Source organism: Diabrotica undecimpunctata, chromosome 1, assembly GCF_040954645.1.
Source record: "Diabrotica undecimpunctata isolate CICGRU chromosome 1, icDiaUnde3, whole genome shotgun sequence".
NCBI lineage: Eukaryota > Metazoa > Arthropoda > Insecta > Coleoptera > Chrysomelidae > Diabrotica > Diabrotica undecimpunctata.
Window position 1 is genome coordinate 143,178,474 of NC_092803.1, and position 60,948 is coordinate 143,239,421.

The following is a 60,948-nucleotide window of genomic DNA, read 5'->3' on the forward strand; positions in this document are numbered from 1 at the left end:
GCATTATAATAACGAAGAATTTTTTCCATGTTTCTTAGTTCGTATCTTTCAAGTTAAAACCCAAATAATATTTCGTTTTTTTACGTCACCAAGTCGACAATAAATCATTTTATTGTTTGTTTATGTCACAGGCGCAAATTCTTCGATATTTTTTCTTTGATCGTTAAACCGCCTGATATTGAGTTTTCAAATTAATTCAATTCAGGTTTGTGTTTGTTTATACCCAGCGTTTATACCCAATACTATTTATATCAGATCACTATTTAATATTTAGAAGAAATATTTAGTTTAACACTACATAAGATTTTTCAAAATAAGTCAAAAACGTCCTACAAACTCTCCTAAAATGCAACCGATGAATTATAATATAACCTAAGAAAACTTAGCACAAAACTAATCACCCTTTACCGCCAAGCGGTTATTAATTTCTAATGTTATAATAAACAGTTACTTTTTTTTATAGTAGATGACGAAATATGCAGTGTCTCGCGTATTACATAAAATACGGTGGGCATTAATGGGTTAATTAGAAACAGTTTCAGAATGATTTAAAAATAAGTAAAAATAACTAAAAACTTTTTAATTTTTAGTCAATCTTTAAAGCAATTATAAATGCATTTCTGGCAGAACCTTCGGAAGAAAAATTACAAGATTTTTCCAAAACACGCGATTACACTTTTGCTGTGGAAAGATTACCACAAGGTAAATAATTAAATATTTTATTACAGGAAGTCTGCTCATCATTATCTCCCTTTTATTATTTTGCTAGACCGAGGCTCTAATTACTTTATTTCTAATTTCTTTATGTTTATGTATTGCATCTTCACACCCTTTCAAAGATACGTCCGGCAAGGTTTCAATTCGGAAGGTTCCATATTGGCTCCAATAATCTATATAAATAATCTATACAAGTTACATATCTTACCAAAAAATATGCTTTAAATATGCATTTCTTTTAGAAAATATGCATTAAGTATGCATCTTTTTTTAGAAAATATGCGTACTGTCAATGGGACCACATATTTAATAATGGTATAATAATTAATGTTTATTTTAATAATTAGAAAACAATATAAATAAATTTAAAAACTAAGAAGATAATTGTAATGTAATAATTAATTGTACTGAAAGTAGTAAAAAAGTAAAATAATATTCCATAGAATTATGAAATCAATAAATGACCAAATGTTTTTCAAAATTTTCCAATAAAAACTCCTTCTTCTACCTCAATAAGTTTCTGAAATCCATTACTTTTTTTAATTATTGTTTCAAATTTTTGAAAAATATCGTAGCTGATCCAATTTCTTTTATAAAGGCTATGCTTTTTACCAAGGACAACTTTAATGATTGTAATTGAGTTATAGTTTTTCAAAGCAAAGTAAAATTTGATTTAATGAATAAAAGTTGCTGCCGAAGAACGTTGTTTTTAACAATTTGTTTAGCATCTAGCAGAGATTGGGCACTTGCATCTGCTAAAGCGTCAATTATATTTTTTAGATCTACGAAATAGAAAAAGCGACTTATAACCATGTTCTCCATGGTGTTAGAAAAAGTTCTGGTGAAAGTGAAATAATTGGAAGCATTTTTTTATAAAGTTGAATTATTTTTTATACTTGATATCAGAAAGTTTACAAAAGGAAATTTTTTATAATTTTTTACGCAATTCTGTCTATCCCATGTGCTAAACAAAAAAAACGTGTATTGGTTAAGTTAGTATAAAATATTTTTAAATTTAGTCCTGCCTTGACCATATATGGTATAGCACCGGATAAAAAAAGCAATATTTTATGGCTAGGAACAGCTGTAGGAAGAAAAATTTTGATATTTCTTCTTGTACAAAACGTGATATTGTTGCAGAGTTGGTTTTTTCTAATTACTTGCATGGAATTAAATAGGATTTTGGTAAGATCTGATCGCTTAAAACACCAATCATTAAATGAGCGATATATCTTCCTGACGAATGAGTGGTTTCGTCAACGTACACGTAGAAGTAATTGTCACTATTATTAGTTTTTATGTTACTGACACAGATTGTCTGCTTAGATCTGCACAGATCTTATATTTTGTTGGCGTAGGGGTGTTGGTTGATTATTTACTGAACTAGTGGACTCTGCAAAGCAGCAAATGTTTTTCTTCTAATAGACAATTCTTTATTTAATTCAGTTTCATGTTTCACTTTAATAATTTTATTATAATGAATCCTGTTTATTAATTTATAGGTACTTTTGCTTTTCCAATCGACATTCACGATGAAGTAATTGAAAATTTCAGAGTATTAAAGGAAGATTTGTATTTCGAACAGTTGGTTGTTATTGCAAGAAAAAGTTCTGTGATACTGCCTGTTCTTAATAATTATCTCTTAAGATTTTGTGAATTGGGGCTTATTGATCATTGGCAAAATGAGGTCAGTATTATATGAACAAATAAAAGTATCTAACGGTGCAGAGAGCGTCAGCTCTACATTTGTTTTAGAATTTTTATATTATTCTTTGTTTTAGGCAGTACTTTTATTTGGAAATCCGCATATGTCAAGAGCAATACTAAGTAATGCCAGAACCGCTACAGTAGGTAAACTTAAGTGGACTCATGTTGAAGGAGCATTTGGCGTTTTGATATTTGGACAATTAATAGGATTCCTAGTGTTTATATTTGAAATATTAGAAGCTCGTTATAAAAGACAAAAAGATATAGATACAGTTTCTTAGAAGCTGGTATAACAAAACATAAACGAAATAAGAAACATCACCATTTAACTTGCTATTATTTATTATTTGAATTTTTTGTTACACTATTTATTATAAGTACTCATATTTAAATACACAATTTTAGAAAGGCTTCTGTAATACACACAAAAATAAAGTTTAGCATTGATTTTTTTTTTAATTATCAGTCAGTAAATATAAATTAACAAGCAAGCTTGTTCAATTGAAACCCATCTTTGTTCCAGAAAGAATTATTGGCAAATATATGTACAAATAATTATCAATACAATTGCTTCATTATCCTATGTATACCCTGCATGAAGAATTCTTGTTACTGTTCCTTGAAATATTTTACGGAATTTTGTTATTCTTCGTTCGAATGAAAACGATTAGGTACCTTTTAACGCCTTTTTCAATTGCCCAAAGATGTGAAAAGCGGAAAGCGATAAATTGGAACTTTAGGGTGGTTGTTCTATTATCCTTCTCCATTGCTTTTGTTGCACATTTTCTTCTGCTATTTTGGCAACATGAGACCGACCACTGTCGCGCAGAAGAATGACATCACGTAAGAGCTTCCCTAAGTAAGTTAACTTCAAGCATCAGCAAGAAGCGCTACTACCTGACTTGACAATGGCAAGTGCGACCTTGCCGAAACGTCGTCAAAATAATGATTTTTATTAAAACCAAAAAACCCGAAAAACCACAGAAAGCACATATAGCTCCCGCGGAAATATCAAGTGTAACAGTAATATATGCATATATTCAACAATATAAAGTATTCAACTAGTGAATTCAGAGGTTTAATCAGTCAGTCATTCAGGTTGGCAAATAAAAAAAGAAGTCAACTACTTCATAAGTTTATCAAAGATGTTTCGCTTTATACTTCTAAAGCTTCATCAGTTCTCTAAAATATAAAAGATGACATAGAGTTTATAAGAAATACAGATGTTTATAGTTCATAACTTACAACTCAATATGTAGTATATTATCGATGTTATTATATATCTACTGTACACTTTACTCATTATTTAAAACTAACTTAACAAAAAAAAAACAAAAACAAAACAAAAAACACACAAACTCTGCAGAAAATAATGTTCATATTCGTAGATACGAAGATTTAAAAAATTTGTTTAAAAATTTATAGCTATTTCGGCAAGTAAAACGTGTTATATGTATCATACCACTTAACAGATTTTACTAATATCACTAATAGCAAGTACACCAAATCTTCGTGGAATTTAAACAAGCTTACGATTCTGTTAGCAGAGAAGCATTGTGGGAGACCATGATAGAAATGGGAGTACCTGGAAAGCTGGTACGATTAGCACAGGTGAGCACAGAGAACGCTTCCGCACGGATCAGAATTGGCAGCACCACGTCGGAGGAATTCCTCATTGACACAGGGCTTAGACAAGGAGATTCTCTCGCCCCCCTGCTATTTAATTTTACACTGGAATATGCGGTAAGGAAAGCTCAACCACAACTGACAAACGGATTTGCCGCCCAAGGATCAAAAATACTATTGCGTTTGCGGATGACGTGGACACAATTGCACAATCCACCAGAGATGCAAAAGAAGTTTTCACCCTATTCGAAAACGGAGCCAAGAAAGTTGGTCTGAAGGTCAACGAGGACAAGACCAAGTACATGGTGGTTACGAAGAACCCAAGACCAAGGGTTAGACAAAATGTAACAATCAATGAACACAACTTTGAAGTCGTCAAAGAATTCAAGTACCTGGGAGCGATCATAACATATGAAAATAAATATAAAAAGGGCGTGGCAGCCAGGATCATTACAGGAAATAGGACATATTACTTATTAATGACCGTACTTAAATTAAAAATATTCTCAATACCAGCAAAAATAAGAGTGTACAAGACAATAATTTGTCCCACAATAACGTATGGAAGCGAGACATTGACTCTGAACCAGCGGGAAACGACAAAATTACTGGTACTGGAAAGAAAGATACTGCGGACTATCTATGGGCCTTGCAGAAACGAGACAACAGGAGAATGGAGAAGAAGACACAATGATGAACTCCAGACAGTATATGGAGATGAAAACATAGTACGCTACATTAAAGCAAACCGAATAAGATTGGCGGGCCACGTACTAAGATCGAGTGACGAAAGACTCCTGAACGTCACATTCTGGAAAAGGCCCGATGGCAGGTCAGTTGGTCGCCAAAGAAAGAGATGGAAGAACGCAGTAACCAGTGATCTACGCAAAATGGGAAAACAGCAATGGGAAATAGCTACTCAGAACCGACAACAATGGAGGGAAATAGTAAACGGGGCTAAGACTCACATAGAGTTGTAGAGCCAAATGATGATGGTGATAATATTAGCAAATAAAACGTGGTATCCGCCATCACTTAACAGATTTTTCATGCAGTGTTAGAATTTTAACCTAAAAATTTACTTGTTCTAAATCGGCACTTTCGATGATCCGACCTTCTTCGTTACTATAGTTTGGATCCGAATCTAAGCCCTCAAAGGGCTCTCCTGCTGAAGAAACATCACTATTTTTCGACATTTTTAAACATAAAACAAAATAAAACAGGCAACTTGTTAAGTACAGTTATAGTGTGCTCACTGCAGTTCACAGGTTTTACATGCAAAAAACATAATATTTGACAGTTAACAGATTTTAGCGATGTGAGGTAGTGACATCTATGAGTCAAATACCCAATTTTGAAAATTGAAATCTGTAATATACTAGTTACTGAACAACTAAACTTTTTCATGCACAAACATTTAAATCTTTGTAATGGTACTTTGGTAATGTTACTTAACATGTTTTACGACCGGACCCTTATATATATATATATATATATATATATATATATATATATATATATATATATATATATATAATGACTGCAACACCAAAATAAAACTTTATTTTACATAACGTGTCAGTCAATAATACCTAACTACTTGTGACTTGTTTGGAAAAAATATATAACTGTTTTGGATGGGTTGGAGTCAATAAAAGGGCTATTGGTTAACTATTTTTTTATATCTCGAGCTTTCAATTGTGTTTACAATTATTATCAAGAGCTGCTAAAAAAGACAAAATATCTTAAAAGTTTGAACTAGAAAGAAAAAACAGTTTTTGTTAACTTACCAAATAAAAATTAGTTCAGTAAATAAAAATTGTCCTAATCTAATAAATGATTCTCTGAAATTTTTAGTATAATTTTAAAAACATTTTTTAATACAAAAAAAACTGAATTTATAAATAAATTAAAATAGCAACCAATTACAAATAAGCCTCAATGTCATAAATGCCAACTTAAAATTTTTATTTTTGACAATTATATTGCAAAAAATCAAATTTTGTTTAAAAATTCTTTTTTTTTTGTTTAGTAACAAAAAGGAAGAAGATCTATTCACCATTGACAGATGAATGTAAATGTCTGAAATGTCTGAAACAATGTAACAGATATATGGAAAATTAAATCAAAATGTGACATTTTACAAGTTTTATATATAAATTATAAAGAAAGAATATAATTATAAATTTTGCTTGGATTTTGAATTTCTGATCTTTTGTTTAAATTATTATCACTTTTGCTAATACAAACCATTTCCAAAAAAGTCCTTTTGAATTTATTACTTTCACTACATAAAATTTTAATGTTATCAAAATCCAAAATATGGTCTTTATCGATTACATGCTCTGCCAAAGCACAAGATGGTTTTTTAATTCTGCAATCACTTTTGTGAGAAATAATGCGATTTGAAAGATTTCTTCCGGTCTTACCAACATATTCAGCCTCACACTGAGTAAACTAATGCTGTATACTAAATTCGTTTTTTTAAATTTGTCTATAGGATATTTATTTTTGGAATATAAAGATGAAATAGTTTTGATGTTCTTTGTTGCTATTTTTATATTGTCAATAACCTCTAGTGTTTGTGTGAATTTAGATGTTAATGATGGTATAAAAGGTAATGAATGATAATAGATGTTCTGATTGTTAGATACAATGTTTTGAGATTTAGCAAAAAATGGTGTTAAGTTATTTATATTACCAAAATTAGAAAAAAGCATCCTATGTAGCATATCTGGAGGATAAGAGTTTTCAATTAAAATATTTTTTAACAATTGAGATCTTGTAGATAATCTGGATGAGAAAGTTTTAAAACACGTTCCTTCAATCCTGTTATAAATCTATTATAATAGATTTACATATATATATATATATATATATATATATATATATATATATATATATATATATATATATATATATATATATATACATTATAATATTCAATTATTAAAGGTAATATTATTTTTATGTGAGAAATCAGTGTTTGCATGGTAAGTATCAATAAATTGTATTAATCCCAGTTCATATGTTATAAGACAAGCAGCAACCTAAAACAAATAAGTATATTTATTATTTTTCATACCGTTTTTTAAACTTATAATATATATTGCAGTATAACAAATGAACGTAGTTCAATAGATATTAATGTATCTAGAGGAAGGAAGTATATATTGTTCAGGTAATATAAAAAGAAATATACTTAATAATTACTGGAGAGCAATAATGTATTTTTTTGAGCAAAGTATTTTCATCAATTAAATAATGCTTTAAGGACGATTGTCACCTTTTTGGTATATTACAATCAAAAATTCTGTATTAGTCCACTCTTTCTCTCTTAAAAATTGTAATTGCAGCTGTTTATCTATGATACTTTTAGTGGAATATATTTGTTGAAAAATTTTCCCTTTTCCTGGTTTGATAAAATACACATTTGATTATGTTCGTAGAGCTGTCAAAAAAATAAGAAGATCCATATATTCGCCGACCACCATTACGGTATCGAATGCTGGTGAAATACTTATTGCAGCATTGATCATTGCCGTATCCACATCTTCCGTGGCTTGTGAGACTAAGAAATTCTCAGCATAAATTTTTTTTCAACATTCTAACGAGGCGGGTCTTGTTAACATCGTCAGAAATCTATCTTGTGAGACAGTTGGAATAATTGTCTTGTCAAAAAGTATATCTAATGAAACAGCCAGGATCGCTTCGCCTATTGGGTACTACGGTTTGCTACATCTTCATGATATTAATTGGATGCGATTGGATTTATATTTCAATCGAATGTACGTAATAGAACGACATAAATTGTGTCGACAAAATTTATTTCTCCAGAATGCCCTATACATAGAAGATTTAACGCATTTACGCACGCCTTCGTCATTGAAAAGCTATAATGGAAATGGAGCAAGTTCGTACATAAGAAAGGTTTTAAGTTTCTCTTCAGCTTGTTTTGTAATGCATATTCTTTGGAAAATTAATAATGGATTAATAGGATCAATGTTATTTGTGGTGTAGATGAAGAATACTTTGTGGCACTGGTACGCCAAAGCTATTGATTTCAGAGAATAAATTGTAAACACATAAATTGTAGAAAATTTTCGATAGTTTAATTTTGTATATAAATGTTTTTCTCGCAAAATGCATCGGAAATGGTTGTTATTGCAGAAAAATTGTTATTATCCGCTATTTTTCCAATATGGCTGTCATGTATCAAAAGTTAAAATTCGAAAAGAGCATACCGAAATCTATAAAATTACCAATTTTTAAAACTACCGGAAAACTTTGCACGAAACCTCTTAATTGATAAAATTACTGAGCTAAATACATTCTTTGGCAAAAAAACTTAGTTAAAGTATCATTGACTCACTTCTGTCTTTACACATGATAAGTGGATGTGATACTACATGCAGATTAGATTTTTCAGTTAGAAATACAAGAGCATCTCTCAAAAAATCTTAAACTTTTCTGAAAAGTTCTTTAAATATTTAATTATAATATAAAATCTATAAAAAAGGAGAATAAAAAATTTTTAATACAAAGCTTTAATTAAAAAAATATATCCACGACTAACGATTTTTTAAAAAAATCGTCATTTTATTCATAATCAAAACAAAGAGTTCGTATATATCTCATTTTTTGCGGAAGTATCCATAGTATAATTGTGTCAAAATTATAAATCGAAATACTTAACTAATGACATAATATTAAGAGTCAAAAATATATAATTTTATTAAAATTATGAAATCAAAATTTTTGCTTTTTTCTTGTTTACGTACAGCTGGTTCCTAAAAAAACTGATACGACTCTAAAGCGTATTTTGTAGAAAATTGAGCATTGTATTTTAAAGGATAAATACTTATTAGTTACATACTGTCACTGTCACTGTCACTGTCAAATCTTAAAATTTGTCAGATAACTTATTATGTTTAACCTCAAAAATGGCTCCACATGCTAGTAAAGAATTAAAAGCAAGAATTGTAACGAAATTGAATAGAAAATGGTTGTTCACTATCTGTTGTAGCCATTTTAACGCAAGCAAAAGTTTTTAATATTAATAAAAGATGGAGAGAACAAGAAACTAACTCTCGACAGAAAGCAAGGTTCTGGAAGACCAAAAATATCTACCGCTTATGAAGATCGTACGCTTTTGGAGAAATTAACATTATGTTAAAGTTTTTCGGGAAGAAAGACAACAATTTGGCGCAGAATTAAAGCATCGCGTATTAGGTACCGAGCTGCAGCAAAAAAACAAGCTCTTAAACCGCAACGGAAGCAATCAAGACATATTTGCTTGAAACCATCAGCTACAAAATCAAGATTTTTGGGACAGAATATAAGATGTATAGACCAGATAATAATAGATTTAATCCTCTATATGTTGATAGATATCGAGCAGCTGGTCATTTTAGCGACAATGTTTGGGAATGGATTTCATCTAGAGGAATGGGAATGGCATGGCGTATTGATGGCAGGTTTGTTGGGCAGACTTATCTGAATATTCTAGAAAACATCTTGTTTCCCAGTGTAGAACAGTTGAATCTAAAAATTAATTTTATCCTCCAACAAGATAATTGTCCTGTTCACACTTTAAATATAATAACCAGTGGCTCCAGAATAACACAGTCAAAACCTAACCATGGCAGAGCTACAGTCCAGATTTAAACCCAATCGAAAATGTGTGGAGGGTTATTGTAAAACGGTTGTATGGGCGTAATTTTTTACCTCAAAATTCTGAAGAGCTGTGGCATGGTAAACAACAGGTTTGGGAAGAGCTCTCTGAAGAAGACAATTTCATAGTTCCTTTCACGCAGATGGACCGAAGACTACAAGCTGTTATCAATGCTGGATGTATTACAAAATATTAATTTTATTTTTACATACCTAAAATTAGTATAGTTTTGGTCTTCCAGACCCTCACTTTGTTTCGAGAGTTTCTTGTTCCCTCCATTTTTTATTAATAGAAAAACTGTGGTTCTGCTCATGTTAAAATGTTTTGCTGCCTCTGATAGTGGACAGTTATCTTTTAATTTGGTTACAATTCTTGCTTTAATATATTGTTGAGTTAAGTCGTTTGTTTTATTCCTTAATATTAACAAAAATAATAACAACAACCCTATTTTACATAATAATATAAAAATTTAGACCTTAATAATTATTACAATTTATGAATTAAAATATGTTATCAAGTGTTTGGTGTTTGTTTATTTATTTTATTATTTGTCTGTCATAATAAATATAATATAATGTCAAACCAATCAAATACACTGCTCAAAATGATCAAATCTTACTAAGAGTCGTATTTTACTCGTTTTTTAGGAACCAGTTGTACTTACATGTTTTCCACGTCAATCAAAAATATTTATTTAGAAACGTGCAGACTTTAATAACGAACAGTTTTTACCAAATTTGCGCGATTGCTAGGGAGTTATGATTTTTAACGTAATAGACAAGGCGAAAAGCTTGGGTTCACTCGGAAAAACATTTCCGTGAGATTTTAATTTTATCACTTTTACGAGATAAACCAAAATAAGGTTCAAGTGGTCTTTAGGCAAAAGTTGTTCAAATTGTAATAAACAATTTTTTTGAAATAATTTTTTGGACCCGGATAAGTTTTTGGTAGGTTTGTTTGGATCGTTATGAACAGAAAAGACCTATTGTACGTTTTTTCTCTAGAGTTAATCGTTTTCAATTAATAAATAATTTAAAACTGATAAAAAAAAACGCAAAATGACAATTTTCAGGACTTAAAAATACAAGTAAAAAATATTATTTTTGAAATCATCAAGTGCTGTATTCAAGGTCAAGCCTTCTTCTATCAGCTCCCGATAAAAATTGGAGGCCTATTATATTTTAAAACATTAGGTTTTAATTGTTGGTGAAGCTCGTATGGTGGAGCGGCGCTCATTTGTGCAATGAGAATTCAAACCAACAAAAATTTGTGCCATAGATCTCTTCTGATACACGCCGCTGCCCGAGCGCCCGTCCTGTCATAAGCACTTCATTAACTATTAAAAAACAATATTTTAAAATTAAATAAACCCAAAATACTCATGGGGAAAATGATAGACCAAGGTTTCAACTTGAATTGAAGTCTTGTGCAAATTCAAAAATAATAGTTTTTACTTGTGTTTGAGCCTTGAAAAAGCGCTTTTTAGTTTTAAATGGTTCATAACTCGAAAATGATCAAGTTTTTACAACAAACCTGTTTTGTTTAGAATGATCCAAGAAATAAAAAAAATGTCTGGGCCAAAAACATTTTGTGTTACAATTTGTTTAAAAAAAAATGGTTTAAAAAAAATACCTCATGAAAACGATTACGTAAAAAATTTTTATGAGAATATTTTTTAGGAATGAACTCGAGATTTTCGTCTTGTCTATAAGGCCCTTTTTGGAGGTTTGCCGCTTACCTAACAGAGCTTTTTTTATGAGGTATTACAAAAACAATTAATGGCAATCAATAACTTACTGTTACCAGTAATCTTCTTGTCAAACTAAAAAAATTTCTTGCTGATATTGCAGGCGTTTTAAAATATATTTGTAATACTAACTGATCCATCTAAAATATAAAAGAATATATAATAAATTAATTTTTCTGAATCCTAAAAATCATAAGATTTCCTACTTGGCGAAACTAAATTCTAATCTTTATTACTGTGCTTTCTAAAACTTACAAAGCAGACAGATTATTAAATTAGTCGACAAGGGAATCAATAATTTACATTCCACATTCCGTTCATCATGGTAAACATTCGTAGTGAATTTAGGTTCTGGTATTCGATACAGCGTAAATAACTTAAACATCAAGACGGTATTAGAGTTTATTTCGATGCAGAGCATCTGCAAGCCGCTTATATGTATTTTAACCTCTTTAGGTCTCATCAGAGCGACATATGCAGTTGCTCTAAAGTGAAAAGCTTACAAACGTATTTCAAATAGAGCCAGCAGACCCTGATAAAGAAGTGGAAGAACTAATTAACGCCTGTCAAATGTCCCTCCCAATTAAAAGTTTAACTCCTATAGAAGTCAAGAAAGAAATAAATAAACTCAACTCACGAAAGGCCCTAGATTATGATTTAATCTCGGCACAAGTACTAAAACAACTACCTCCCAAGACCATTAATTTGCTAACAGTTACATTTAACCGCATGCTAAGCTGATCATACTTTCTAAAAATATAAAAATTTGCTGGAATCATTATGATCCTCAAGCCAGAAAAACAACCTAATGAAGTTACATCTAATCGACACATTAGCCTGCTTCTAACCGTAAGCAAAGTTTTTAAAAGATTGCAACATCATCTGAACATACTCAGTGATTGGTATAAAAAATGGAGAACAAAAGTAAACAAAACAACTAAAATACATTTACCAAACGCCACAACATATGACCACCTGCAAGAAAGGAAAATGTAAGAATACCAACAGTAATAGATGCTAGATGCCTTGGCCTCCATCTTCACAAACGTCTTACTTGGAAGAAACATATCTAGATCAAAAGAAGACAGCTTGACTTAAAATTCCGGCAAATGTATTGGCTCCTGAAACGTAAATTAAAACTTAACATCCAAAACAAAATTTTTCTATGAGGCTATGCAAAGCCAACGTCGCTGAATTTCATCCAAAGATTTCAGTCTAAAGTGATAAGATTGATAGTGGATGGACCATGGTACGTAAGTAATCAAACACGACTTAAAGATTCCTTTCATCAGGGAAGAAATGCATCGAGCTACGGAGTCACAAAATGAACGTAAAATTCACCATGGAAATGATCTAGTAGGGGAATTATTCAACAATGGTCTAGCCAGAAGAAGACTAGATAAAACTTGGCCCCAAGACCTACTTCAAAACTAAACCAAAATAGAATAAGGTGAGACATTCTTGGATGTCTCTTCTTCACGCCCAAAACCATAACACATTTACTTAATACTCTGTAATAATGTAGATTGTAAATAAATATAATTATAAAAAAAATTCTGTAGTAAAAATAATTAAAACTACTTAAATAGTTCAAATATTTTAACTCCTCTTACCTCTGTGTTCCAATAAGGACTTTGATTTATAACATGAATTAATTTTCTAGATTCTTCGTAGACTGAAGATCCGTGTATAGTTACAAATACTAATCTTAATGTAATAACCAACAACGATAATACATATAATATCCTCTCAAAATTATTATTGAGTTTTCTATAAAAATGATTAAATATGAGATGAAAGTGTATTTATATGAAAAGAATATAATTTATAGTGTTAAAAGCATTATTATAAAGTATGAAAGTATAAAATGTTCACAAAGCACTTAACGTGTTAAATATTTTTCATTTTTAACGATATTACTTTATTAGATAATATAATGTAAAATAACTTACTCCAAGCCACTAAACAGTTTTAGCAGCATATAAGAAAAGTTAAAGAAGTAGCTTGACAAGATTAAATTCGGAAATATTTTAACATCGATATCTTCCACTATGTTTGCCAATGCACTGTAATCTTTCTTGAGAGTAGCATACACATTAATTGTTTTCTAAAACAGAATAATTATTTTTTTAATAATTTTTTTACACAAGCATTTTGTAAAACAACAAATTGTAGCTAAATTACATATAAAGAACACACAAAGAAATTATATATAATAATACATAAAGAAATTATTATTAATAAATGCTAATTTGATTTAAATATTAATATATTTTATAGGGCTATTCTTTAAAGTAAGGGTGTTAAATTTATTGGTACACAATATTATACAGGAATACAGAATACAGCAAAATAAATAGGCTCTACTATTCGACAAAATGATAATAACCCAAACCGATAATATTTTGTATATGAGTTAGTCTAGAAATGTTTAGAATAAGGCACGGCAAATAAACAGGTATAGATAATATAACTGTTAAGTTTAAAGAGGCAGATAGCTACGTATCGAAAGGGTTGTTGTATTCGGATGTCAGCGTCTCGTGGACGTGGACTTGAGGATGCCCTCAAGAAGGAGTTTTGTCCCTTCTGTTGTAGTTCCTGGTGGTTGACGGCCTTCTTCAACGACTGTCCAAACGAGGTATATAGGCGCAAGCCTACGACGATGACGTAGTAATATTGGTTGAGAGGCTTTTCCCGGAAACGGTACACGAGGTTGCTCGGGTGAGCCTCGGGCTAGTTGAGGAATGGTGACAAGAGCAGTCACTCGGGGTTAATCCTGAGAAGACTACTGTGGTTCCGTTCACTCGAAGAAGATTCATCGAACCTACCAGAAAGCTTCCTTTTTATGGTAAAGATTTATCGGTTTCTAAGTCAGTGATCTTCCTAGGAGTGAACCTGGATTTTACACTTTCTTAGAAGGAACATCTAGACGCTAAGTTGAAGAAGACCGCTACAGCTTTCTGGGCGTGCAGAAGAGCTTTCGGATCCAAATAGAGTCTGCAGTCAAAAATTCTACATTTGATGTATCAATCTATAATAAAGCGTCTACTGGCATGCGTTGGCACCTCAGGAGCCATAAGAACGACACCCACAAGGCTTTTAATGCTCTACTGGATTAACCTTCTCTATATCTTATTTTAGAGCAAGAAGTCATGATGGCAGCCTATCGTATTAACTGCTCTGGATAACGGTTGGAAATGAATGAGCGGTTGGACGATTGTGACATTTGGAGGCACGCCCGAGACTGTCGTATCATACGGGAGAGTATGGCCCCCTTATTTGAGTTTTTAATTTCCTGATCGGGATGAATGGATGGAACAAGAGCCCGCACTGATACATCAAAAGAGGCTCACCTGGTTCACGGATGGATTCATAATGGATGAGTGGGCAGGTGCTGGACTACATAATAGCGGAATCGGATTTGAATCTGATCAGGTGCTCGGCTCACATGCATTAGTCTTTTAGGTCGAGATATTTGCGATCCTGGTATGTGCTCAGGAGATAATAGATAGGGCTAGCTCAGATAGGACCGTCTTTATCTGCTCTAACAGTGAAGCAGCGTTAAGGGCTTTGTAAGCGCGCAAAGTCAGTTCTAAGCTGGTTCTTGAGTGCAAAAGAGCACTTTCTGATATTGCGATAACCAATAGGGTTAACCTAGTATGGGTACTGAGGGACACAGGAGTGAAAGGAAATAAATGGGTTGACGCCCTAACAAGACAGGGATCCAAATCCGTGATTGGACTGCCCTTCAGTACTGGTCGGAGTCGTCTCAAAGAGCTTTTTCTGCGGGGGTTCTAGGACTCCTGGGCCAGTTGTGTAGGTATGAGACAGGCTAGACTTCACATGGTAATGCTATCCAAAAGTCTTATAGCCCAACTTCTCCTTCTAGACCGTAGAAGATAATATCTGGTGGTCAGTATGTTTACCGGCTACTGTAGACTCAGGCGGCACCATCTGCTTGGATTGGCGGATAGCCCACGGTGCCATATGTGTAATAAGAAGAAGTAAACCTTCTCTTATGTCCTTTGGAAGTGCCCAGCACTGGTCTATCAGAGGTGGCAGATCCTGTATTCGGCCTTTATGCAACCGAGCTAAATGAGGGAGTTACCCTTAAAGATACTGTGGCTTTCTGTGAGGTCACAAGGTTACTCAAGGATTAGACGCTCGGAAAGGCAGGAAGAGCTCAGATTTGGAGCTCCTGCTGATTATAGCAGATATGGGAGCCTGGAGCAGCCTGAGCACCAGAAACGTCGAAACTAGATCCTATGGACGTAGTACGTATGATGGGGGTTACATAATGGATCCCTCTACCATAACCATCACCATAAAATTAGTTCTGGGATACTAACATTTATTCCTCAATTCTTCCCATGTAAATTTAAATATATAATTACCGTAAATAACAAAACTATTTATGGTACGACTGTAATACTTACGAAATTATTATATTTTAAAACAGATTTAATGATTTCTGCCTTATTGCTGTTTTCTAGTGTTGTGTAAATTTGACGAAATTTCGATGCTAATATTAAACTAATACTAATAATAAAAACGTCGCCCAGAACGATGATAAACCACCCCATTTGTATGAGGATCTAAAATATTAATGTTATATTAATAATATAATAATATAGTTATTAATCACAAAAATATTTCAAAATAGTTTTTGGTGCAATGGAAAATTTTTGATAGGCCAAGTTTCTAGTGCCACCCTTAACTACTCATCTTTTATTCTAGCAACAGAATCATCCAACTACTATATCGATCCAGCAACACTGAAAACGATGTTAGTCGCAGTGCTGATGGATGGATCGAAGAGACGATAAAACAAATCATCAAGAATTAGGAAATGCCTGAGACACATCTAATAGAAAAAAAATTATGAACACAAAGGGTAGAATTACATTAGGCAAAACGTACAGAAAACATCCTATCGTTAGGTACGGTATAGAATTTCAGGCTGAAACAACAATAAAAATAAAAACAAAGGAGAACGTCCGAAATCAAAATATTAAGACAATCAAGAAAGTAAACATTTTTTAATAGCTTTGGATTGCTTAATCCATTCAGCCTCAACAAATTAAGGGTACCCTGCACCGTTTGCTACAATATTAAACATAGGAATGTTAAAAAAATAGATTACATATGTAAATATTAATTCTTAGGTGTCAAATAAGAAGCCAAAGTATTAACTACAATTATAATTTGGAGAAACTTTTTGAAAATATTTTAAAATTAATTGCTAGATACCTTTAATGGGAATTAACAACGATTGTCGTTGAAAATACGTTGTTTTGAGTTTACAATTTCGAGTTAGGAAATCGTTCCCAAAATTAAAATTTTGAACACTTGTTATAAGTAGGTATAATGCATGTATGTGGAATTAACAAGAAAATTATGTGCTTCACTTTCTTAACTTCTTGTTAAAAAAACAAACATGTGTTAAATTGAGAAGTATTTTCTTAACGATATTACGGATAGATCATGGTCGATCTGGACACCTTGTAGCAAATAAAGCACATGTTCTAGTAAGTATATCCCTCCCTAGTGATTGGAATATTAGAATACTTTGCACAATACACAAAAAAGGAGATATTTTTGAATGATCTAACTACAGAGGAATTACGCTGCTAAATGCAGCGTATAAAATATTTTCCACAGTACTATATCACCGTATGGCACCATATGCAGAACGGATAGTTAGGAAAATACCAGGTTGATTTCAGAGGTGGAAAATCGACAATTTATCAGATTACAAGCCTGAAACAAATTTATAAAAAAACACTGGAATATGGCATTGATACTCATCACATATTTATAACCACAAAGTAGTGTACGGTAATACTAGTAACCATATATCGTAAAACATATTAAGAAAGGATGTCTGAGCTGGATACGGCATGTAATGCGGAGGTTTTGTAAAATTTTGTAGATAACTAAATTATTGTCATGGATAATGCATGACACCATAGTCACCGAAGTGAACAAATCCCTACTTCAACCAGCCGAAAGGCTGAAATGTAAAAATGGATCCAGGAGAAAAATAGTTCGTACTAAAAGAATACAATTAGGGTTGAGTTGATGTATTTAATGAAACAACATCGCCCTAATCATATCGATTAGCTAGTTGATGGAATGGTCCATGCTCGTGGTATTTCTGTTTTCAGATTTCTGTAATAATGTAATTTTTAAAAGTGAAGATGTAAAGCATCTGTTAAATACTGCTATTGATGAGGTTACACCATTGGCATGACAGAGTGCTATTTCCCTGATGAATCTAATTTGCAAGCGAATATTCTACAAATATTAACAAATAGAGCCTACAATAATATGAGAATAAGCCACAATTAAAGGTTAAAGTACGTTTATTGACGTTTCAATTTCCACTTCGGAAATCGTTTTCAAAATACAAACATTAGTAAATTAGACAAATTTAATCTAATAATTTAATTTTATCTGACTCATTTATATTGACAATTCAGACATACATTATACATTTTAAAGTAGACGACTTTAAAAAGATTTTACCGATATTGTTGAGTTGCGTTCCTGGGACGACTACTTGTAAGATAGTTCATTCGATTACATGAAATCAACCTTAACTTGAGAATATCCGTCAGAAAAAATCATAGCATGTAATTCGTCTAAAAAGACAAACACGCGCCATGATGACAGTAAAAATCTCCTGTTAGTGATTCCATAGTAAATTATGACGAAAAAACCAGGAAAAAAACCTCATAATACTATCCCGACATGGTAAGTATATGGTCGTGTATTTAGTTTACTTTCAATAAACACCAAATTCTGATTTTATATGTTTGTTATTTAAAAACCCATGTCGTCAAAATATCAAGAAATAAGTCACCAATCGGCGGAAGAATTATCGGAGTGACAACCTTCCATAGACGTAATAATTCGCCAATGAACCAGCAGAATTGCTTATAAATAGGAAGAAGAAGAAGAAAAAATATCAAGATTATTCCATATTGTAAATTATTGTACTTACCCATCCTATAGAGATAAAGATAAGGATATACAATTTCTCATTGTATAAAGTTTGTCCTAATGAAAGTATAAGATTGACTTGTTCAGTCCATACATTAACTAAAAAAAATATTTAACTAATAAGGTTATTCAATGAAAAATTACATCAAATATGCAAAATAATATTGAATTTAATGTAAATCTTTGGAATTTTGCATATTCATACAAAATATTGCACAAAAAGCATGAACGTAAATTTATTCTTAACGTAAGAACAGCTTTACATTAAACAAAAAAAAAAAGGAAAATTAAACCTGGAAAAAAATTTCTAGCTTCGTTAGTTTGTTTCCAATTTAGTTCCAAGTATATATTTTCAAATACAGTGCCTTTAAAATTAAATGACAACTTATATTTTTGGAAAAATCGCTAATTCAATATTTAAAGTGAACAAACTATATAGAGAAATCTATAAAGAAATAATAAGTTATTATGCTTGTTAGTATTAGATAATAAAGAAGCTAAAATTAGAGATAATTATTTATAGGTATGTGTTAACGAAATCACTGATTTGTTAAGAATGTATATTGCTCATATATTGATTAGTGCATTTAGCAATCAGATCTTAGCAAAATTTTATTTAATTTCATGTAAGTCGAAAAAACCAAAGTTTTAAAAAGATCACGTTTTCACAAGAAGAATTGCGAAGATTTTTCTTCATGCAGCTGTTTCTAGTGACAAATTGTTGCTACTTTGATCTGATAATTTTAGAATATTTAATCCCAATTTATTGCGTATTACAACTGGTACAACCTTGTAACATATCATAATCTTGCCCTCACATATTTCTTGATCGAATACTACTCTGTATATATTTCTTTTTCGACAAATATAATTCAGCCCTCTACTATATTTACTCTATTACAAAAAAGTCGAGTTTTCGTTAAATGTCTTTTTAACTTTTATTATCTCATAAACTGGACCCTTTTATATATATTCGTCTGAAAATATCAAGGACAGAACACGTCACAAAGAGGTTCTGGGAAGGCTGAACAAAGAAATGGAAATTTTAAATACAATAAAAACAAGAAAATTAGAATATATCGGACATATTACACGTGGAGAGAAATACACCTTGCTTCAACTGATTATGCAGGGAAAGATCCAAGGAAAGAGAAGCATAGGGAGGCGTTGAATGTCATGGCTACGTAACCTGAGAGAGTGGTACGGATGTACATCAAATGAACTTTTCAGAGCAACCGTCTCAAAAGTCCGAATAGCTATGATGATTGCCGACCTCCGCCGCGGAGATGGCACTTGAAGAAGAAGATATAATATTCGAAAAAAGTTTATTTATAGAGATTATTAAATAGATATCAGAGCCGTCAATCCGACGCGACATTATCGGTATAAAAAATCAATTTGAATCGGTCCCTTTACCCACCTGCATATGATGTAGACCAGTGACCCTTTTGTATATATTATTTACCCAATACCCGAGGTGCTAATCTTATGTATCAGTAAACGAGGTAAGACCTCCTTTTGTCGCCATGAAAAACAATTTGAACCACATGCCTCCCTATTAAGTTATACAGGGTGGTCCTTAAGTAATTGTACAAACAGAAACCGTAGATTCTGCACTTTAAAATATTACGATTTAAGCCTACTTGCTTTAATAAAATGTTGATATTAAAAAAGATACAGGGTGTTAAAGTGGAAATTTAAAATTATATTTTTCGCTATAACTTTTACGTTTGTAAATATTTTTGCACAAAAATTTACATTTGGATGCTCTTGCGTAGGATAAATTATAATTTTATACCTACTTTAATGTAACTAATAGAGGGCGCCACATATGCCACATGGTTGGCATAAATTTGCGCTTAACTTTTTTGCTCTTTAAGTTAGCTCTATTTGTGTTAAAGAATATTAAAGATACATTATTTTTATAAAGAAAAGCTATACTCGTTAGTAACCTGAAAATTTAACCGTTTTTGAGATAAATGCATTTTTTAAGTCAGTTGCACAATAATTCTTAGTTTGAAATTTGTGCGGTAAAGCACTGAATACCTGTAGATAAGCATAATTCATAGTTTATTCTTATTAAAACAACTCAAAGATGATAATGTAACATCACAAAATGCTTTGTTATATGTGCTAAATATCTTATTGAAGAAAATATATTTCATCTTCTTTAGGAGCCGTGTCCGTATTCAGACGTTGGCCGTCATCATGTTTACAATTTCCCTTTGCTATCGCTTCTTAAGTTTCTATAATGGCGTTTGATTACTTTTTCTCTATTGTAAAATGCTAAAAACCCAAAATATGTGGTTTATGCAAGATGATACACAACCACATTCTAGAGAGAAGGCAGTTAGAACTAACTTAAATACAACTTTTTTGAACGTTGGATTGGTCGTGGTAGTCATATTCCTTGGCAAGGTGGTGAGATATTGATATAATTATTTAATTCATAAAAAATCCGAAAAGAATACTTATTGTTTATTAGGTGAACTGTTTACCCATTTTTATTAGGACAAATAGAAACTAGAGCACAGGTATTGAATAACACATATTATGTGTCCTGTTTCATAATCCTCTTGCTACAAATCTAACCTGAAAGACTCAGCATTTTTACAAAAACATCATCGTTGTCCTAATAACCGATATTGTTATAAATATAATAAATACACAGGCAATTTAGTTCAGCATAATGTTAGTTCGTTAGTAAATCATAATAGTCCATTTGTTCGAGATGTAATTATAGTTACTAGTAAGCTGTAACGTAATCATATGAATAAGTAATGTCATCGATATATTCATCCATTATACATTATAGCCACTACGTAGCCCCGAATTTAATCCGCTTAATTTTGGAGTATGGGGCGCATTAAATCAACGTGTCTATAAGAATCCCATAAACATTTGCAACGAACTATGGGAAGAAATAAATACTGCAGCAGTTTCTTTAGAATCAATGGTGCTATTTAATATGAGACGATCTTTTATGGAATATATTGCATATATTGATAATTAAAGAAAATTTAAACATATTTATATAACACTTACTTTGACAAAAAGTTGTGTTATTGAGTTTAACTATTTCTTAATTTGATTTTTAAACAAAATGTTTTAATTATGACTTTAATTTAACATAAAACGTAAAATGTTTGATGTCAAATCCTATTATTCTGTTATTTTGTCAAATCCTATTATTAATTATCCTGCTGATATATTTATTTTATTTAATATTTCGTTAACTATTAACTTTAGTTAAAGGTATTTTATACCAAAATTCAGAAGTATTAATGTTTTTGTCTATTTTTTCTTCGTTGCCTGGAGTAATTGCCTTAGATCAGAATTATGCAGCTGATTTTTAAAATGCAATTATCTAGAAAACTGTTGAGTTTTGAAGTTATTAACAAGTATACCTTTTTTTTTGTCAAAATAATGTATCTTTAATATTTTTATTCCCAAATACAGGTATCTTAAAGAGCAAAAAAGTTAAGTGCAAATTTATACCACACATGTGGCATAAGTGGCGCCCTCTATCAATTACATCAAAGTGTACATCAAATTATAATTTCTCATGTTTAAAAGTACCCAGCTGTAAATTTTTATACATAAATGTTTACAAACGTGAAAGTTATAGCAAAAAATAAAATTTTAATTTTGCACTTTAACATTTTGTATCTTTCTTAATATCAATATTTTATTAAAGCAATTTGGCTTAAATCGTAATATTTTAAAGTGTAGAATCTACTGTTTCTTTTTGTACAATTACTTAAGGACCACCCTGTATATGCGTTCAATAAAATATTTTAAATAACATATCAGATATAGAAAAGTATTAAATATTTTTAGTACTTACAATTTTGCGACAAACTAAACAATAAACTTTGTCAATAGCTCTTTTGTAAGGTTAAATTCGAGTAGCGACAATGGTTATTTTTGGCATTTTAAAATTAAAATTGTTAACAAATTAAACAATCTCGACTGACGATACTTAACTTTTTACTTTCACTTTTGAGTACAAAATGATTTCCAGAATGACAATTTTATTCATACCCCACGCAATAAACTTTTAAAACACCCTTTTACTACGGGATTAACAATACAACAATACAATGAATATTAGGTAGAATCTGTAGGTATTATCGGTAATATTGAAGAATGAAATATCATATATTATATTATATATAATATATAGCCATACCATTATCCACTGTTAGATAAATATGATTTAAAATCCGGAATTCAAAATAAATTGACGTTTATGCATTTTATGCAATTCTTTGTATAAGTATGCAAAATCCCCAAATACATATTTGCATAAAATATGCAAAACATGCAATGTAGTGCATTTTGCATATTATTTGTCTAAGTATAATGATGAGGCTCGTCTCAGCATTTTACAATAGAAAAAAAGTAATACAACGCCAGTATAGAAACTTTACTTAAATTACTTAATTTTCTAATAATTTAGTAACTATTTAATATACAGTGAACGGCTAAATTATGGAATATTATCATTATTTCGAGAATCGTTGGGTTTTGAGGGAAATCCCGAAACAGGTCGATTTTTGTTATAAAATACCCATACCCATGGTATAACGTACATGGAGTAGGGATGGTGTCACCGGTGTAGGTGTAGTGACGCAATCGTTAATTTTTTTAAATAGAAATCGGTATAATGCGACACCTGGCTCCCTTTGAAGGAGAGTTTAATTCTCTATTTAACGACGTTACATTTTTACCTAAAATATTTTTTAAGGGTACAAAAACAATTTTTATTTAATATAATAATTTAAATTCAACTAAATTACAACTAATGATTTAATTCATAATGTACTTTAAAGTAGTAACCAAATTATGCATAATAATTATTTTAAATTAAATATTCGAAATGTCATCCATCCGTTTCTTGACAATATGCGAATCTACGGACACATACATCAAGTACATTGCGGATGACTTCTGGAGTAATTAGACTCATTTCATGCCTAATTCTATCTTTCATGTCGTATAAGTTTTGGGGTATATTGACATAAACTTTTAATTTTATGTAACCCCACAGGAAAAAGTTTAGAGGTGTTAGATCTGGCGACCTTGCTGGCCACTCTATAAAACCTCGTCTTCCGATCCACCTCCTGGGAAAGCAATAATTTAAAAATTGACGTACTTCACGTGCGTAATGCGAAGGAGCTCCATCTTGTTGAAACCAGATATTTTCACTGGGTAAATTTAGATTAATGGCATTTAAATACATGCTAGCAGAAACAGGTATAAGCAGATTTCTCAAAAATGGTAAATAACGTTCTCCTGTTAGATTTTCTTCAAAGAAAAAAGGGCCAATGATTATGTCATTAATGATCCCTGCCTGATCCCTGCATTTACTTTCTGAGGATATTGCGTGTGTGACTCAGTCGTCTAATGTGGGTTTTCTTGACTCCAATATCTGCAATTTTGACGATTCACGGTACCATGTATAAAATATGTGGCTTCATCGGAAAAAGGATTTGATTGATAAAATGTGGATTGCGGATACATAAATCCTGCATGATTTCAGAAAATTAAAGCCAGCGATCGGGATCGTCGTCGTTTAATTCCTGATGTAGTTGAATTTTGTAGGGATGGTATTTTTCTTTTTTTTAAATACGTAATACCGATCGTTGGGAAACTCCAGCATATTCACCCATTTCTGTTGAACTACTGTACGGATTGTCATGTACATTTAATAAAATATCAAGTTTCACATTGTCTTCAATTTTAGGACGCGTAGCGTTTGGAATATGTTTAACGTGCCCAGTTTTTCCAAATTCTCGGACTATTTTACTTACTGTTGATTGGCTGATAGGTCTGTCTGGATATTTTGCGTTGAATAAATTGCACACCTCGTTCTGTGTTCTTTTTTTATCTCCGCATCCGCTAAGAATTAATATTTCTATGCGTTGTGTTTCATTTAGATGAGCCATAATTTAGTATTCAAAAGTAAAAATTACAATTGACAACTCGACGGTTCTCGAAATAATGATAATATTCCATAATTTAGCCGTTCACTGTATATTATTGAAATAAAAATGGTAATTGGTGTACTAGTGTTTTTGTGGATATTTTTCAATTTTTTTTTGAATATTTGCTGAAATTTAATCTTAATTACAATAGAGCGCAATGCTTTTAGCAGCGTTGGTAAATGTGAAAACTGTGTGTTATCAATACTCAATTGTTTTCGATTTCTCAAAATTATTAATGTTTTTTTAGAACGTGTTTGTATTAAGTTTTCTGTTAAAGCGTGTACGACTTCTACCAAACATTCTCAAATAAAATACACTTACAATAAAACTTACCTAAAGTAATAATTAATAGAAAATACTTAATAACATACAGATCTTTTTTAAAGTATGTTTGACACCCATACTTTTTAAAAAAATATGACTCAAAATTACACAGTTTTGTAACACACGGCTTCCAAACTTTTGCAATTTGTACAAATATAATTAGATTCAATACGATCTGCAGATAAAACAGAGCACCTACGAAATATAACAATAAATATAAAGCACATCAAATAATGAAACTGTATTTTATAAAATGACAAAAACATAGTTTGGCACAAGGAAATTGGTTAATGTGGTTAAGGATCAGTAATATTCATTGTAGTTTTAAGTTGTAAAACTTATCAAGAAGTATAAACGTGCACCGCATATTTTTTTGTAACGATGCATTGACTTTGAGGTTTATAGACCGCGATCTATAGATATCTATAGTGAAGCGTGTTAATAGTAATAGATATACACTTACTCCAGCCGTTTTTTTATTTACTATTTTGTTCAGCAAGGAGGCTCCCTGTTCCTTTTCCCTGTGTCCCCTTATTTTAGTCCCAAAAACGGATTTTTTTAAAGAGAGAAATTCCGTTTCAGAAAGCGCGTAGAAGACCCTCATCGCTCCTAGTACATTACTCCCAGACGGGCATTTTCTCCTTCCCCACAGTCTGACTCACACAGTCTACCTCACACTGTCTGACTCACTTTTCTATCTTCAACTTCCAGCATCATTTTCTCTTGCCTTTGCCGTTGGTCCTTGCTTTCTTCCTCTTCTTTTTTTCTTGATCACTGCACGGAAACTGTTGTGTACACTAGTCCAACCTGCGTTATTTTCAATCATTCTCCTAATCATTTCCCTCACCGTAACAAAGTTCACACATGTCTCTTTCCATTCTGTTTCTTTCTACTATCCATCTGTTGCACTCTAACATCGTATGTGTCACAGTGTCTGAGTGTCTGCAGTATAGGCATTCATCTGTGTCAGCCTTTCCGAAACTAGAAAGGTAGGCTCTAAAACACACGTGTCCTGTGAGCACCTACGTTAGGAAATAATCTAGTCGCCTGTGGTCACAGTCCACCCAATCTCTTCAGGCTATGAATGCTAATCGGGATCAGCATCTTTGTCCACTGTACCACATTCTCCGTGTTGATCCATTATTCTTGCCATCTTTCAATTGACATTTCCTTTTCCTCTCTTCTCTCGGCTTTGGTAAGGTTTAGGTCTCTTCTCTCATACAGCTCTTTTCTTTTCACTGCCAGAACATGCAACGGAACAACACATCCATCGATGGTCCACAAGGCTGCCTTGTAGAGGACGATCGACTGCACCGTGTAAAGCACCCCTCCTTTCAGATTTGCGTCTTTCATTGTTGTGCATCACCCTCACCAACGCAGCCACAGCCTCCCATTTTTCATTCCTGTGCAACGTAACTCCCAGGTACTTTAGGGGTTTCTTGGGTGTTAGAAATGTCTCCGCATATTGTAGTTCCACACTTTGCCTGTTCCTTTTCCCCTTAAGAATGATGGCTTCGATTTTCTCTGCCTGCGTTCCGAACCCGGTATTTGAGATTTAAGATCCTTGGGGGACCCCTGGCCGTCACGTCGACGATCGTACCTTTGCCTCTATTACCTCGTTCCACTGCAGCGTATTGAATGCATTCCTAACACCGAACAACAGCCCAGCGGTGTTCATCTCCTCTGTTGCGCAGTGCTTCTAGTATTGCCTAAAATAAAAGTAAACTAAATTGCCTCGGAGATAAACCACCTGACCTCACAATCATGTCGTCTACTATCGACCTAAAAAGTGGATATGGTAAGTAGGAATTAGTCAGCTGAGCAAGTGAGCAAAATTTACAGCCCTGTATTTTGATCTGTACAATGCTCCCGCTACATTTAAGAGGCTAATGGAAATAGTGTTATAAGGATTAATATTGCAAACATGTTTAGTTTATTTACACAATCTAGTTGTGTTTAAATATTCATCGAGAAGGTAAATACTTGGGTCACATCGTATCCAGTAATTTGTGACTGCTAATCCTAAGTACATCGAGCAATTCGATAAAGGCCAGGATCAAATGATATAATTACAAAATTAAAAGTTTCCTCTATTCATGTACATATTACCGAATATTTGTAGAAGGATTAGCTAATATCGCTAAGCCCTTAACAAAATTGACAAAGGCAAAGGATTATAGAATAATTAGCAACAAAAAACGTTAGAGCTTCTCTAATAACTCCTATCAGTGACCCGAGTCAAAAGCGAAAATGTTTTGGTTGTTTCGGTAATGGTTAAAAGTTGTGGGCTAGATTTTTACTTGTCATGGAGAAGGTATTTGATAACGTTTCACAGTGGGACTATTGTTTCTAATAAATATCTTGAAGACTGTATATTGGTAAACCAAAAGTTGTTCACATAAATCTCTTGAACCATATGCCGCCTTAAACGATACTGACGAAACAAGAGCTCTTTAACAGTATTAAAATGTAGATAATTTCCGACCTAGTTTCAACGAGTTCATGTCAAATTATACAGACACAAAAAATACTAGATGCGACGTACCATCTAGGCACAAAAAGGACTTTTTATTATTAAGAAAGATATTTAATAGTTGGGTCGACCATGACCTTCATATATCCGACAAAATATTTTCAGTATCTAACAAAAAATTTGATTGGTTAGATGAGTCGAAACATCAGCAGCCCAAAATTCATGGTGCATGTATACCATCGCACATATATACAGTTAACAACATATATCTTCCCAAAAAGCGAGCTAGGAACATATTATGGCGCAAGTTAATGGATTTAAGATAAGTTGTGTGCAGTTATAACCACAAGGGTCATAACTATACATAACTTATTTGGGTTAGAACACATATTTGTCAAGATCATCGAGAAGCATGATTAAAGTGATTTTTTGGGTGCCTGACGTAAAAATTAACGAGTGCTGTTTTAGTCCGAAAGGATTATGCCCTTACAAAAGAGTGGATAGTTAATTCTTCTTAAAATACTTATGCAGAGCTCCTGCATAAGCACCTGTTATTTTATCCATCAAGAACGGATTTCGAAAATTTTAAATCGGGGTGGTTTGAGCTTAAAAAGGACAGTGTAACGTAAGAGTGACCAACAGTTAGACTAAGGGCGCTATACATCGGGAACCATCTGAAATAGTGAGTCATGATCGCAACGCTCGCGTAAGAAGTCTCGAGGCATTCTTTAAGTCTCTTTAATATTTTGTATGCGTATATATTTAGCGCGCTTTCAGTATTATAATTAGGCTGTAAATATACTTTCACAGTAAAATAGAAAGGTACAAAAGCTGTAAATAAATAGTGTGTATAAAAGAAAACGATAAATTTTTAATTACTGTAACCATATTTATATTTCACATTGAGTAGGTCCTCCTCCTCAATCCTTGAGTCCTTGTCAGGACAAGTGACACTCTAAATATTATTAGCTTGCTGTCTCCATATGCTACGATTCTGTGTTAGATGGATGGCTTCATGTAGGGATTTTCCCATCAGAGTCTTAATTTAGTCTTTTACTTTTTTTGATAGCCTGTCTTTTAGATTAAGCTCTTTCAGAATTGAAAGGTTGGTTCTGTGTTCCGTCTAGGACACGCGTTAGAATTCTTCTGTATACCCACATTTTAAAGGCTTCTATCTTACTTGTATAGATGTTTTTAAGAGTCCATGTTTGAGCTGCGGATGTAGTAATGGGAAAAATAAGGGCATTGGCCAACCTGAGCTTAGTATTCCTTGTTATTGTTCCGTCTTCATATTTTCATTAATTTAGCTGTTTTGGTTAGGGCCATTGCTAATCTACGCTTGATTTCTAAGAAACTATCGCCATTACTGGTAGTCAGAGAGCCCAAATAAACAAATCTGTCTACAACTTCGAAATTAGATACTTGCTGTATTTGCGCTAGAATATTATAAATGAAATCAGGTATATAGAATGCATGATGATTTCTGATCATATGATAGCCACATATAGGCCTAAAGTACCTTTCCAAGTGGGCATCAGCCCACGGGAGGAAAAGGGTAAAGGAAATACTCGACCAAGACTGCAGGGTTATATTTGGTACTTGGTACACAGCTGGATCTAAAACTGCAGAAGGGTCGGGCGCAGGAATATTAGATAATTATGAAAATTTTAACATTTCTATTGCACTAAGGGAATATACCTCTTTAATTAAAGTAGAGATTTTGAAATATTATAGTGTGCAAGATAACATGAGGCCTATTAAACCAAAGTGGGTCGATATCTGTACAGATAGCCAAGCAGAATGGAAGCACTCGCAAATCCTAATATGGACTTTAGACAGTGTGGGAATATCAAGAGGAACTCGACAGATTGTCGAAACACTAAATGTCATATTGGTATAGATTTCAGGACACCGGGGAATGTATGGCATTGTAACAGCTGAAGCACTTGTCAAAAGAGAATCAGCTACAAAATACTTCGGTCCAGGACCAGCCGTGAGAATGCCAAAGAGCATCGTCCACGACCGGAAAAAAGCCTGGATCTGAAGGCGACATAACTCTTATTGAAAAAATATATCCAGTCAAACACATCTCAAAATATATACTTGACGTACATGTACTAATAGGGCTGAAATACTGCAGAAAACAAGCAGGAATCAGCTCAGAGTTATAACAGGCTTTCTTACTGGACATGTGCCAGACAAGGAATACTTGAATACAATGGGACTGTTTTAATGAGGCTGAAGGTGCCTACTCTGTAGCAAAGAACCTAAAATAATCAACCATATCTTGCATGCCTGCAAGGTATTAGATTGCAGGTGGCAAACACTATTTAGAGACAACAAAGTACACTGGACCGGTATAAGCTGGTGCAGGGTTCGAAAATTCTGGAATGGGTATTATCAAGTAATGGAAGATGTACAACAAGCCAACTGACTGCAGTACTACCAATTTATAACACACGGTTTCCATGAACAAAAATGGGGGTAGATTATTATTTGCCCTGTCAACGATCATTATTTTTCTTTTTTATGGTATTGATCTGAAGTCCTAATTCTTTGCTTATCCGGTAGGTATTTTCGATTCTTTAGCATGCTGTAAAAAAATGGATTATAGTAAAAAAATATTGGCATACCTGTTAGTTCTATTATATTTTTGCTTTTGATTGTAAATCGTACAGAATAAACAAATGCAATACTTCCACTAATTCCTAAAATAACTGTATACAAAAACTTCCAGGAAATAAAATAAAATTTTAATTTTTTTACTTCAGAATTTCTTATATTTAGCAAAGGAAAGAGACCTACAAACTGACATAAAGTAAGGAGATTCTTAAGAACAATATGAGTATTGTTATTATAGATAACAGTAGTTTTAGCTTTTTTATTTTTAATACGAGTATTGTGATCTAAGTTAGCTTGACGGTACATTTTAATCTGAGTTATTCAGATATATTATAAATCTAAAAGAAAAGACAAAATAAATTACTTTGACTAAAACGATAAAATGTTTTTATTTACTTTACATTTTTCGTTGTTGACCATCTGATTAAGAACAATGTTGTTCCCTATAGTCCATTAAGAAAGCATTAATATTTGGTAAATATTTTATTAGCTCTGTCTATATTAAGGTTAGGACAAAACTTTATGTTTGGCGACTATTGCAAAGTAAATTCTTCAGTTATATGAACGCATTTCTTGATATTTCTATTCTAGATCTAATTTCTTTTGTTTAATCTCCATCTTCCGTTAGTCATGTCCCTTACTATTTATATTTTATTACTCTCTTTGTTATTGTGTTGTCGAATAACAGATTATCTACATCTCTGGATTGTTTTAAAAATACCATAATTTTTTTTTTCAAGTTCATTATTTCTGGTCCATAATATTCGCACATGTTAAAGTATGCGTTGTAACTCTTATGGTGTGCAAAAATTTAAGTACATTACATCAAATATTATTCATGTAATTTTCTTTGAATACAAACCTTTCTACAGCTTAGATAAAGCTACCTGAAATATGACTCCGTATAGAAATATTCACTGTAGGTGTTAAATAAAATTGGCGAGAGTATGCATCCTTATAAAACTTATCTACGTTTGGTTATTGAATTTTGCAATCCTTCTTTCCCTCTTTTAATAAAGTTGTCAAACACTTTTTATTCTATTTTCTGTTACTTCTCTAACAAAATACTTTCATGCTGAACTCTGTTAGAAGCTTTTTTTGAAGTATATGAAGCATGCACATAAATCTTTGTTCATATCTAGACCTAAGACATACTTTAAAAATCATTATAAATTAAAATATATAGTATCTTTTATTTCTATAAAGAGTCTAGAGACAAAGAACCAAATTATACAGATGTCATGATGAAGCACCATTACCATAGTCACTTTGTTTAGTCAAATATTTAGCTTGACAATATACTTCATTACTTGGAACGACATCATCTGGTATATATTTATATCTCATATATTTTTTTTGGACCCATTTTTCTTCTCCTATCAGTTTCCTCCTAGTGAGGTTTTAGCATTTGATAAAGTGAGAGATGTGGTGTTATCAAATAATGTAGAAAAATATAACACTATAAAGGAGAGAAAAATAAGCTACTTTGGTCACATACTAAGAGATGAAAAATATAAGTTGATGCAATTGGTTATAAAAGGGAAATTGGAAGGAAAAAGAAGACCGGGGAGACGACGCACGTCCTGGTTGAAAAATTTAAAGCAGTGGAGTGGAAAAACAATAACAAACAAAAACTGCTGCAGACTGAGTAAAATGGGCCGTGATGTCATGGTTTAAGCCGTGTGCCCTTCCTATGTCTTCGCTTCATTTTGCATTTTTATTTTTCGGTTAATAAACATAAAGTTAATAATAAATAATACAAATATTTATACTAGTCACTACCACGAAGTTCTCTTTTATGTGTTTAATTATTGATCAGGTAGGCAAACATATTTTTAACAGAGTTTTTAAAAGTGCCTTTTAAAATATTCCACAGAATATGATTACTATGTGTTGAAAATTCCATACATTCGACCTTGTCTATTTTGAATCACCAAAACACGTTATACGAGGTGAAATCAAATATGAATAATACTTTTAACAAGTTTCATAATATATGTAGGTATATTCGAAATAGTAGGGCCTGCGTAGCGCAAGCGGTAGGATTCTTGCCTCGCATGCCGGTGGTCCGTAGTTCGAATCCTACAACCGGCAAGAATAACTAGACATTTTTAAAAAAATGTCTATAGGCCCCGGGTCGACTCAGCCTGAATAAAATGAGTACCTTGTGTAAAACCAGGGGTAATAATAGGCGGTTGAAGCGTAGCACTGGCCATGTTACCTTCCTTGTATACCGTAGGCCTTAGATATAGCAGACTACCCTGCTATACTCCCAAAGCCGCGAAGCGGTATAAAACGGGAGACTATTATAATATATTATATTCGAAATAAAAAAAAGATTAGCTGATGCCATTGTGAAACTGTGCCTGGTAGTCCGCAATTTAAAATCAAAATCTGCAATCAAAAAAATTATTAATTATATTATACCTAGGTAGAAACTTTTGTCGAAAGCATCGTCAGCATCTAATTCTTTGTTATATTTTGTTTCTCAATATTTTGTTCACTGGGTACAACACTTAAGACCACACTAAACAAATTAATACTGTTCAGAATAAACAAAAAATGTAATATATCAGGACTTTTTAAACAACTAAAACTCTGAAGAATTACACATTCGCAAGCGTAAATACTTCAAAGAGGTCGAAGCGTGACGTCACGGGCGATCACCTGGCGCTTGTTACTTTGGCGAACGTATAATGTATAATGTGTTATCGGAATCCAGCACTCGATTGGGCATGGTCATCTTTATGAACTATGCTTAAAGACGGCCATGGCACAGAATAAATAAGCCATGGGTTGGGTTAAAACGGTTAAAACTTCTTGAGATAAACCAGTACTCATTGTTATGAAAAATAGAACATATAAGTTGTACGCAAGTGTTATGTATAATAGTTATCTCCATCAATAACGGTTTAACTTAACATCTACTAACCTTGGGTTTAACGGGTATCGAAACGTCAAACACTATTACTCTACGCTCTTTCAACATTCGTCTTTGACAACAACTTGTCTTTTAATTTGTGTAATCAATCAATCAGCTGTCAGTTCTGTCAGTTAAGGAAATGGTTAACAGTTGTCAAAGTCGCAAAATTTTTTTGGAAATTCACCTTTTATTTTACTTTTCTCATGCGATATGAAAAAAACTTATAGTTCAGTTAATTTAGCTCTTCTTCTACTGGCGAATTTGTGATATCAAGGTATGGTTTCTGATAAATCGTAGTTAACATTTTACCATATTTATAGTGTATTTGTTATCATATGTGAGACATACCCATAAAGATTTTATCCCTATAATACTACTTTGTATTAGAATGTGTTTTGATACACGGATGAGATATTTATATCAAAAATTACAAGTTTTGTGAGAGTAAAATGTTACCAAAAATGCCCACTCCTTAATTCAAACTATAATTGCTGCATAATTTTCTAATAAAACTTTAATGTTGCTTAATTATTTAACTTGGTGTTTTCCAAAACTAATTGTTTTGTATGTTAGCTTCTCCCAAACTAATATTTAGTTATTCATAAGTATAGCAATTAATCTTTTGTACTAACAATAATAGTTTAAAAAGTTGTATTCAGTGGTCTAGCTTCAAAAAAAGAGTTAGATTGCCTTTGAATTTCATTGTTTAAACTTGTTCAAAGAATTTCAGACTTTTAAATTGTTTAAATGTCTTCATATTCTATGTTATAATATGAAACATCAATATCAGCCTTTGTTGTGTAAATCTTGTTTATTGACATTTGAAAAACATAATCCATAATTATTATGATATAATGATAATGAATAATTCCATAAGGATGGCATTATATATACCTATAAATAGATAAAGCATTTATATTTTTCTAATGAGAAATTTGCAGCTAGACTTGTATTTGACATTAGATTTTAACCTAATGAATGGAACCAACATGAACATTGTACAGGTGAGACTAGATCAATGTTAAAAAATCAGATACTAGCTTTTTGAATAAGACTATGATAACATTACTACATAAAAGGGAAAACTAAAACTGTTACAACACATATCCTTTGTTGTGTTGTAAATTAGTGCATTACAGTTTTCTAATAAAACTGTAATGTTGCAATAAACAAAATTTTATTTTTCTCTTGTTTTTTTGTGGTATTATTCTTTTACAAGATTTTATGTCTGCTTAAAACACTAACTTGTTATTTTTTTAGTATTAAGTACTTATATTAATAACTGTTTTCTGCTATTAGTGATACTGGGGGAATTTTACTGTGTATTCTTATTTAATGTATTGTAGATGGCCAATACTGGTTTTTCTTTATTTCATTGCTAAAGTGCTATATTGGCAGTGCATTGTACTATGACTATATTTAGCATTATAATGTGAGTCCGTACAAACTACAGACAGCAGAATGAAAAGATGTAGTGTGGGATTCCAACAATGTCACACTGGCCACAGTGAAAAATCTATATAATCTCAATCCATCCTCATTGTGTTACATACTATTTCCTCATTTCTTTTTTATTATTCTATTGTGGTCTATTCTATAAGTACCTACAACATACTTCTTTCAACATAATTAATAATAAAAAAAAATGTTTATTTTGTTGGCAGCTATATATTGCATACAATATTTACTTTTAAAATGGACTAGCATCATCCTTAGACTTTATGACTGGTCAAATTCAGTTGGGCATTGACTCGCCTAAGGATCTGCACTGTTAAGAGGTAAATCCGTTAAGAATCTGCTCTATTTTGGCTTTGAGTTCATGTAACCATTGTGTATTGTTCTTTAATGTTTGTTTCATTTTATGCCATACTGTTTCAATGTCAATTAGGCCAGGACTGTTAGGTCAAGAAAGGATGTTTGTATTGTGGTTTCCACACCAGTTTTTTGTGGCTCTGTAAATATGATAAGCCTATTAAGAAATGTAATTGTCGCAAACATTTAATTTGTGAACACTTGGTAGTAGACTGTTTTGAAGTATTCAAAATCATCACTTTGTTGGGAAATTTTACAGTCCCTTTTAAATAGTTCGTGCGAAAAGCCTCATTCTTAGTGCAAATAACTCATTTGTTGTAATCACTAACACATATACATCGAATTTTGATTCGTCACTAAAAATGTCCTAGAACAAAATCTTTTACCTACCAAGAAAGAGTTTAGATTTTGCTCACATGGCTTTTTTTTGTTTTCCTGTAAACTGTAGCTTTTCCTTTGCATGTAGGAAAATATTATTTTTTAAACTACAATCACACTTTTAACTTGTTACCTGTAATTAAATCTTTAACTTAGATTGATGTTTCCACTTACTTAAGTTGCATTATTCTGTTCAGCTATAACCTTGTAGTATTTCTTCGAACTTTTTTACCCACTTTTACTAATATTATGTATATATATATATATATATATATATATATATATATATATATATATATATATATATATATATTGTAAAGACTATGACTGTCAATTTATATTTCAAAAGTATTCAACTAGTGAATTCAGAGGTTTAATTGGTCATTCAGGTTGGCAAATGAAAAAAAAGAAGTAGATTACTTTATTAGTTTAATCAAAGATGTTTTGCTTTATATTTCTAAAGGTTTATCAGTTCTCTAAACTACAACAGATGACAAAGAGTTTATAATATATACAGGTGTTAATAGTTCATAACTTACAACTCAATATGTAGTACATTGTCAATGTTATATATGTACTGTAAAATTTATTCACCATTCAAACCTAACTTAACAAAAACAAAACAAAAAACACACAAACTCTGCAATTAATAATGTTCATATTCGAAGATACAATGATTTAGAAATTTCAAACGAACATTTGGCTTCATTTAGATATGTTTCTCCAATGAAGACAAACAAAGCACTGATTTATTGCAATCTATGCAAACGACGTGACGCGATACCGAAAATTTAAGGGCCATATGTCAACCAAATTCCAATTCCTGTGAAGGTTTGAGACACAGTTATGGACTTCTATGAGGGTAGTTGAAACGACCCCCGTTCAATATTATTGACCTCTATAATTTTTGAATTTAAAGAAATATTACACATTATCATAATTATTAAAAAATAATAAATTAACAGTCAAACATGTGAATTTGTTATATATTTTAATTTATTTGTCCCAATATATAGTTTTTGAGGGTTATATTTTTCATATCCACATCTTTTATTTTACAACCAGCAAAAAGTGGTTGCTGTCTATTTTAGAAACTCTTCTTAATTACACTGCTTATCTATTATAGTTTCTGGTACTTCTGTTGTGCAGTAGAGTGTACTTATGCATTTGCTTGTTTTTATAAAAGAAGTTTATGTATATATAAAAAGAATGTAGGCATTGTACCATGGCTTTCTTAAAACCTGTGGATCACAAACTCAAACTTTATTAAAAATTTATAAAATATTGAACTAAAGGTTTTGTAATGTAAACAAATCCTCTTACAATGCGACGATAGCATGAACACAAGCCCAAAAAGGATCTCAATCGATGCTTGTCTACAGGCATTGGCCAGCTCTTAAATTTTTTTATTTTCTCAGAATCGGTGCTCACCCCCTCATCAGATGAAATTACATGTCCAAGGAAGACTACTTGCTTTTGGAATAACTGACATTTCTTGGGATTCAATTCAGATTCACACTTCTCAATTCTTTGAATACACTGGTAAGGTTGTGGGGATGTTCACTTCTTCTAATGTAATCTCCGCAACACTGTCTCCTCAAACATTAAGAGGTGGCTGGGGCATTACACAGACCAAAGGGTAGGACAGTGAAGTGCCATAGGCCTTGGCCAGTCGCAAATGCTTTATTGGCTTTGTCTGCTGGACCCATTTTCACTTGCCAGTATCCACTTTTCAAATCTAATGTTGAAAACCATTTCACTCCAGTCACAGCATTCAAGGTGTCATCAATATGTGGCACTGGAAACTTCTTTTTCACCAAGACAACTGGGGAACTCCATGGACTTTGGATGTGATGGTTCTATTACAACTTGTTCCTGCATTTCCTTTAACATTGTCTTGACTTCTTCTTTTTTTGCAAATGGGAGTCTTAGGATCTCATTTTATGGGAGCAGTATTTCCAGTGTTTATTTGATGCTGGGTTACCTTCGTTCGCCTGTAATCATTGAATGTCAAGATGTTCGCTAGACTTCTGGTATAGGAGTTGAAGCGGTGAGATTCATTACTCGGATAGGGAAGAGTTATTGCATTCTACCTAGACTTCTTGCTAAAAGGATGCCTTTAGAGAGTTGTTGGATAGCTGGTTTAAAGGTTCTGAGAACAGTAGTCAGTAGGTATGGTTCTGGGTTCGCAACAATGATCTCGGATCAGGCTGGTAATACAACATCTTCTTCAACACAGATGCATCATATTGTTTTACTACATTCTGTTGACATCAAAACCACTTCTTTATTTTCATTTTGAAGAACATTTTTGCTTTTAAATCCAAGTTACCATTATGTTGATGCAAGAAGTCTATTAATGACATCGTCCATGATGTCATTGAAACTATTTTACAGATTGAAAAACTCGTTCGACTTTATCTTGCTGTGAGAACGCACGTTTAACATGCCACAAGAAAACATTTTAAAAAAAGGGAAACAACTTGTGTTGGACATATATTCTTACATTCTCAAAGTACAAACATTAGACTAATATTTGTATTTTGAGAACGATTTCCGAAGTGGAAATTGAAACGTCAATATACGTACTTTAACCTTTAATTGTGGCTTATTCCCATTTAAATATTAATTACTTTAAAATGCCACAAGAAAACAGCTTCAGAACAATTTTATAAAATGGTTTAGATGATTTCTGGTGGTGCATCATTAATCATGTTAGGCTTAAAATGCACTCTTAGAAATATCAGACAAGGAGGCACCGAATGTCCTAGCGCATTGACACAAGCAATAATAGTGACGTTGCTACCTCTTTCGCTTGATGTCACTTTGCCCACTTGTTTCGTCGTTTTTGGGGCTAAAACTTTCATGGGCGTATGTACAGTAGACAGCCCAGACTCGCCTACATTTATATGTTTTCAGAAGAGAAATTGTGTTTGGGCAGCAAGTCCCTGTATTATTGAAAAAACGTTAGCCTGGTTAAAACCTGTAGCACGAGCCAAGCTTGAGTCAAGGTTTTCACAGGCTTAGATTTTGGTGTCGTTTGAAAAGTCATAAAACGTCTATCCAGCTGCTTTATTTGTCTCCCAAGAGCTTGAGTAGGCTTTTTTTTTTTCTAAATAACTGCATATTTGTCTGCTAATTTCACAAATTCCTCTTTTCAAACGCCATAGTGAAATTTGTATGCTTTCAAACAATATTGAACTAACTGCTCTTCTTCCTCATCAGTAAACAACCTTTTGACAGCATATTGAAATTATACATGACTGTTGTATTCACACTTCCTTTGTTTTTCTTGACATATCGGCCTGTCACAGATTTTGACATAATAAATTCTTCAGCCGCCTTTCCAATTAACCATCGTTCTTCTCTTCTCTATTCTTCTTTTCTCTTCTAACTCTTCTTTATAGCATCTAACGTCATCCGTATTGTGTAAGTCGACTTACCTTGGTCAAAGTAATGACCAAAATAAAAATATGAATGTGCTAAGGTAAACTCGTTTTCATCGTTCTTAGCGTGTGCCTGAAATAAGCTACTACGGAATTTTTAATATTCGTCTCTCTCTGATACACAGATGCACACACTCTGTAATTCAATTGTGCGAGTCACGTTCGTCATGGTAAAGTGCGATGAGAAGGGAATGAAGAGACCACTCACGTCTCCCAGTATTGTAGCAATAACACCGATGCGTTTGGCCGATACGGTATCGGTGATAAGTTCGGCCTTTTTACGAATACAGATAGCTGGCAGTGACGTGTTTTTTTAACATGTTACCCTGATCTGTGCAGGTTTGAAGTAGCTGATGAAATAGTTTTTATAAGCAAACAGTTTTTAATAATTAATAGTTTGAGCTCTTACTGTGTGGAATTCCATTACATAAAATAATGCTCTCGACACTTTAAAAATTCCAGTTTATTATAAATTAACTCTCTCTCTTCCGATACCCATTGCAATAATGACTTGTGGCATTGTTCTTGAATGAGCTGGCTAATAGTTTTATAATTGTAGCAATTACCATTGATATTTTATGTTGTTTTAGTCGATTTTAGTCAGTCATTGTTGGAATTTGTTCCGAACAGTTTTACTTATTATTTTTTGTTGTGAATAACTAATTGTTCTATTTAATAAAAAAAATTCCGGGAAAAACGATAACAGGAGAAATGCGACAATGTGTAGTTTATTTATTGGAGTATTTTAACCCTTTGTGGGCCAGTGGTCCCATAGTGGAACCACAATTTCAAGAATTTTTATCCTACTGTCCCGGTAAGCGCCGGCCGGAACCACAGACAAATTCTTTAATCCCCTCTCTTACACTATCGGCCATGCATACGATCAGGTTTTGGAGCGCTTTAGTGTGTTCTAGTAGGTGATTGATGTGACACGTTTTTCGCTATTTTGCGCGCCAACTACTAAAATTTCTACTGAACGTAAACAAATTGATAATGGCAGGTAAGAACAGCTAAATTAGGTAATTTTGATGGTTGTTAAAGAGATCGTATACAATTTATTCTGATATTTTTGTATATTTTATATTTTCAAGTCATCTAAAAGGTGTGGTTCCGTATGGACCCACAAGTACTTTTTATTATTTTTTGTTGTTGTTTTTATACGGGGTAATATATTGATTCGGGATTTGAAAGACTTTACAGTTCCTGAACATTTTTTTCATTTTTATTACAGAAAGAAAACAATGGACAATAAATAATTTAGAAGCTATGGGTAATGATGGTGTATTTGCTTTGATTGAGGAAATACCATCTGACGGAGAGTCAGAAGCGTCAGATATTGATTCTGATGTTGAGGATCTTGGAAATAGTGAACCAGATAACGGCATCCCGGGCACTCAACATTCATTGGAAGAAATGAATCAAATGGTTGACGAAGGTGAACATGAAAAAGAAAATAACGAAAGTGTTTTCAGTGATTCGGATGATTGTACGCCGCTATCTGTTTTTGGGAAAAGGAAAAGAAAGCTTACAAAACAAAAACAAACTGCAAGGAAAAAAAATAATAATGTACATGCAAAGAAAAATGAGATTGTCAAATGGTCAGAAAATATTCAAACTTATTACAAGACACCTTCATCTTTTGTTGAAGAAGTGGGTCCTGACATACCGGATTTACTTGAAGATCCGTTGGAGTTGTTCATGTTGTTATTTTCAGAGGAGCTGTTAGATATATTAGTGTTTCAAACAAATCTCTATGCAACCCAAATGAATCAGGGAAATGCTAACAAATTTACTCCCACTAATCGCGAAGAAATGAAGTGTTTCCTGGGGATAAACATTCTGATGGGAATAAAGCATTTACCAAGCTACAAGGATTACTGGTCTTCGAGGACAGATCTACGTGATGGTTTTATTGCATCTTATATGTCTCGCAATCGATTCAGTTGGTTACTGGGAAATATTCATTTAAATGATAACAGTCTTGAACCGAAAAAAGGTGAAGTTGGCTACGACAAATTGTATAAAGTGCGACCAATGCTCGATAGGTTATCTGACAATTTCATTCGATATTATAAGCCAAGTGAATGCCAGTCAGTAGATGAGTCAATGATTAGATTCAAAGGTAGAAGCATTTTACGCCAGTATATGCCCAAGAAGCCTGTAAAACGGGGCTACAAAGTTTGGATTCGTGCTAATGAATCTGGTTTTGTTTCAGAATTTCAAATCTACACTGGTAAAGTTAACAACTTACCTGAAAAAGGCTTAGGTGCACGAGTTGTAAAAGACCTCACAAGCAGTCTTGCTGGAAAATGCCATAAAATATTTATGGACAATTATTTTACTTCGTATGATCTTTTGGAACAACTTAGATCCAAGTATATATATGGATGTGGAACAGTAAAAGCTAATACTAAATATTTGTCAGAATGTAATTTTCTAGAGGACAAAACCATGGAAAGGGGAGACACTCAATGGAAGATAAGTGATGTTGGTGTACTTGCTGTGAAATGGATGGATAACAGAGCAGTTCATTTTATGAGTAATTTTCATGATCCTACTGATGTTAAACTTATTTCAAGGAAACAAAAGGATGGCTCCAAAGAAAATGTTACTTGCCAAAATTTGGTCAAAGATTACAACGAGCATATGGGTTATGTGGACAAGTCAGATATGCTCAAATCTTGTTACGAAATTAACCGCAAATCCAAGAAATGGTGGCCTAGAATATTCTGGCATTTTGTTGACATAACGGTTGTTAATGCCTTTATTATTTTTAAAGAACGATCTGGTGGTGCATCAACACTTTCTCTAAAAGAATTTCGGTTAGCAGTTTCTGCAGGACTTATGGGTACTCCTTCGCTTACTCAGAAAGGAAGAAAATCGTCCGGTTCTGAGGTAAATAAATTTAAAATCTGCGTTCCTATTGAAATACGCACCAACAAGTCGGAGCATATGCCAATACATGGAACCAAAGTAAGATGTGCTCGATGCAGCACAAGAAACCAACCTCATCGAACGAGGTGGCATTGCACTGTATGTAAGGTGGGACTATGTTTATCTGAAAAAATCAATTGTTTTTTAGAATATCATAAAAAATAAAGTGAACTTACCTCCTTTATGAATATTTATTATCATTTTATAAAAATTGAGATAGTACTAATCAGTACCAGTGGTTCCACCATGGAACCACCTCCAAACTAAACCACCCCTTATATAAAAAAAATTTAATTGACACTTGACGTTATCTTTTGTATCACTGTATCCCTAACTTGTAATAACTTTGCAGTTTTTTGTTTAATACTTAATTCGGTCCGCAAAGGGTTAAAAAAGAAAAAGAAAACAACGGATCTTTGCTTTCGTTATCATCGGTACACGAACGAGTAGCGGACGCTTTGAAAATCAGTCTTCGCACAGTGACAAGAATAAAGAGTGAATACAAGACAGGGGCAGCTCTTACTACACCAGGAGACTCACGTAATGTACAAAAAAAAGACTAATGATGTCAGCGATACTATAAAAGGAGAGATTAGAAATGTACTTTATGGCATGAAAGCAAAAGGAGAGCACGTTACAATTAAAGTTCTAAATACACAATTAAGAAACAAGCATCTATATGACGGTTCTGATACAAGTTTGTGGCGTCTTATGAAAAATTGTGGGTTTTCATACAAACTAGAAAATAGTAGACGAGTGCGCTATGTGAGAAACCATGTATTGTCTCCAAACGACTGTATTTTTTGAGGCATTATATGAGAAATTTTTTAAGTCCAAGCCCACTTCAGTTCGTTTTTTTAGATGAAACATGGATATTCCTAAAAGGGGCATATAAACGTACTTGGCAAGATGACTGTGTGAAAAGCATCAGAAAAGGACACGAAAATACAGGTAAACGCTTTGTTGTTTTACATGCCGGAAGTAGGCAAGGATTTGTTAAAGATGCTGGATTACTGTTTTCTACGAAATCGAAGAGTGCAGACTATCATGATTCTATGGATAAAGAGTCTTTTAAAAAGTGGGTCTCCGAAAAGCTGATACTAATGTTGGAGGAACCATCTCTAATTATTATGGATAATGCCTCATACCATAGCTCTTTAATAGAAAAGTTACCGAATGCCAGTTGGAAAAAATCGGACTTACAAGAATGGTTACGAGCGAAAAAAATAATTTTTGACGACGATTCGGACAAGACAGAGCTATTGAGTCTTTGTCGCCAGAATAAACCACAAAATACCAGGTACGTTATAGACGAGCTACTCCAAGAACATGGGCATCAGGTTTTGAGATTGCCTCCATATCACTGTCAATATAATCCGATTGAGTTGGTCTGGGGCATTTCTAAACAATACTATGATCGTCATATTGGAAAACATGGACGTAGAGATGAAACAGTGAAAAAAGTTTGGGGCGATGCATTAGTTGAGGCAACACCTGCAGTGTGGACGAGTTGTGTTAACCATACTGAAAAATTAATTCAGGGCAAATATGGTCACATATGATGAAAATGAAAGTAGGATTATCATCGATTTGGCGGAAGATTCCAATGATGAAGACAGTTCCAGTGAAGACGCTGACTGATTAGTTAATTAATCAAGGTCAGTACGTTGTAACAGTTCAGAATTCGCTACAGTGTTTAAAACTTAAAAATCTGTATCATTTTTTAATTAAAGTGTTTGTCCTATTGTACTGCAAGCTAGAAAAATACTTCTTCGCAATTTATACGTACATGCCGTTATTAGAAATTTAATGAAAAATAATTTATAATTTTCTTTTATAACTATTATTTCGTTTGACATGCTACATTTTGCTCCGCCACTGGAGGAGGTAAACGAATCGAGCTTAGACAAGGAAAGACAGATGAAACAACTTATTGCAAGTGTTTTTACACGCACACGCCAAGAACGATGAAAACGATTATACAAAATTGTTTTGTTTTATTAAAGAAGTGAGGTTATGTAAACTGATCGAGTAATCCATAAAAAAACAGCAAAATAAGTAAATATACATTAGCTGACAAGTACGTATGGTTAATATAAAACCTCTTACCTCAAATTATTTTACTCAAAACACCGACGAAAATAGATAAAGAAAAGAAACAGTAGCGAAATTTTGCCAATGCACAACCACTGACGTGAACTTTTAAAATGGCCAACTTTTTCAAGTACGATCGAGATGTTTGACACAAAGAAACGTGAGGTTTGCTTGTAGCACTAATAGCGCCAAATTTAAAGTACATCTATCGCTGTCCCTAGGTACAAGGTGTCCCAAGGTACACGGATCTCCCTTTAGAGTTTTAGTACAAATAGTTTTATTTTGTTTACCAGCCTTATAATTTTAAAGATCTTTTGGAGACCTAGTTTCAGACATAAGTCAGAGTATATTTCGCTAGTTTATTTTATCTTCAGATCAAAATACTTTAAATGCTCTACATGTTTTTGAGCGGAAACGAATGGGAGTGGGCACCCTGACATGATTGAGAGTGATCTAAAGGTGTTTAGTTTGTCGAGTTTTCATCATTCTACATCTTCGACATCTGTTGGTTTGACGCCATAAAATAGCCGGATTATAGCATTTTATAAGTTTATATTACTTTTGTCAACTCATTAAGTAATAGAATATTTCCTAAAGAAATAATATAACACCTTTTGGAAGGTATTTCCAATTTTATGTAATTTTTTACAATGATGAGTGTGGTTAGTATAATTTTTATTCATTTGTTGTACATGATAATTTATATTTACTGTTATGTAAAGAAAATTTGTTAACAAACAGTAAATAAGGTATAAACACCCATTAGCACTAACTTTCTTACATCTTAAACAAATTTCTTCAGTTTTATTATTAAAATACAGTTTTTAACAAAAATGTTCAGGGTTGGTCAAAAACCAGTAGTACCATGTGGTTGTGGTTTGCTATAACACCTATGGGTAAAAGTTCGTTGATATGAAATAGGTATATTTTCAAAATAATAAAAAATATAAACCTAAATGTTATGTAAAATAAAATGAGTTTGACAAGTACAATTAATATATCATTGTTCCTTTGTTATCTAGATGTCTGACATACCTGTTAAGGTTTTAAGAAAGGAGACAAGAGACTTGATTTCAGCCCTATTGAATCCTAGGAAAGTTATACCTAATGATAAAGGCTTATCGAGGTACGTATAGATTTTATAAAGTATTTTACCATAGGATGCCAGTGATATTTTTGTTTACTTTTATCTTGTTAATATAAACCAGATTATTTTTTTTATTTAAGCAATCACATCAACCACATCATTATTAGCGACTAAGGTTACAATTAAATTACATTAAATTGCAATACATTAAATTTTTTAGTACATAAGTTTTTATCTCGTTACACAAAAATTTAATATTAAACATTGCCCATCCTTCAAATACTTGGGTATAACACTAACTTCTCTGTCGAAAAGAGCCAGCAAGACATTAAAAACAAAATTGAACAAGGAAGACATAGCTGTGGTTTGTGCCCTCCAAATAAATTGGCGGGACCCTGGTCTACCTGGCCTTTCGACATACGACCGTTAGCACCTCCACTGCGCCTACGAGTCCGACACACAAATGAAGGTGGCGCGATGCATTCGCATCGCGGGGCTCCACCTCCCCCGTAGTACCTGTGTTGAGATTACCACACCTATCCGTTATCCCCTCCCACGGGCGGACAGATGACACAGGCAGAGGAATTTCCACCTCGCACGTAGACAGGTCGCCGCCGAGGATCTCTCTTCTACCACTCTTAAATCTCCAGGCGGCTACGTGCCGAGACATCAACACCACGATTGGAGGTGTAAGGCCAAAGGAGGTGTGTACGGGCCCAGCTCGTTCAACCTCGCCTGGTTCTCTTGGAATGAGAGTAGAGTGGTCCCCGAGAGTCTTATCTCGGATACTAGGAATGTAGACCGGTCACCGTGACGCCTAAACGTCTCGAGTGCGTTTCTACAAACCCGACACCTCTATCTAATGGCGGCAACACACTTCGCTATGTTGTATTTATTATGCGGCTTCAGTGTATTCTCCCAAATATTTGTTATTCGTCAGCGAATAACAAATACGCTACTCCACACTTGTGCTGGTGAGCCAAACATGTCAAATATACTGCGTGTTTGGCAGAACCAAAATAGACGTAGACGTATTGATGGTCGCTGCAATTTATTTTTACTTAATATATATATACATCGGTTTAGAACGTCTTTCGACGTTGTCCGATACCTAAACACCATCTCTTCCTATCTTCGCAGTCGTTTGTTGTTAAATTTCTTTCGCTCATGGACTTGTTTACGCCGTGTTGCCATTCTAATCTGGGTCTTCCTCTTTTCCTTCTATTACTTTTTTGGGGAGTCTTGATGCTGGCATCCGTTGAACATGCCCATACCACCTTAATTGTTTCTTCTCTATATCTTGAGTTATATTTCCTTCTATTCCCATACGTTGTTTTATTACATCTTTTCTGATTCGGTCTCGTCTGGAAATACCTAAAGATCTTCTCATTGCATCCATCTCTACTGCTTCTATTCGTTTTTTGTTCTTTTCACTAATTCTCCATGTTTCAGCGCCATAAAGAAGAGTAGTTTTAATCATGGTCTCATATATATTAAATTTCCTTCCTTTCGTTATCTCTTTACTCCACAGTATACTATTGAGACATCCTAAGACTTTCTTTGCTTGAGTGATTCGTTTTTCTATTTCCCGTGTATCAGTTCCTGTATTGTCAAAGGCAACACCCAAGTAGTCATAGCTCTGACAGCAGGAAATATGTTGTCCGTTTTCGAGGTCTATGTTATCTGACTCGTTTCCAATACAAAGATATATTTTAGGTAGGTAACGGGTAGATAGGTAACGGGTAGGAACTCCATTGGATAGTCCTATCAGGGAAAATGAATCAATCCCTGCCTTCCGCAGATTCCAGGTGTTTCCTGGCCCGGGAAACTAGTACCTGTTTAGGGTCCCTTGTCCAGGGTTACGGATGAAGTCCACAACGGCATTCGTGGCGGGGAAGAGTATCTTCACTACGGCATGGAGGGCGGAAGTGGCAACCTTTGATTTTAGGGTTTGTATAGAATCAAGCTGCTGCCTTGTAATTATAGTCGTTGGATCGTCAAAGGCTAGAGGAAGAAAACCTTGATCACAAATTACCCGGTCCTCCAGGTTGGGGGTTGTGGCATTGGAGTGGTTCTCCAATACTCGTCAAAATTTTAACATACCAAAAAGCCTAAACAAAGCCTCGGAACTTTAGATGGGTTTTCAAGGAAACGACCAAAGCTATTTTTACTTAATGCAGTTTACTAATACCTACTTGTGTCATGTCATTTACTTTTTCATTTGTCCACGCCGTTCCACAGTAGGTGGACAAATCTAATTGTGGTTCCACAAATCAAAGCATTAAGAGGTAATTTGTCGAATTAATGGTTCAATAATAAAACGAGAATTACAAATAAAATTAGGTTTGCTAGTGAATTTGCTGCAAAACGCATAAAAATTTTTTTTTATCTAATAAATATTTCTACTTCTTTTTAAATTTTTAAAAAATTTGAAAAAATTATTAAAAAAAAAAATTGAATTTTGATAAATTATAAACAAATCAAAATAGCATCCAATAGGAAGTACAAATAACCGTTATTGTCATGAATGCCAACTTCTAGATAAAATTAGTTTGCAGTTTAATTTGTTTTTGCTAATTATATTGCCAACATGAAAATTTTTTAAAAGAATTAATAAGAAAAAAAAAACAGATGTGGCAGTCCAGTGGGACTGCCGTAGAAGTTATACTTCTATACACACGTTCGCCGTTACAAATTTATATGGGAGTCAATCTGCACAATCATTACATATGTAATGCTATAGGTAAGAGAGAGCAGAAAGAGAAACATAATTATATATATATATATATATATATATATATATATATATATATATATATATATAGTATATAGGTATATGGTGCATCGTTTGCTGTATATAAACAACATTTGACCTGTAATAGGAGTATAGTAAATGAAGGATTGAATCAATATTTTGATGAAAATGTAGATTTTTATTTTCATATATGTATGAAAGGAGTTGAATGCAAAAAAAATTTTTACACATACTCTGCAGTAAAATTCATTGTTTATTTTGTTATTAATATAAAAATACAATACAATACACTGTAACATAATTCAATATAATAATTCAATACAAATTAAAATGGAATATTCATAAGTATTTAAAAATGACAATATACATAACTTACTGACGTATGTGTTTAATTTACCATAATAATAATATTAATAATAATAATATTAATTAATATTAAATATATTTACAAAAGGAACATTTTTATTCTCAAGAAAGAAAGAGAGAGAAAATATATCTTCTATCTCTCTCTTACCTATATCTTACATATGTAATGATTTTGCCGATTCACTCCCGTTCAAATTTCCAACGTCGAACGCGCGTATGGAAGTATAACTTCAAAAAGAAGATTAATTTATTATTCACAGATTGCCAAAAACATGTAACAAATAAATGGAAAATAAAACTACCAATGGTATGTTTTGGTGGTATTATGAATGAATTATAAAGAAATAATGTGATTATAAATGTTACTTATATTTTGAGTTTCTGATCTTTTGTTCAAATTATTATCACTTTTGCTAATACACACGAATGTTATCAAAATCCATGATATGATATTTGTCAATTACTTGCTCTGCGAAAGCATAAGATGTTTTTTTTTATTCTACAATCACGCTTGTGGGAAATATTACGATTTGATAGATTTCTGCCGGTTTCACCAACAATTTCGGTGTTAATGATGGCATATAAGGCAGTGAATGATAATATATGTTCTGATTGTTAAAAACAATGTTAAATTAATCACACGCAGATTATCCACATTAATTCTGTTTTGTTTGACATTCTTCTTTGGGCTTAAAAATTCTTCCTCTGATTTTTGCCATTACAAGAAAGTGGTTACTATCTATGTTTGGACTTTGGTAGCTTCTGGCGTCTATGAGATCGGAAGAATGCCTTGCATCTATCACGATGTGATCTATCTGGTTAACGGTTTCGTTGTTTCCGGGGATTTCCATGCCTTTTTGTGTATCATTGTATGGAGAAATATTGTTATTCCTGCTATTATGTTTTTGGTGCTTTCAAAACTGTTAGTCTCAACCCATTACCGTTTGACTCTTCATGTATGCTGTCACGCTCTATAGCTGGGTCGAAAAATTGCGCCAATTTTTGTATTAAGGTCTCCATCAATATTTTCGCTTTATGACATTGGCATTAATCAAATTCTTTATCTAAGATGTAGAATTCATCTTTTTCATCGTTTCCTCTTTTTCTGTATTCTGTGCTCTAGTACTCTTTTCGTGTGCACTAAGTAAGCTATATTAAAGAATTTTGGCTTTACGACTTAGATAACATATTGTGTTGTTCTAATTCTAATTTGCTTTTTTACTGACTAGAAACCACTGCCAAATTCTTTCCGGGAGGTATGTCTGCTATAGTATATATTGCAATCCCTTCTCTCGATAATCCCTAAGCCAGTCTCATCTCATCTTCTACATTCGTTCTTTGAGCTATAGTTAATCTGCATTTCGCGTCGAACTACTCTGCATTTAGTTGTTTCTCTGTTATCCTGCTATCTGTTCTGTCGCTTATATACTGTTCTTGATATTTTGCCATCGTTTTCCCTATCTTATATATTGCCACGTTAAATGCGATGTTAAAATGTCATCAATATAGTTAAAGTCGGTCTTATCTGGAATTCTCTGAGTTTCCTTGTAAATCTGTATATGAGGGAAATATGTGCTAGTAATGAATATATTTTGAGCTGGAGCTAAATTATGTAAATAATTAAAACAACTCCTTATAACAAAATAATTATGAAACTCCTTAGATCCACTAAATCTGTAAACACTCCCAAAGTTTTCAGCTTCTTCTTCTTAAGGTCCCCATTCTTCTCAGCACCTCGTTGTTGGTCATGTGCTCTGTCCAAGAGATCTTCAGCATCCTTCCAAAAACCCACATCTCAAAGGCTTCTACACGTCTCGTACTTGTGATTCCGAGAGTCCATGTTTCCACTCCGTATAGCAATATGGAATAAATAAATGTTTTTACAAATTGGTATCGGATATCCAACGATAAAGGATTTTCTGCTTATTTCAACTCAAATTCAACAATTTTCAAATTAAATTCTTCTTTATTTTTTTTAGAGATTGGCATGGTCTTGCTGAATTATGCGGAATAAGTGGAGAAATAATACCTCATATCAAAGAAAGTAACGATGCAGCTTTGAAAGTTTTGGAAATATGGTCTGAGAAAAATAAAGAAGAAAGCACCACTGCCAAGTTGTTGTCGTTTTTAGAAAAACTAGACAGATTTGATGTTGTAGAGGACGTTACACCGCTAATTGGTAAGAGTTTATTATTTCCAGTGTATATTTATTGCATTTCTGAACACGTTTCCTAATATTATTAGTTATTTTAAATAAAGTGTTTATATTTTATCTATAGTATAACAGAAATCACATATTATAAAATTTTTATTATTTTTTTTAAGAAAAAGACGCAGAATACTATGCAGCAAATCCTGATGGCTACAAAGCCCAGCTTCAAGATATTGACGACAAAGACATTATAACACACGACGATACGGAACGAAAAAGTCTAGGTCTTCCACCACAAACTTACGATGCTTTCGTGATGTTCAGTGACGACGATATCAACTTTGCTATTGAGATCATTAACAAATTAGAAGTACAATATAAAATGAAGTTGTGCGTTACTTATAGAGACGTCATCGGAGGAGAAAACAATCATGATGCTGTGATTAGGTTGATTTCTACCAGGTGCAATAGAGTGGTTGTTGTAGTGTCACCTTCATTTTTGGAAAGTCCAACTAACAAATATTTTTACACTTTGGCAAGAATGGAATCAATTGGTAACTATAATTTTAAATCATAATTAGTGTATAATGTATAAGTGTATAGTGTATCACTTTATAAAGTCCAGTTTTCCATTCTTTGGGGAACTTTTCCTCTCTTCAGACGGTTCGCAAGACTTAGCTCTGTTGATTGATTAGCTCTGTTGTTGTACATGAAATATTGTCAGAGCCGGCTGCTTTGCGCGCTTTCATTTTTTCTATGGTCATTTCTATTTCTTGCGTTGTTGGTTCGTTGGTGTTAATTCTTAGTTTGTTGACATTGAGGTTTATATTTTGTGCGTCTTCTGGTTGTGTTGGGACTGCACTTAAAAACTCACTGAAATGTGTATGCCATCTTTTAATTTGTTCCTGTAGCGATGATATATCTTCACCTGTATTGCTTTTTACCATTTGTTAGTTGGTAGCATCTTTTGTTGGTTAGCTGTTTAATGATATACAATTGTCTCATGTTTTGATGTTCATCAGTGAGCCATACTTATTCAGCATGGTTTTCTGCCCACTTGGTCAGCATGGTCTTCTGTCTTCCTTTGCTGTCTTCTTGACAACTTAATTCGCTTCTCTATAACTTTATCTAAGTCGTTTCTTCTCTGCTTCTGTTCTAGAATTTAGTAGTTCTAGATTAACGTGTTTGCGGCGTTCTATTTTATTGCATGTTTCTCTGGTGATCCACTCTTTCTTTATATATTTATTTGCCCAAAATGTTTTCACTTGTTTCCGCATTTACATTGCTAATCGTTTTCCAATTTTTGTCCTGCCCTTCCCGTATATTTTGGCTCGTAATTCCCGCACAAATTATATGTTTTGTAGTTTCTTAAAGTTGAACTTCTTTCTCTTAGCTCTCTTGAATTTAATCGGCCATTATTAGGTAGTGATTGTAAGTGCGGTTGTCTGGCGATTTCTGTACTGCTGTCTGATACTTTGTGGATTGTTTTATGTGGGAAGAAAGTTCCTTCAATGATTAGGTTATGGTTACCACACCGTGTCCTAGGTTGGTGTTGTCCGTGTTACCTTGGCATTGAAGTCTCCCATCACTACTTTTATATCGGATCTTTTAATTTGTTCTAATGTGGTGGTTTTAAGGCATTCGTAAAAAGATTCTTTTTTTCGTCAGTTACTTGTTCTGTTGGTGCATAGCACTTAATCCGTGTTACCTTTCTTAATTTGCCCTAATCCTTGCAGTTATTATTCGCTCTGAAAGGGGTTTCTATTCCATGTAAACAGCAAACAGTATAACAGCAGGTCGTCTTCCATATTGACGGGTTCTCCCGTCCCATTCCATTCCACCGTGTCTTGCTGAGATCTCGCTGAGAAAGAGTATATAAACTTTTTATTAAAACATCAAAGTAGAAATGCGAACATTTCTTGGTTGACGAAACCAAACTTCAGCTTTCAACCGAAGCTTTTTCTTCTTTCATTACCTTACAAATTTGGGCAAGGCGTGATATTTACATCATAGTTTTTAATCCCAATATCCGATTATACCGGTTATACCGCATATACTCGGTCGTCAAAGAATCGTTGGTTATTGTGTTGGTGTGATCAATTGTCACTGCTCGAGCAGGTGAGGAACTTTTCTTCAAAATATTCTTCATTTTCGTCTTTCTTTTAGATCGAGTAGTTCTCATTTGCAGCATATGCCCTCAAAATAAGTATTTCCATTCATTTCTCTAAAGAGAACCGTCTCTTTGACACGCTCGCTGTAAGGTTCCCAAGATTTCAAATATCTTTCGTATTGTGTACCAATATTAATATTCCTGCTCATCCTCATTGATCTTTCCCTGTCACTGAGAAGAAAATTAATATTAAGTTTTTCATTTATCTTTTCCTTCGTTTCCGAAAGATGTCAATATCTAGGTTGCGATACATCTATGCATTTTGTTTTTTAGAAACGAGAAGACGAAAAATTATCCCTTGTATATACAAGAAGTGCTTTGAATTGCCTTTGGAATTTCGAGCATATCATCTTCTAGACTTCACTAGAATGGAGTCTATGTTCGGAAACTTCTGGGATCAGCTTTACAAATCAGTCAAAGTTGTCACACCTCCGTCCACACAATGTGATGTTACGTCGTCCACGAAAAGCGTTCGTCCAATAACCGAAGCTGCCATAGCACCAAGGAAAAAGTAAGCATTAAGTTTTAAGTATGTCAAGCTTAACTAACTTATCTATCGATCGATTTTAGCATTGAATCAACAAAGTCCACGAATCACGTCAAATTCGAATTTTTGGACAAACCTACAGATGTGCCCAAAGTTGAGAATAAAACACCACCCGTAGAAATTCCTGTAGAAACCCCAGCAGCTCCTCAACCGACTCCATCCACTGAAGAACCCGCTCACACGGAGTTGAAAAAGAAAAACTCTTTTATTCGAAAGTTCTTGAAAATCGTTCAAAAACACGATGATAAACCAGTAAAAGAAGTACAACAAATCAACGGAGTGGCTCCGAAGAAAAAACGATTCTGGAAGAAGAATAAGTTAAAAATACCGGTGGCTAATTGATGAACGTGGAGCATATAATTGAGGTTATGATTATTAGGTATCCATCTAATTTCTCACAGTTATTTTGTGATTCTATGAAAAAAAAAAAAACAAGGTTACTATTAGCCGAATAATATGTAGACATTTATTTGAATGATTGATACATTTTTCTGGAGTGTCTATCAAATATAGTGGAACGTTATTTTTCTTGAATCTTCAATTTAGTATAAGCTAATAAAAATTATTTAGATTATATAATGATGTCTATCGGTCTCGGCAGTCAAGTGTAGTAGGTACTCACTTTATAGACGAGAATTCGTGTGTTTAAATCACGTAGAGACGGGTGCGTTGTATTCTAAAATTCTAGGAGCTCATACAGTTTCCAGTTGTGTCAAAATGTGTATTCGCGGCTGACAGGTCGACAAATTATAAATAATTTTTTTAAATTTTCCGTAGTCTGATTTTGTGACTAAAAATATACTGTTAAACGCACATAATCGTATAAATTTTCAAAAATTATTAAAAAAGTTTTTATTATAGGAAGGTTTTTACAACAAAATAATTAATATGAATACTGGTTGGCCCCCCTTGTTGAAGAGGAATTCATTTAATTGATCTTGAAGGACCTTTTTGAAGCCACTGAATTCTCCATCCCGTTCCTTCAGCTGGCCGCGCAACTGTTCACTCCAAAATGTTTAGTAGCATCTTGAACCGAACACGTGCAAAAGGAGATCGCACACATCTTATGGAAAATGTAATGTCACTTAAATGCAATAAAATTTACGTGAAGAGATTTGTCTCGAAATTACAATCATTTCGTTGTCGTATCATTGCGCCAACTCTGAATTTTGATTAATAACAGCGTAAATTGTAATTAACGTTTATGGAAATCACATTTTGAAGTCCATAAAACTGTCATACATAACTACTATTAGTATAGTCGTTATTGAGAACAGCGTAACCCAGTCGTGAGCTAAGCGGATTAGACGAAATATGTACTTCGGTATTGGTACTTTGCTTTAATAACTGCAGAAAGATTTATGAATTGACGAACAAAATCTCGTACGCATCCATTTGATTTTAGATTTATTTATACCAATTTACGCCGTTATTAATCAAAATTTACTACTACTTTATCATTATCTACTCATGTAAATTTTATTGCATTTGAGTGACATTACATTTTCCATAAGATGTGTGCGACCTCCTTTTGAAATGTTTTTTATAAATGTCTTATCCGGAATAATAGTACCGCAAACGCCCATTGACATTTCTATGACACTATTAATAATCCCGCACAATGTCATCACTGGAGGTTAAAATTAGACGCGCGATTTGAATGTGCAACCAGCTTACTTAAATCTTGGATAACAATCTGGGATATTGTTATCTTCATAACCATAATGACTTGGTATTAAAAAGTAAGTTAAAATTATGGTTAAATCATTATCACTCTCACTTTACAACCCTGCGTGGGTCCTAGCCTTCACTAAGAGTGGTTTTGAAGATGATATTCACGTCTATTCTGATGTAGATAATTTTTTACTTTGGGATCCAGAAAAAAATGTGTTTTTTAAAACTAGACGAAGATTATTTTAAGGCTACATATCAGGTGAATTATCGATTTATAGATACTACAAAACTGAACGAAAAAGGATGAGCCAGTGGTCAAGGTAGAAGGGAGTAAGAAAGAAAAATGAAAAGCTTCACAGTCTATTTATTTTCAACTGCATGAATCACAAAATTCTAAAGTTCAAATTGTACAACAGATATCGACAAATAAGAATTTGTAGACTTGAGGCAAAATAAGGAATAAAGAGGTGCCCACAGGAGAATTTAGAATGAAGATCTATAATGTAAAAGTGATTTTCACTGGATCCAGTGTTAATTTTTGCATATTGAAGAAAGTTTGGTGTGTTTAATAAGGACTTGTTTATTTACGAAGCTACTGTTCTGAAAATATTATTATTATTATTTCATAATTCTTTTGAATTTTTGGCTCATGCATTCCAACGCGTAAGGGCCGGAGCTGACTATAGCTAGTATTTTTTTAATCGAATGCGGTGTGAATTCTTTTAAGTAGACGATTATGCGAGTAGAAATTTCTAATGCATTGAATGAAGGACATCGAGACTATCTAGTTTTAAGAATTCCATTTTTAATAATAGATCATGAACAATTATAAAATATACAGGGTGCATAATTTAAAAATAAATATATATTACTGTCACACCGGGTATATTTCTGAACATGCATACAATTTGGCTCCAGATGTATATAAAACTTATATACATTTTTTTGTAAACCTATCAGCACTCGAATATTACCAAGTTACATTACTTTTTGTACACACTGTATGTTTAGCCCACATTAAAATTTCTACAGTGTGAGTTATTATTGAATATTTTACGTGGGTTAATTATTCTGGATGTTCTTTACCATATAGCTATACCTAGGTTTATTGTAAAGTAAAGCAAATTATTTGTTTTTGTGTGTTTAAAACTAATGAACAAGATGTTAAGATAAAAATGTTTGGAAACATTTCGTAATAAGTAAGTCAATGTTTGGATGTAGTGATATGTACGCTTATGTTATAGATGTAAATTGAAGATTATTTTTTGCCACTTTTGAGAACTGGAAATATATGAAGACGGCGTCAATAGCGGGCTGCTAAATCAAAAAAATGATTTTCGGTAATAAATTGTGGTTTTGATAAAAAACTAGCTATAATAAAAGTTGAACCAAAATTTTAATTCATTATCTTCAGTCTTTTTGTTATTTTGAACAACCTAAAAATAATATTGATATATTGGTGTGATAGGATAGGGAGATCTGGCTAAAAACCATTTTTTTTAATTAGCTGAAAGAATAAAAAGCCCAATCTATAAGATATTGCGGAACCTATTAAAATTGTTACAAAAACCATAACATATAATAATTTCAAAGTAAGCAGTTAAGTATCGGAAACTAATAACAAACTGACACTATAATGCTGACAAAGAGGCGAAATTGTCTAAAGGTCGTGACATATTATCGTGCACGTTGCGATTCCAGCACATAGCGTTTAGTTTCCGAAAAATATAATTTAAATGGTTTTAAATATGAACAACGCACACTGTCCGGAACATAGCGTTTCAGACACTTAACGTTTCCGTTCAGTATATTCGAAAACAATATTCTATTGATGCCTACGGCTACGTTACGAGTCGTAACCGGTTGGTAAGGATAATGTGAATTAGATGTCCGTCGTTTTCCCCTTTTTGTTTATTTAGGTATTTGTTTGATTTTGATACAGAGTATTTAAGAAAATAATTTTCGAGGCTATTTTGTCATTTATGCATGTGTTTTTATTGCTTTGTGACAATTAATCACGGAAGTGATAAACAATTAGGACTTTTGTACGGAAGTGATACCTCTTCTTTTTAAAAATATTTTTTGGTTTGATATGTATGACTTCGTTAAATGTAGTATTTTGTTTTTTAACTGAAGGTGAAATTAAATTTAAAACATATTTAAACTGAATCCTATTCATTCTAAAATATCCATAATATTTTTCATCGTCATCAATTAATTCTCTGTATAAAGTCCAGTATTCACATTCCTTCTTCCTTTGTCTTAGCATTGGATGTACTTCAAACCTTGTTTTTAACACAGTTTTTCATTTTTCATCGTTAAGTAGAAGAGCAATTGCACATAATTTTTGTCGAGAAAAGCCAGATCATATCTTCACCGAACCAAACTGAAACGCTCTAACGTTCTATGTATGAAAATGTGAACGCGCAGCCCAATTTGCTGGAGTGAAAACGCTACGTGCCGGAAACTATACGTGCACGATAATATGCCGCGACCTTTAATCATAAAACCTAAGCAAACAAATATAAATATCACTGGTTTTTGCTTTTAAATGGTGTAAAAATATATACTAATATCGATGGCCTAATAAAATTGCGATTATGTCCACTACATACGTGCATTATGCATTCTTACTGCACTTATTAACTTTTTTTCTTAATGAAACTTACAAAGGGTGTACCCCCATTAAGATAGGCAAAACTCACTCCTAGATTTCAATGTTTTATTTTTTTTACGTTCTACGTGAGATAAATCTACGTGATACTATAAAAACCCCTAGCCCCTTAAACGTATTTTTTTCGTTTTCATTTTTTTTTTTCGGTGGGTTGCAATCAATTTAAAAATTTTAAAAAATTCACATGTATGTATATGTTTTAATTTTACTGGATGCTATATGCAGAAAGTTAAAAAAATTGTCTAAATTCAGTAAAAGACCCCGAATAACCCTTGAAAACCTGGTTTTTCTTATAAACGATGGTTATATTTGCTTCCTTGAGGCCTGAAAATTTTTGTTTTTAATATAGTTTTTGAATATGAGTTAAAGACGCATTGATTCAGGTTGTATCGATCTCAGAAAATTTGATAACCCCGTAAAACCCGCAAAAAATCTTTAACCCTATATTGCATGAATTTTAAATATGCGAACTAAAATCTTTTTTTCATTGTATATGGCTTTAATTATGAAGATAAATGTTTCCTTATTTAATTTTTGAGTCGGCCCCTTTTTTGGAAAATACGGAATGTGTACTGTAAGCAACAATATGCAATTAAACTACATTTAGTGAAATAAAAATTTATTAAGTGAAAATTTTATTCGGTATGAAAATTCTTAAAACAATTAGAAGTTGTAGTAAAACAAAGAAATATTTTACACTTTTGGCATTTAACTTTAAGAGTTCCTTTACAATTAAGATATTTGAATCTTAATTTCTTTTCAAAATATATAGGCCAGTGACCCATTCCATCTTTTCTAACCTCTGCGCAGGGAATGGGTGCTGTTGCATGGTATTTCCTTTTCTTTTCCTCATATGCTGTGGATACATTTGAACTAGATGGACGCCCTCTTTTAGAACCATTTACTTTATTTTTCATACACAGAGTTTGTGCAATTTCTGCCTTGAATTCCAATAGGGGTGATTGTTCCTTTTTTGGTATTTTTAAAGCAGTACAGTCTCTTCTATATAAAAGCCATGCTTGAACAACCATAATGTCAATAAAGTGATAAAAGAATTTGTGGTACCACTTTTTGGACCTAATTGATATTCTGTATGGAGCAATAAGCGAGTCGAGCAAATCAACGCCCCCCATACTCTTATTGTATAAGAGGATAGATGATGGACAATCAATTTCAATATATTGCTTAGATATACGATCCCACCTCTTCTTTTTGCCACATGGATAAGCTCCTGCGTATGAGTTTAGAATTGTAACGCCTTTATTGTTATACCACTTCACAACAATCAGGGGAGTACCATTGATAATAGTTTTCTCTTCCTGAAATTATCCACGCCCTTGTTTTTCATGTCTTTGTCCGATATCAAATCGGAACCAGCGATTCTATGTTGCCTTACAGTCCCTACACATTGTATACCATTTTTTGCTAATTCTAATTGCAAGTTGATGCTATTGAACCATTTGTCAAAGTATAATTTGTGATTCTGGTGTTTTGGGATAATCTCTGATAATCTGAGGACTACATTACCAGCTGAACCAATATCGGTTAGAGTATGAGGTTCTTTTCCAGTATATATTTCGAATTTATACATCAAACCAGAAGTATCAGATAAAATAAAAATTTTGTACCCCCACTGGTTTTTTTGGGTTTTACCGTTTTAGACTGCTTCTTCCTTTGAAAGGAACAATTTGTTCATCTATTGACAAGAACTCTTCAAGGGGAATTGTAAAACATACTTCATTCACTTTATGAGCAATGGTCTTATTTTGTATAATTTGTCATAATCTGGAGACTCTTTAGATGGTTGTTTAGTATTGTCGCTCATATGTAAATTTTTTTAAAGCATTAAATCGATTCACAGACAATACATCGGCTACTTGGGTAATCCTCGTTTTTGGATTCCAAAACATTTGTTGTCGTGGTAGTTTATATGTAGATATGTAGTATGACATACCAATAAATTGTTCAATTTCTTCCTCGTGAGTATTTTCTTCCTAAAAAAATGGCGATGTTAGAAATGTCACTCATGAGATGAGTCTAAAATATTTACTTACAGATGCATCAATATTGTCAGAAGGTAAATAACAGGGATCATCAATATCAGCGTCATTATCCTCTAATTCGCTGTCATCAGAATCATCTGACACTGGTCTTATAACAACATTTGCATTTCTGCTATTTCGATTTCCATAGAATCGATTTACACTAACTTCAGATAGTTCATGACTCAATTGCATAAAATTGCCTCAAAGCAACACCCGTTTACAACTTGACTTGTGATTCTTATTTTATATTTACAATTATAAAATTACTAGGAATTATATCTAGGCCACATATTGAGACACGATAAGTACCGTCTACTGCAATTGATTGTCCAGGGAAAAATAGACAGTAAGCGAGGGCCAGGCAGGAGAAGACACTCGTGGCTCCAAAATCTGAGGAAGTGGTTCGGGCTCACATCGGTCGAACTATTCAGAAGCGCCGCAAATAAGATCAGAATTGCCATGTTAATAGCCAACGTTCGCAACGGACAGGGCACTTGAAGAAGAAGAAGGAATTACTTCCCTCACATAGGCTTATTACATAAAGTAACCAATTTTACGTTCAAAAGTAGTGTACAACAAGAAAACAAGTTGAAAGATCTTCTACCTTTCGCTTATAACACACGACTGGCAACGCCCGAGAACTTTAGGCGCGAAAACTTGACTTGACGTAATGACGTAGGAGTTTGCGCGATTACTTAGATAGAATGTGTCTTTCAGTACGCAATATGCAATTTTAATTCACTTAATAAATTAAAGGTTAGTTTTCTAACGGAAATTAATTCCGGTGTTGCCTTAAAGCTACGGTATGCAATATAGGGTTAAAAAAAACATGTTTTTTTTTTAAATTTAAAGATGTTTTGGCCAATTTTTGAATGTTCTAAAGGACTCGGGTACTTTAAATTATATATAACCTATAAGAAACTTTAATTTGGTTTATTTTAAAGTCTATAAAATAGGAAAAATTCCTAAACATAGTTTTTTTTAAGGTTTTTGAAGGTGGCTTACGGACAAATCTAAAAAAAAATCAGAAATATATGTTTTGATAAAATACACAAAATAAAAAAAAGTAAACCTGCGCAAAAGTAAACCTAAAGTAAATTTTCAAAAAAAGTTAAGCACTAAAAAAAATGCATTTTTAGGTTATGTACACTCAACCTACGGGTTTATAAAAAATAGAAAAGTTTTGTAAAAGCTTCAACTATACTTGTGAATTTTCTGAAATTTTTAAATTGATTTCAACCCACCGAGAAAAATGAAAACGAAAAAATGACATTTTTGCGGTTAAGGTGCGGAGTGGTGGGCTAAAATTGAGTCTTTATTTTTTAATCACATAAAACGTAAAAAAAATAAAAGGATTGGTTCATATTGAATCGATCTAAAAAAATATGATTGACCTCGCGAAAACCTCTAAAAACCTTCAAAAACATAGTTTTTTTGAGGGTTAAAGGTGATTCGTCCAATTTTTGAATGTTTTAAAAGACTCGGTTACTTTAAATTATATATAACCTATAAACAAATTCAGATTAATCTATTTTGAAGTCTATAAAATGGGGAAAATCCATAAAAAAAACATCGAAAAAACCAGTTCTTCGGATTTTTTAAGCTGGCGCACCTGACGAAAAATCTGAAAAAAATCAGAAATATAGTTTTTGATTAAATACACAAAATAAAAAACACATCGAAAAAAATAAAAACGAAAAAATTACGTTTTTGGAGGTAGGGGGAGGGGGTGGAGGTTAAAATTGCAGTAAGTCTTGTTTTTGAATCACGTAGAAAGTAAAAAAATTGATTCTGGAGGTGAAGGCGTTTTGCCTGTCGTAACAGGGGTATTCTTTAAAAAGAGTTGTACGTAACCTAATCTAACACTGGCAAAATATCTGTTGTCACTGACACTGCTGTGTCTTTAAATATACATGAAACACGAAGTTTGTTATTTTCATAAGAAACTATGTTTTATAGAAATATGGCTACACTGGACGAAGTTATTTGTAGTGTACACACTCTAG

General features: G+C 32.9%; 2 protein-coding genes across 3 annotated transcripts in view; both read left to right on the forward strand.

The window, feature by feature from the left end:
* The window catches only part of LOC140435676 (glutamate receptor 4-like), a 4,957-nt gene extending 2,252 nt beyond the window's left edge, over positions 1–2,705 (forward strand). Inside the window, exons 3-5 of the mRNA XM_072524397.1 lie at positions 591–702; positions 2,220–2,404; positions 2,499–2,705. Of these exons, the coding sequence (XP_072380498.1) occupies positions 591–702; positions 2,220–2,404; positions 2,499–2,705 (504 nt within the window). The remainder of the gene's footprint in view (positions 1–590; positions 703–2,219; positions 2,405–2,498) is intronic.
* Positions 2,706–32,921: 30,216 nt separating this feature from the next.
* Positions 32,922–60,729, forward strand: Myd88 (myeloid differentiation primary response protein MyD88). 2 transcript variants are annotated; one of them, XM_072520160.1, is made up of 6 exons: positions 32,922–33,082; positions 44,495–44,598; positions 49,660–49,859; positions 50,006–50,386; positions 52,276–52,513; positions 52,573–60,729. In XM_072520160.1, the coding sequence occupies exons 2-6, from the start codon at positions 44,495–44,497 to the stop codon at positions 52,889–52,891; spliced, it is 1,242 nt and encodes a 413-aa protein (XP_072376261.1). In that variant the 5' UTR covers positions 32,922–33,082; the 3' UTR covers positions 52,892–60,729. The 2 variants fall into 2 exon arrangements, with proteins under 2 accessions (XP_072376261.1, XP_072376262.1); XM_072520161.1 differs by lacking the exon at positions 32,922–33,082 and adding an exon at positions 34,493–34,586.
* The last annotated feature ends 219 nt before the right edge of the window (positions 60,730–60,948 follow it).

Coding starts and splice junctions, on each gene's coding strand:
- Myd88 (XM_072520160.1), top strand. CDS start 44,495: ATGTCTGACATACCTGTTAAGGTTTTAAGAAAGGAGACAAGAGACTTG. Junction 49,860..50,005: donor GGACGTTACACCGCTAATTG/GTAAGAGTTTAT, acceptor ATTTTTTTTAAG/AAAAAGACGCAGAATACTAT. Junction 50,387..52,275: donor GGCAAGAATGGAATCAATTG/GTAACTATAATT, acceptor TTTGTTTTTTAG/AAACGAGAAGACGAAAAATT.